The 69,840-nt window shown below is 45.5% G+C and overlaps 2 long non-coding RNA genes across 3 annotated transcripts; both read left to right on the top strand.

Moving 5' to 3' along the window:
• The first annotated feature begins 13,842 nt into the window (after positions 1–13,842).
• LOC108522382 (uncharacterized) lies at positions 13,843–22,468 on the top strand. Its single transcript, XR_001883444.1, has 6 exons — positions 13,843–14,839; positions 15,575–16,845; positions 20,893–21,027; positions 21,388–21,557; positions 21,956–22,042; positions 22,429–22,468. It is a non-coding gene; the product is annotated as an uncharacterized LOC108522382 (long non-coding RNA).
• A 39-nt stretch (positions 22,469–22,507) lies between these two features.
• On the top strand, positions 22,508–38,058 carry LOC108522383 (uncharacterized). Of its 2 annotated transcripts, none has more exons than XR_001883445.1 (3): positions 22,508–22,548; positions 23,761–23,844; positions 37,825–38,058. It is a non-coding gene; the product is annotated as an uncharacterized LOC108522383 (long non-coding RNA). The 2 variants fall into 2 exon arrangements; XR_001883446.1 differs by lacking the exon at positions 37,825–38,058 and adding an exon at positions 24,956–25,101.
• The last annotated feature ends 31,782 nt before the right edge of the window (positions 38,059–69,840 follow it).

The raw sequence follows: 69,840 nt of genomic DNA, 5'->3' as shown, positions 1-69,840 counted from the left end.
ATAACACCCTTTTTTTTTTTTTTTTTTTTTTTTTCTTGAGATGGAGCCTTGCTCTGTTGCCCAGGCTGGAGTGCAGTGGTGCAATCTCGGCTCACTGCAACCTCTGCCTCCTGGGTTCATTCAAGCAATTCTGCTTCAGCCCTCCCGAGTAGCTGGGACTACAGGTGCCTGCCACCAAGCCCCGCTAATTTTTTGTATTTTAGTAGAGACAGGGCTTCACTGTGTTACCCAGGCTGGTCTCAAACTCCTGAACTCAGGCAATCCGCCCGCATTGGCCTCCCAAAGTACCGAGATTATAGGCGTGAGCCACTGCCCCCGCCCATCTGGTGTCATCTTCTATCTTTACTCCAAAACTCCAGAAAATCAAGAGGAAATAGAAGTCAGAGTGCTGCAGGCACTGAAGCTGATTGCTCTGTCCCTGGAGGTGCTCCTGCCAGCCTCCCACAGTGTTGCCTCCAGCCAAACAATGAGACCAAGGTTACGGCTGGGAGGCACCGCCTTTGACCTTTTTAGGAACTCAAAACTGACAACACTGCTAAATGGAGAGATGTAACCTTGAGGTCAGGTCTATTGAGAAGTCCTTTGCTCTGGCATTTGATTCTGTTTAAGTGTTTCTTGTCCCTGCATGAGGTTATGTGTCAGAGCTGAGTGATATGGAAGAGCTAAGAACCAGGATCATCCTAAGGACCAGAATGAATGACCCACTAGAGTGGACAACCCTGCCAAGTCTACACTGGTATTTCTGAGGGCCTGAGGTTAGAAAAAAAACAAAGCAGCTTTTCTCAATTTTGGCTGAACATGAGAATTACCTGAAGATCTTTTAAAACTGTGAGGCCTGAGTCCCACCCCTAGAGAGTCTGACTTAATTGGTTTTGAGGGGAACCCGGCTGTCTGGATGTTTACAAGCTTCCCAGGCAGTTCCAATGTGCTGCCAGTGCTGAGAACCACCACGGTAACACCTGTGTGGCCACCTGGAGTCTACACGTGGGGCTGAACCCTGTCCGCTCAGGATTCTGGAGCAGGCTGTGCTTTTGACATCTGTTGTTTTGGTCACAGGAGAAGGCACGAAGGAGAAGGCTGCTCCTGGTGTGTTTCTGGGTGGTGTATTTCTGTCAGGCCTGGATTTAGATGCTTTGGAGGTGAAGAATGAATTGAATTTTCTATTATTATTTTCCTCCTGTATCTGGTGTGTGTGTATGAGAGACAGAGAGAGAGAACGTCTTGCTCTGTGCCCCGGCTGGAGCGTTGTGGTGCGATCACAGTTCACTGCAGCCTTGCCCTCCCAGGTTCAAGTGATCCTCCCATCTCAGCCTCCTGAGTAGCTCGGACCACAGGTGCATGCCACCACACCCAACTAATTTTTAAATTTTTTTGTGGAGATGGAGTCTATGTTGCCCTAGCTGGTCTCAAACTCCTGGGCTCAAGTGATCCTTCTTCCTTGGCCTCCCAAAGTGTTGAGATTACATGCATCATGGACTAGTGCAGGTAGGGAATGCACCTTAAGGGAGGAAATACTTGATCTTTGGAAGAATTTAGGTAAGAGGGTTTTTCCCTGAAGGTTAGTGAAATGGGGATAACAGTAGTAAAGAACAGCTATTAGAATCCATGTGATACTTGATGACCAACATGCCCATACCCCTTATAAGTCTACTCCCTGGGTTTCTGTCGGTAGAAAGGTGATTATGTAGTCCAAACTTCTACAACAAATGGCTCTCCAAGTGAGGTCTTCAGATCATCATCGCCCCATCTCTGGGAACTTGTTAGACATGCATAGGCCCCACCTAGACCTAAGGAATCAGAAATTCCGAGCCCAGCAGTTTCTATTTTTGACAAATTCTCCATGTGGTTCTGATGCTCACTCAAGTATGAGAACCACTATCTTGCTTTGCATCCATGTCTGCTAAGTAGACTCTAGTTATTAGGAACAAGAGACATGTTTGTTCTCAGTTATATTTAACTTAAATTAGGTTGAAACCTCTCCCTCTAACTACCCCCATGGGTCCTGTGGCCTTATTACTGGCCTTATGATTACTTATGTCCGTCCAAGTGACACAGTGTCAAATAGTTGACAGGTTCTTATGTGTTCAGTCAACATTTACTGAGCAGCTCTCATTTGCTAGGCACTATACTAAGCCCTGGGAATGTAGCAATGAACAAAATCAAAGTATGTTCTTCCATGCAGCTTGTGTTCTAGTGGGGGAGATGGTCCACTGATAGAACTACTAGATTTTTATGCTTAGGTGATAGGAAGAAAACATGAGAAGGTTGGGAGGCTATTTTTCATAGTGGTTAGAGAAGGCTTCTTTGAGGTGATGTTTGAGTAGAAAGCTGATTGAAATGAGAAAGCCAAATGAAGGGAGCCCATCCTGGGAAGTGGGAACAGTAGTGTCATGTCCTAAGGTAGGAACGAGCTTCACATGTTCTTAAGAACAGAAAGGAAGTTGGTATAGCCAGAGAGGAAACAGCAAGGAGATTTAGGAAGTAAGGTCCAGGAGGCAGTGGCCAGATCAAGAGAAGCCTTAGAAGTCCTGCATAGGTGTGTAGGGGAAGAAAAAATTTTTTTCTACCCTTCTAGGTTCTCCAGCTGGGGCCCTGTAAATGAGATTGGCCAGAGAGACATTAACAGAAGAAAGTTAAAGTTTCCTAACGTGTGCATCACACTTGCACATATAAGAGCACTCAGTGATAAGTAACCCAAAGGGGTAGTTAGAACTTGGGTTTAAATACCTGTCAACTCAAGAATGATGAGGTCCATACATTTGGAAAAGAGAGCTTTATTTCTTATAAAGGGTTGCAGCCTGCAGGCTGGCCATCCTCAGGCTGGGATGCACTTTGAAGGAGGAAAGGTGAAATGAGAATTTATGCTTAAGGGTTAGCTAAGTATACATATTCAACAGGTTATCGGAGGAGCTATGAATATTCAGAAGGGGGATGTATACACACATAGTAAGCAAACATGCGTGCTACATACATCCCCTGTTCACTCTGGGGTGGAGACTTAACACTGAAATGCATTAGAATCAGGCTCTCTGTCAATGGGTGAAATGGAGGTCACAGAGGCATCCTGTGCACAGTCTCTGTAAACCAGCCACAACCACTTCATGGCTGGTGGCCCCCTATCAGGAGGGAATACTGGCTAGTATTTTTTATTTTTTTTTTGAGACGGAGTCTCGCTCTGTCGCCCAGGCTGGAGTGCAGTGGCCGGATCTCAGCTCACTGCAAGCTCCGCCTCCCGGGTTCATGCCATTCTCCTGCCTCAGCCTCCCGAGTAGCTGGGACTACAGGCGCCTGCCACCTTGCCCGGCTAGTTTTTTGTATTTTAGTAGAGATGGGGTTTCACCGTGTTAGCCAGGATGGTCTCGATCTCCTGACCTTGTGATCCGCCCGTCTCGGCCTCCCAAAGTGCTGGGATTACAGGCTTGAGCCACCGCGCCCGGCCGACTACTGGCTAGTATTTGTGTCAAACTGCAAAGGGGTAGAGGAGTCCTGCTAAAATCAGTGGTGGAGCAAGTCTTTTGAAAGGGCTGGCTTTGGTCAAGATTGGTAGCTCATACCTGTAATCCCAGCCCTTTGGGAGGCTAAGGCAGGAGGATTACTTGAGGCCAGGAGTTCAAGACCAGTCTGGGCAACATAGTGAGACCTTATCTCTACTTAAAAATAAATAAGGCCGGGAGCAGTGGCTCAAGCCTGTAATCCCAGCACTTTGGGAGGCCGAGACCTCCTGATCATGAGGTCAGGAGATCGAGACCATCCTGGCTAACCCGGTGAAACCCCGTCTCTACTAAAAAATACAAAAAACTAGCCAGGCGAGGTGGCGGGTGCCTATAGTCCCAGCTACTCGGGAGGCTGAGGCAGAAGAATGGCGTGAACCCGAAAGGCGGAGCTTGCAGTGAGCTGAGATCCAGCCACTGCACTCCAGTTTGGGCAACAGAGCGAGACTCCGTCTCAGAAAAAAAATAAAAATAAAAAATAAATAAATAGAAGAGCTAGTTTCTGTTTAGCCCTTAGGAAAGAAAGCCTAATGGCAATTAGGGAGGGAAGAGTACAATGGAGGGTCTCTCTGATCTCCCATCTGGTCATGGTGGGGAACTCAGTTTTTAAGTTTCCTCTGGGGTATGCTTGGCAAAGAGGGGGTCCATCCAGTCAGTTGGGAGGCTTAGGATTTTAGTTTTATTTCTCATACCACCACCACCACCACCACCACCACCAACAACAACAACAAAAAGGGCTTTAGGCTCTTAGACAGGGAAGGCAGGTTATGGAAAGATGACCCTGAAAAGTATGGTAAACAAGGATTGTTTATGAAGGTTTGTTATACAGGTTTAAACTGATGCCTTCTCCATTGAGAAGAGTTAAGAATCCTTCCTTTCCTGGAGAGAGAAACACCTCTACAAAGGGAAATTTCCTTTGTAGATGTAAATTTTCTTTATGATATAAAAACTTGTTTTTAGAGTTTTCTCTGAATCTGCTGGTTCTCAATGACTTTCAGCTGAAAATAATTTATTCCAATGGGGCATATTTTGGGGTGGCATATTCTGGTACCCCTCAGGTGTCAGTATGGTTTTATGTCACATTATGACAGGAATATGTTCTGAGAAATGCATCATTAAGTGATTTCTTTCTTGCGTGAATATCATAGACCTACATAAACCTAGATGGTACAGACTACTAGACACCTCAGCTGTAAGGTACAGCCTCTTGTTCCTAGGCTACAAACTTGTATAGCATGTTACTATACCGAATACTGTAGGCAACTGTAACACATTGGTCAGTACTTATGTATCTAAGCACACCTAAACATAGAAGAGATACAGTAACAATATAGTGTAAAAGATTAAAATGGTACACTTGTATAGTGCACTTACCATGAATGGATCTTGCAGGACTAGAAGTTGTTCTGGATGAGTCAGTGAATGGTTAGTGAATTTGAAGCCCTAGGACATTACTGTACACTGCTGTAGGCTTTATAAACAATGTACACTTAGGTTACACTACATTTAAAATTTTGCTTTCTTCAGTAATTAACTTTAGCTTACTAGAACTTTTTTACTTTAAATTTTTTAGTTTTCTTTTTGATTTTTTGTAATAACACTTAGTTTAAAACAAGTACATAGAGCTGTACCAAAATAGTTTGTTTTTTAGAGACAGGTCTTGCTTTGTCACCCAGGCTAGAGTGTAGTGATGCAATCTAGTCTCACTGCAGCCTTGACATCCTGGGCTCAGGTGATCCTCATGCCTCAGCCTCCTGAGTAGCTAGGACAACAGGTGTGTGCCACTATGCCTATCTTTTTTTTTTTTTTTTTTGTAGAGATGGGGCCCAAGCAATCCTCTTGCCTTGGCCTCACAAAGTGTTGGGATTACAGGCGTGAGCCCCCACACCCAGCCAATGTTTTCCTTACATTCTTCTATAAGTTTTTTTCTATTTTTTTTTTTTTTTTTTTACTTTGTAAACATTTTTTATTGGAAATGTGGACACAAACATATTTGTCTAGGCCTACACAAGGCTAGTTCATCAAGACTTCACTAGGTGAAGGGAATCTTTTAGCTCCATTATAATTTTATGGGACCATCATTGTGTATGTGGTTCATCGTTGACCAAGATGTCATTATGTCATGCATGAGTATATTTCATTTTGAATGATGGGCCAGCTACTTAAAGGTATTGATATGAGCAAGGTGGTATCTATCTTTGAACAAAAATCCCTCTATATAATGGACCATTCCATAAGAGTATAAGCAGGGAGATGAGTTAGGGAGATGCCAAGTGTGAGACATGGCAGTATGGAGGTAAGGGTGAAAACCAGTTGGATTCTAGATATTTTGAAGAAGGAGTCAACAGGACATGCTGATGGATTAGTCTGGGCTGGAAAAGAATTAAGACTGGAGTTTTTTTTTTTTTTTTTTTTTTTTGTAGTCTAAAGTCTTCCCCAAAGCCCCACATCAATAGAGGGGATAGGAATAATGTGGAGGGATTCACAGGCTCTCTCCCATCCTCTGAGTGCCTACATTGGCCATCATAGGCTGGCTTGTGTACTTCTTCACAAACATGATTTTGTCCATAACTGAACCATGTCCTCAAGGGTCATATCTTAAACTTTTCTGAATCCTTCACCCCTACCCACTCCCAATAGAATAAAAACAGTTGTGAGAACATAGGAAAGCATGCTATGGACTAAACCTGGGCTAAACCCTTTTCAGGTAGTGATGACAGCCTTAGAGATGAGGAAACAGACTCAGGGAGTAAAGCTATTTCCCTGATAGTAGTGACCACTTGAAACAGCTTCCTGCCTGCCTGCCTTCCTTCTGGGCAGGCAGGAATTTGGGTGGCAAATGGTTGATCTGGGTGTTACACCAGCAACTTCTCAATTTATGTTGCTGCTGAGCAAATGCTGCCTCATTGTGATCTGTCTGCTGAAGGAGTTCAGAAAATGCCACCCCAGAGTATGTTTTGGTGTGCTGATTGCTTTGAACTGAGGGCATTTTTTTTTTTTTTTTTTGAGACGGAGTCTCGCTCTGTCACCCAGGCTGGAGTGCAGTGGCCGAATCTCAGCTCACTGCAAGCTCTGCCTCCTGGGTTCATGCCATTCTCCTGACTCAGCCTCCCGAGTAGCTGGGACTACAGGCGCCCGCCACCTCGCCCGGCTAGTTTTTTGTATTTTTTAGTAGAGACGGGGTTTGACCATGTTAGCCAGGATGGTCTCGATCTCCTGACCTCGTGATCCGCCCGTCTCGGCCTCCCAAAGTGCTGGGATTACAGGCTTGAGCCACCGCGCCCGGCCTGAACTGAGGGCATTTGAGAGACAGAGGATGAAGGCAGAGGCTAGCTTTGAGCTCACCTTATCTGTCTAAAGACAATCCTTCAAAATGAACTCAACTGTCATGACTTCCCCAGGAATCTCTTCAACCAAGAAGACCAGCTCATAACACAAGAGAGGAGACTGAGGTTTGACCTCATGCCCAGAAAACAGACTTTGTCACAGGCTGTCACCTTTTCTTCTGAGGGTCCACTCATCTTTCCCAACATGAACTGAAGAATCACGAGGTTTGTACATTTGGAAAGGAGGGTACCATGACCTGCAGGCAGGACGTGGAGCTACCAGCTGAAACTGAAAAGCAAGTGCTCTGAGGGAGAGAAGGATGAGATGGGAATTTATGCTGAAGGACTAAATACACATATTCAACAGGTTGTAGGAGGAGCTATGAATATTCATGAAGGGGAGTGAGTACATGTGTAGTAGGCTAACATGTATGTAACATGCATTCCATGTTCACTTTGGGGTAAAGACTTAATATTCAGTTAGGCTCTACAACAAAAAGTGAAGCAAAGGACAGGAAGGCTGTCAGTGCAAAGTCTCTGTAGACTGACCAGAATCACTTCATAATTGGTGGTCTCTATTGGGAAGGAATGCTGGTCAGTTGCTGTGTCAAAACAGCAAAAGGCAGGGACGGCGTCAGGTGATTGGTTGAAATTGGTGAAGCGAGTCTGTCGAAAGCTGGTTTCTGTTTAACCCTTAGGGAAGAAGGCCTAATGGGGGTTGGGTGAAGGAAGGGGTAGATGACAAGGCCTATCTAACCTCCCAGCCCATCATGGCCTGGAACTCAGGTTTGTTTTTTGGTTCCTTTGGCGAGAGGCAGCCTCTTCAGTCAGGTGGGGGGTTTAGGATTTTACTTCCCACCAAAACTCATTTACAGTTCCCTAAGTTGCTTACATCCCCCTCCAGCCTCCCATATGAAGAGAGTGAATATGTTTCTAGATCTCACCGGGATTTAGGGGATATTCACTTTTCTTTCATGTGATGTCCCCATGCATACAATAAATTTGTATTCTTATCCCCATGCATACAAATTTGTATTCTTATTTTTACTGTTAATCTGTCTGCTGCCAGTTTGTTTCATAGACTCAGTCATCAAAGCCTCAGAGGACAGAGGGAAAGTTCTCCCTCCCCATACTATTCTCAGCAGGTGCCAGAGTTACCTTTTCAATGGCTTCCATGAAGATGACTTCCCTCTGTGAGTCACTTCAGGTGGCTGGAGACCAAAATATGCCACCACAAAAATATGGCTGAAAAGTTACAATTTTAAGAGAAAGTTACATTAATAAGGGAAATCTCCACCTGTAAGAGTGTCTCCCTCTCTGTCCCAGGAGGAGAAGGATGGCTAAATCACCAGACACTTAATGGAGGAGGCATGACTTAAACCTGCAGAACAACCTTACCTTTGTCTAAGGTGCTTTTCCTGGTCTTCGGGTCTTAACGGGGTCTTTCTCCATACTCTTATTTCTTTATTTCAAAGAACCGATGGTATTTAAACCTGAAGTTTAAACTTTTTTTTTTTTTTTTTTTTTTTTTTTGAGACAGAGTCTCGCTCTGTCGCCCAGGCTGGAGTGCAGTGGCCGGATCTCAGCTCACTGCAAGCTCCGCCTCCCGGGTTTACGCCATTCTCTCGCCTCAGCCTCCTGAGTAGCTGGGACTACAGGCGCCGCCACTTCGCCCAGCTAATTTTTTGTATTTTTTTGGTAGAGACGGGGTTTCACCGTGTTAGCCGGGATGGTCTCGATCTCCTGACCTCGTGATCCACTCGTCTCGGCCTCCCAAAGTACTGGGATTACAGGCTTGAGCCACCGCGCCCGGCCAAAGTTTAAACTTTTTCTTTGAAATCTCATTTCTCTGGGTTATCTCCCATATATACACGAGATATACACATTATCAAACTTCTGTTTGTGTTTTTGCTTGTTAACCTGTCTTTGTTACAGGGAGCCCTGGTTAAGAACTATGAAGAGCAGAAAGGATTATTTTTCTTCCCCTACAAGGTCTTACCCCATTCTCCACATTCTTTTGAGGGCGCCGGTCCTGAATGTCAGCTGAAGGGAATACCATATCCTATGAATCATTTGTTATGTCTTTTTGCTTTATGTTTTAAGCCTCTTTCTTCATACCTTCCCCTCAACAACTTGAACATGCTTGTTTTCTGGCCCAGACATAGGAAATGTATGCAAAGGGCAAAACAGAAGCTTTGCTGTTGAGAGCACTCATATAAACTGATTTTCTTCCCAGTGCCTCCACCCAGTTCTTTTCTTCCTACAGGACTCAGACTCTCTTGGACAGAAATCTTTGTCCCTGTGAAATGCTGCCATGTCATCCTGAGAGACAAGATGGGTGAGTTCTCTATCGTGATGATGTGAAGTTGGTTTCCTCGGAACATCTGGTATAACTGGGCCATCTGAGCTGGCCCCCAAAGCCACGTTGTTATTTATGCCCGTGGCTTTAGGGCCACAGGAATCAATTACTGTGAGGCAAACCCTGACAAGATCATGTTTCAGGGTGTCTCCCCTGTGGTAGAAAGAACATGACCCCAAGTTCTTTCCATGCCTGTTGGAACAAGAGAGCACACGTTTCTGCCACCCAGGCTCTGGCTGTGCATGTGGTCTTGCTAGCTAAGAACTATGCTTTACATGGAGATAAAGCACTGCAGGGGGAAGTATTATGTCTTCTGGGATCCTAGAGTGGATTCCAGGGAAAAGATCACGAAGTCCTGTATTACAAAATCTCCCGTTCCATTTCAAAGAGTCTCCTCCAAACCTACTGGTCCAAAAACCCAAATGGAGAAGAGACTTGGGATCTCAGGAACTTCGGTGCCCCATGTGGTTTTGCCAGTCTCTCATGTTATTTAGCAAGCACACAGCAGGCAGCATCCTGGCCACCAAGTTGCCAGAAACAAGTGAGATAGATCTTTTGAAAATAACCTCTTCCTCAACCTCTGTAGAAACATCAGTCTTTGATACAAGGTGGTCAGAAAACCCAGAAAAAAGTACTTTTGCCTGGGCCTCAGGCAGCAGAGAGGTCCCTTCCAGCATTGTAAGTTCCATAACAAGCTCCATGGTGACCCAAACGGGCAGCTTGGTCCTCACTTGTAGAATGGGGAAGGCCGGGGAACACTTCAGAAGTTGGGCCAGCCTCTGTGGACTCACCAGGCATGATGACAGGTACCTGTAATTCTAATTCTAATTCTAATTCTAATTCTAATTCTAATTCTAATTCTAATTCTAATTCAATTAACCACTCAGATTTGGGCTTATGGGAAAGCATGACATCTTGGGAAAGGGAGCTGCTTTCTCTCAGCCCCTCTCAGGGAGTAGAAAACTTCCCGGAGCGTACAAGCAGCTTCCTATACAGATGAGCGTCTTGCCTGGTGATACGCCATGTTTCCCATGGGGAAAGCCTGGGCCAGGCTTGGTCACTGAGGCCTGATTGTCTCTGGAAGGCAGGCCAGATTCTATTTCTGTTACCACACAGCTTTCTCCTATCTCCAGTTCTGCTCTTGCTATGTTCCAAGCTGAGTGCTCTCTGACTGACTTGGTTTTGGTGAATTCCTACAGACATCCCAAATTCTACCATCAAGCGGCTTGCTTGCTCAAGAGCCAAGCTCATCTCCAGTGAGGCAAGAGTCACTATGGAAGATGCATCTCTGGGTGGCAAAGCGTTAATACCTCTTGCTCTCTCCCAAGGCCTTTGAGTGGCTACCTCTGAGGTGAAGTCATATCTTCTCCCTTGGATGACCTTATCCTCAGCCCTCCCTGAGCCAGGACAGACAGCTGGCCTGCCCCGTGGTGTGATCTCAGAGGGTGTCTCCTCAAAGCAACATGGGAATTTTACAGGAAGAGACTCAACACACACTTCTTGGAGTCCAAATGGGCTGGCCACAGAATCGCTGGAGAACCTGGCCAGTGTGATGCTGACAATGGCCCCTCAACAAGCTCCTGTAGCCATAACTGCCCTCCAATATGCTTCCTAACCTACACTGGTGTTCCCACCCTCTGCCTACCACAGAGAACCCGGAACACTAGAGGGGACCATGGGAATGTCTACAATAGCTTCATGGTTGCTGTCAGGACATCCAAAGGCAACTGTGAAACTATTTGAGACTAGAGGGGAGGTAGATCCCTCCCTCAGCTCTTTGAGTCCAGCCATTTCCCAGGGCTTGTTCAGTCAGAGAGAGAGAGGCTACTGGCAGCCTCTCTGCTGAACTCCTTGGGAGCTGCGATCCCAGCTTTCTGCAGACTAATGTGGAGTGCCTTCTGCAGAGCTCAGTGGCTTCTCTGGCTCCCTCCTGAAGCCAGGGTGAAATGGAGCTGGCATCTAGATGTCTAGTGAGTACTTCCTGGCCTGGGCCCAAGGAAGCTGTTCCTAGTGGGACAATAGCTGGTCCTCACTACTTGAGGTCGAGTGAGAAACTGTTCCCAGCTACTTCATACAGCAGAGGCAGCACAGAAGGAGCAGCCTCCTTGAAGGAGGAAGATTGGGTGATGCACTGCATCCCTTTGCTCTTGGGCTAGTTCCTGGGTTCTGGCTTTCTCACATTCTGGGACCCTCCCCTGGATGTGAAGCTCCTTCAGGGCCAAAGACATGTGCTACCGCATGTGGCTGCTGCATTGGTCTTGGAACTGTAAACTGGCTGGGCAGTGACCTCCTCTGGGGAGTCCCTTGAAGAGCATACTGACATGGCCACTCACCCTCCAAAGGGGCTGCTCTAAAGGAAGCTAAGATCTGGAAATCCACCCATTCCCTGGAACAGGTATGGAGAGACTTCACCTGGGATCTGCCAGGTTCCCTTCCTAGCTTTCCAGAGAACCCCCCTGGGAAAAGGACCCAGGCTGTAGGGGCTCTTGCTGTTCTACCCATCTGTCCCCTGGGGAGAGGGTGAACCCTCTCTGGAGACTTTGACACCCCAGAACTACACTGGTGGGTACCGCTTTTTTTCTTATCTGTAAAAAAAAAAGCTTAGTATTTTATTTGTCTGCATCCTTCTCTGTATTTCAAACCATCCTTCTCTAAATGAACTTTAGAAGTTTCATTACAGTTTCTTGAAGGTAGACTCTGATTTTATTTATCGAGTGTCTTTTACCCTCTTTCATTATAGTTTGTTTTGTTTTGTTTTGTTTTGAGACAGTCTTGCTCTGTCACCCAGGCTGGAGTGCAGTGGCACAATTTTGGCTCACTGTAACTTCCACCTCCTGGGTTCAAGCAATTCTCCTGCCTCAGCTTCCCGAGTAACTAGAATTACAGGTACCTGCCATCACACCGGCTAGTTTTTGTATTTTTAGTAGAGACAGGGTTTCACCATGTTGGCCAGGCTGATCTTGAACTCCTGACCTCAGCTGATCCAACTGCCTTGGCCTCCTAAAGTGCTGGGATTACAGGCGTGAACCACCATGCCCAGCCTCATTATAGTTGTATTGGGTACATGATTCTAAGTTGAAAACTTTTTCTCTCAACATCTGCCAGAAGTTATTCCACTGTCTGTTTCTGTTGTGGCTATGGAACCTAAGTGACATTTCTTCAAGGTGATCAATCCTGTCTCTGACTTTGTTTTAAGATCTTTTTAAAGTTTTGAAATTTCCTTATGTCTGTGTCAATTCCTTTTTTATTTTACATTTTGCTTGAGCATACTAATTTCTGGGTATTTATTGTTGGATAGCAAACTGCCCCAAAACTTAGTGACTTAAAGAACCATTTTATTACCTCTTTTGTGAACCAGAAATTTAAGCAAGTATCAGCTGGGCAATTCTTCCACCCCACACGAGATTGGCTGCAGTATCTTGGTGGTATTTAGCTGAAATCTGGGCGGGTCTGGAAGGTCCAAGATAGCTTTGCTCATATGCGTTTACAACATGAACATCAGTGGGGACAGCTGGGAGGCTGGACTCAGATGTGTCCCTCTTCCTTTTACAGTCTTGAGATTTATCTAGTCATTTTTTTTTTGACACGGAGTCTCGCTCTGTCGCCCAGGCTGGAGTGCAGTGGCCGGATCTCAGCTCACTGCAAGCTCTGCCTCCCGGATTTACGCCATTCTCCTGCCTCAGCCTCCTGAGTAGCTGGGACTACAGGCACCCGCCACCTCTCCCGGCTAGTTTTTGTTTTGTATTTTTAAGTAGAGACGGGGGTTTCACCGTGTTAGCCAGGATGGTCTCGAACTCCTGACCTCATGATCCGCCCACCTCGCCCTCCCAAAGTGCTGGAATTACAGGCTTGAGCCACCGCGCCCGGCCGACAATCTAGTCAGATTTCTTACAAGGCCTCTGGCTTTCCCCAGAACAAGAGACAAAGATGGAAACTAAGGCTGCTTCTGACTTAGCCTTGGGAGTCTTACAGCATGACTTTTAGGTCCTATTTATTAAGCAAGTTGCTGAGGCCATTCCAGATACAAGGGGAGAAGGATTAGACACTACCCCGCAGGGGGTGGTATAGGGAAGTTTTTATGGCCATCTTTAATTACTACATTGTACATCCTAGATCTGTGGATTCATGTTGTTCGTCAGTTCTAGAAAACTCGTAGCCATCAGATGTTGCTCTTTCTTCCATTTTTCTGCTTTTTCTTTCTGGGTCTCCAGTTAGATATCTAAGACTTTCTTCTTTGAGCCTTCAAATCTCTTCTTTCATGTTTTTATCTCCTTGTCTTTGTGCTAAATTATGGGTGAGTTTGTTGGTTCATGAGTTTTTCTTTTCTCTGACATTTTACCACAAAATTTCAAACGTATGGCCAAGTTGAAAGACCTTTACAATGAACAACCAATATCTACTACCTACATTCTACCATTAATATTTTACTTACTTCGTATCTATATATTCATCTTATTTTTGATGTATTTCAGGTAAATTGCTGACATCGGTATCCATTGAGCTTTATTTCAATTTTGCATTTCTAGAAGTTCATGTGTTTTCTAATCTGCCTATTCCTAGTAGTGTTTTTTATTTTGATTATATTCTTTATTTCTTTAAACTTTTCTCATGTAACTGTCTTCTTTATCTTAAAATTCTAGTAAGTCCTTGGATATAAATTGTTTTTTGTTGTTTTTTGCTAAAAATGCTTTACTCTTGATCTTAATCTATACAGCCCTGTCTGTTTGGAAGATATAAAGGAAGACAGTGAGAGAGAGGAGGCAACTTGGTGGTTTCTGAGAACACAGTCGTCAAGGTTGTAAAATGGCATCATTATTGTTAGTCCTCACACTGTCTACTAGCTATTTAAATGAGAATAGAAGTTAGAAATTCAGTTTCTCAGTTACACTAGCCACATTTCATGTTCTCAATAGCCACATGTGTCTAGTGGCTACTGTATTGAGCAGGGCAGATTAGAGTAACATCCATCATTTATATACATGGCATGACCATATTTAAATAAAACTGTAGTTACGAAAAACAGGCAGCAGCTGGATTTGTTTCACGAGCTGTAGTTTGCAGATCCCAGCTCTAGGCCTAAACTGTCATGCTTTCCTTTGAAGAGGACTTGCTTTTGCTTGTAGCTTGGTGAGTACCAAACTAGAAGCACACCAGCCCTCCAGGGCTCTCCTCAGGGCAAGAGTCCCAGATTTGTGTCCTCATTTTCCTGCCGTCCCAGGGCTTAGTGTCTACAAGTACCCTCAGGGCAATGTGGCTCTTAGCAAGTTCTTGCTGTTCTAATCCCGTCATGGTTGTCTCTGGAGGGTAAGGTGGGGAGAGGGTCCATAGAGACCTCTTGTTTGCAAATAAAACATTTTGTGTACCAGAGGTAGATGTTCTCTCTTACATTATTTTCCTTCTCACCTCTAGTTAAACTTGGCAGTTATGTCTTCTGCAGGGGAATTGAATAAAACTTTCAGTCTCTCTAGGAAGTTAAAGCTGTGCACAGCTTTCTTCATGATGTTCCGATTCAGCACTGAATCGGATGTCTGGGGATTCCTTCGTGGAGTGTTGAGATCTGTACTCACTGGAGGGCAGAGATGAGATCATACAGAGCCTAGATGTGGGCCTTGCCTGTTCTCTCCAAGCTGCCAATGCCAGGATGAGTAGCACTGAAAGCCAAGGTGAGAGGCTTCAGATAACTCAGATGGGGAAGGGTTAAGAAGGATGGCAAATGATAGATGGATGAGGGGGTCTCTATTGACCCACACACCACCCTCTGAGAGCTCTGCATCAGGATGCAGAAGGCCCCTTAAGAGCCTGTTGGGGACCTTGCCATGTGTTCCAAGTGTCATTTATTTTCCTGCTTGCTGATAAGCCATGGGTTGGATTAGCTTGCTCCTCTTATCACCTTCCCAGGTCTGGGTCAGTGAAGGAAATGAGATCTTGGCCCCTGAGATCTCTGCCCCTGTGTTCTGGAGCAGAGGCTGGAGATGCTGTAAGATCACTCTCCATCCAGCAGGTACTTGAAGGTGCTTGTTGGCAAGTGGGAGACAAGAGCCAGTCCCTGCCATCAAGAAGTGGAGGGTTAGAGACAAACCAATGACAGCCAAATGCAGCATGACTAATGCCATGCATGGCAACTTTCAGGATACAAGTATTTGCAGGGTACTGAGGGCAACCAGAGAAGGGAGGAATTATGGGGAAGTAGAAGAGAAGCCTGTAGGGCTGGTGACATGAGCTGAGCACCTTCTGAGAAGCCAGCAGCTCTGTTCCATAAGTGTAACTTAAGGCGAGTCTTATGCTAACTTGGGGTTAAATAGGTGGCATTTATTGTGCCCTTCTATGACTCAACTGAGTCTTGTACTAACCTGGTTCCTTCATCTTTCTCCTGTCTCTTCCATCCTTTACCCACTGAGATGAGACAAAACCTCAGGGTAGTGTATGTTCCAATCAGAAGGTGCCATGTGGTTTTGAGGATCCATTAGGGGAGCTGCCACGGAATCGATTCAGCCACCTGCCAAACATCTGGTACAACTGGGTCATCTGGGATGGGCGAGAAACATTGTCATTTACATCCAAGGGTTTGATGGCCATGAGGACTGTGCCGAGAGCCAGGACAAGCTCATCTTCCATGGGGTTTCCCCGACTGTGGAGAAGAAGGTCTCACATGCATGTGGACACTGGGGAAGTCAGATGTTTCCTTCAGGGCCACTGGCTGTCAGCGTGGTGCTGCTTTCCATAAGATTGACCTCAAGACCCACCAGCGCTGCATTCCAAGGCCAATACTATGCCTTTGCTGAGGCCAAGAGAGAATCCCCCACGAGCTTTGGTATAAGCAGCTTCTCTCTGTTCTGCCCCAGAGTTTCCATTAGGAACCATCTCAGATCCAAGTGTCACCCATATGGGAAACGGAAGGGCAGAGGCTGGGGGGCCCTCTCAAATGGGGAATGAGGAAGCCTCAGAGGATAGAGGGGAGGCCTACAGCATCTGATCCCTCTCTTCCTTCTACCCACTGGAAAAGAAGATCCTTTGTTAATGGATGAAACCTTAATAGCCCCAAGGCTGCAGTTAAGCAAGACATGGGATGGAGTACAAGGTCTAACAAAAACCCTGCTCACTACTGCTTTCCCCAGACCGAAGGCTAAACCCGTGCAGGATGGCTTGGTGAATCATCTGCTGCCAGCCCCTTCAGAATGGCCCTCCATTCTGCTCTCTGCTTTTTACACATAATCAGGAGAGAGTGCTGGGATCCAGAGTTGCCCTTGAAGACAGGGATGGAAAAGTGGCTCAGACGTGGGAGGGGGTGACCAAAAGAGAAAGCCTGGACTCCTCACCTGCCCTCTGGGAGATCAGATCTCTCCAAGAGGAGCCCCTGGATTTGGAAAGTGCTCAGGAAGGCAGTATTGAGCACCAAACCACCCAGAACCCTCCACCTGCTGGCAGCAGCTAGGCCAAACTCTTGGGTTTGAAGAGTGAGAGTGCTGAGCACCAGGCTGCTCTCTGGCTTTGGAACCTCCCCACTGGGCCACAGATAATCCCTCAGCAGGCACTGTTGGAGGCCATACCCTTGTCCCAGCACCAGAGCTCCAGGAAGACCAGGACATGAGGCATAAATTCACGGTGCTTCATCTCCCTGCTGGGGGACTGAAGATCACGACCATTAATGGCCTTCTCATCTCAACCTCAGGTAAGGGCAATGGCCAGTGGGAAGGCCTGGACCCAAGGAACTGGCATGCTGTTAAGCATGAATGTGGAAAGGTTACCTAAGTGCATAAGACTGTTCTTGTGTTGCTATAAAGCAACACAAGAAATAACTGTCTGGGCACAGTGGCTCACACCTGTAATCCCAGCACTTTGGGAGGCCAAGGCAGGAGGATCACTCGAGCCCAGGAGTTTGAAACCAGCCTGGGCAACATGGTAAAACCCTGTTTCCACAAATAATATAAAAATTAGACAGGTGTGGTGGCACATGCCTGTAGTCCCAGCTACTAGGGAGGCTGAGGTGGGAGAATTGCTTGAGGCCAGGAGGTTGAGGCTGCAATGAGCCAACACTGCATCACTCACTCTAGCCTATGTGACAGAGTGAGGCCCTGTCTCAAAAAATAAAAAACAAAAAAAAATCACTGAGACTCACTAATTGATAAGAGGTTTAACTGGCTGGCTTGCAGTTCTGCAGGCTTTATAGGAAGTATGGTGTTGGCATCTATCTGCTCAGCTTCTAGAGAGGCCTTGGGAAGCTTTTACTCATGGCAGAAGGTGAAGAGGGGGCAAGCACATCAGATGATAAAGGCAGGAGCCAGAGAGAATTGGGGGTTGAGGAGAGGTGCCATAAGAGCCAGAGAGAATTGGGGGTTGAGGAGAGGTGCCATACACTTAAACGACCAGATCTCAAGCGAATTCACTGTCTCAAGGATGGCACTAAGAGGATGGTGCTAAACCATTCATGAGAAACCTGCCCCCATGATCTGATCACCTCCCACCAGGCCCCACCTGCAACACTGGGGATTTACATGTCAACATGACATCTGGGTGAGGACACAGATCCAAACCATATCACCAAGTGCTGATACCTCAAACCGTTTTCAGTGCTATCTTGCATTGTGGCAGGCCTGGGAGAATTCAGACTGAAGTTTGTCCTTGTCTTCCCTTTATCAAAACTTACTTGTGACCCTCACTATGTCTAGCTTCCCAGATCACCTAACTTGTTAGTAGCTCTTTCCTTGTCCAGTCTTTTTCATCCTGCAGGTCTCTGCTCAGATGCCACCAACAGTCACTGCCACATCATCCTCTTTCATTCTTTCAGAGCACTTACTGCTGTCAGTGACTTTTTTTTTTTTTTTTTTTTTTTTTTTAAAGAAAGGGTCTCCCTCTGTCACCCAGGTTGGAGTGCAGTGGTGTGATCATGGTTCACTGCAGCCTTGACATCCTGGGCTCAAGTGCTCTTCCCACTTCAGCCTCTCAAGTAGCTGGGACAACAGGTGCATGCCACCACACTTGACTAATTTTTGTATTTTTAGTAGAGATGGGGTTTCACCACGTTGCCCAGGCTGGTCTTGAACTCCTGCACTGAAACAATCCACCCACTTTGGCCTCCTGAAGTGCTAGGATTACGGGTGTGAGCCACCGTGACCAGCCGTTGGTGACTTTTCTTGTCTCTCTCAGTGGAATGCAAGTGTCATGAGGACAGGTTCCTTGCCATCTGACTTTTCCCTGGTGTATCCTCAGGTACCAGCAAGGGGCTTGGCACATAGCATATAGCTGTTGAATGAATGTTACCTCTTCTTCTAGTATCTTCCTATGAGGCACTTCAGGAAATACAACTCAACTGAATACTTGCCTATGACTTTAGTGTTCATGGAATCCTGGTGAGGGAGGGCTTTGAGTGAGAAGGGTCTTAAAGAATGCTCTAGAGGTATTTTCTCAGTTCTAGAGGCTTTGTTTCTCTATTTGCATCAGTGGAGCTCCACTGGGGTAATGACTGGCAGATATTCCCTCCCAAATGCCATACAGGAAATTGGGTAGGTTTCTCCCTGTCTTTTGACTGCTGTACCCCCACTCTGCCAAAATACTGGGTTTTAGAATCTGTGAGGATTATGTTAAACTTTTCCCCTCAGTACTCATGTTCTGAAGTTGGTAGGTTAAGAAGGCTAGTGGAGCCCATGAAGCTGATTCTGCTCCAGATAAGTAAATGCGTATCCTGGGCCCTCCTTGAGTGTGGCAAGCCCTGCCATTGTGACCTGGGTGTTTTGTATCTGCTGGGCACTCGGTAGGGAGTCACCTTCCCATGCTGTGCAGAGCAAAAAACACAATGGTAGCAACTTAGTAACTTTCTAAATAAGTCACCGCTATTTGTTTCTGGCCATGCCTCCTATGGGAGCAATGACTGCACTTCTACGCTTCAGCTTTTGCGGGGAGTTTCTCATTCCTGGGCCTCAGGCTGGAACGAACCAGTTTCACTCAGCGGAAAGCTGTTCCCAGGGAAAACCATGAACTTGATGGCAGGGCTGCTCAAAAGCTTAGTTTATCTGGAGTGTATCTTTCTCCCTCCCTTTGATCACCCTCCCCAGCTCTGAGTTTCCAAACTTACACGTTAGGCAGCAGTGGCTTGTGAAGATGAGAATAGCCCCTGTCCTTACTATAGCTTCTAGAAACATGGTTGTCTAGGAGCTTGTGAGTGGGATGAGGTCTTCTTGCTGGTTCATCAGATAATGGTTGAGCCTTTGTAATCCTAAATATTTTCATTTCAAATAAAGTTGTTAAGCCCAATCAGAAAAAAGAGGGAATAAAAAGTGTTGGGTAAGTGTAAGCTCTTAAGAGATACTGGGAGCTCTGGAGGGATCTAGGGGAGACTCCCACTTCTTTCTGGAGTTCATATATTTATTTTAGAGACAGGGTCTCATTCTGTCACTCAGGCTGGAGTACAGTGGCATAATCACAGCTCACTGCAGTCTCAAACTCCTGGGCTCAAGTGATCCTTCCACCTCAGCTTCCCAAGTAGCTGGGACTACAGGCCCACACCACCATGGCCGGCTAATAATAATAATAATTTTAAAAATTACAGAGATGAGGGCTCCCTATGTTACCCAGGGTGGTCTCGAACTCCTGGCCTCAAATGATCCTCCTGCTTCAGCCTCCTAAAGTGCTGAGTTTACAGGCATGAGCCACTGTAACTGGCCACTTTTCTGGAGTTTAATAATGGAGTTGTGTCAGAATATGCTAAGTTATGATGTGGTTTCAAGAGCAACCCAGCCTTCTCACTCAGGCCACAGTCCATGCGTGCAGCAGGTGGGCTCTGCTCATTGCAGTCCCCTGGGCACCAGCCTGACGGTTATGTTACCTGGCCTGAGGGGAAGCACTCTGGGGGGTCTTTGCGCTGGCAGTTAGATGCTCTGGACAGAAATGACAGTCACTGGCTGGAAGTGATCTCACAACCATGCCCAAACACGAGAGCTGTGAAGGACAATTTTCTTATGTCTATAGGGGAAAGAGCTGGAAGTATTTGAACAGTTTCAGAATCAGCAACAGGAGTTGACTGTGTTGGCCATTAAGGCTTCAGTTCAAACTGATGTCAGACTTTTAATCATTTAGTGGGCTTGAAGGCCACAAAAGCAGGGTTTCCTAGCCTTGTTCTCCTGTTCCAGCCGAGAGAAATTGTCTCGGTTTATTTTAGAAAAAGCCCTTTTTAGCCACTGTAGTATCAAGAGGCAGCTTTGGAGGTTGGATGGTAATTTGAGATTAGGAGCTGGGATCTGGTATTGTAGGCATGGGTGTTTCAGAATTACTTGGGGAATACAACCTGGGGTTGCCTTAATAGGAGTAGAAGCAGCAGGTCAAGGGAGGGGTAAGTACCCCTTTATTTTGGCATAGTCATATCCTACCTGATACAACTGTTCCAAGCACCATACTTTGAAGGCAGCTTTGTCAAGCTGGAACCCAAGGAGGGTTGCCAGGGGAGTTGGGAGTCTTGGGAGTTGGAAGGGATTACTTGGTAGCTGCTCTAAGTATTTGAAGAGGTGTCAGAAGTTTTATCCTTACTGGTAAGGAATTTACCTGTTTGTAGTGAGATGAATTGGATTCCATTGTAGGTGGTATACTCACTACTCTAAGTAATCAAAGAAGCTGGAGAAGGGATTTGACCCTTCCAAGTGTAGAGAGAAAGAGTGGTTGCCATGGGTGATTCCTCAGGTCCCATCTGCCTCTGTCATCATATTTCTATGATTCTGTTTTTTCTCAGAAATAAACCTTTCCTCACGGGAGAGAGTGAATGCCAGTTGAGACCTCACTAATATAAAGACACGGCTGCTCACAAATGTTCCACTGTGAATCCCTCAGGAGTCCTGAAATTGGTGGTAGGATCTCCATTTTACAGGTGAGGTGACTGAGGTTGAGAATGAAGAAAGCCAGGCACCCGTGCAGTCTTACAAGGTATTGTAGCTAAAAGTGGAGTCTGGAGCCACTTACGGGCTCTGCAGCTTTCTAGCTATGCGACCTTGGGTAACGTCTCAGTCTAGTTTCTGCCAAATGGAAATGATAGTACCTCATAGGATTGTGAAGATTAACCAGTTTATAGGCAGCATATTGAGCACAGCAGTATCTTAGCACAGAATGTGAGCTACATATGCTTCATGTATTTACTACTACAATCAGGATCAATGTCTGAACTAAGTTTAAGATACTATAGGCAAGCAAAACTAACTTCTCTTTCCCTTTCTCCTGTCTCCCAATGTAGATGCAACAACATTTTCCTCACTTCCTGGAAATGGCTCCGTTCTAGCATTTCAACATTATCCAGGAAGTAAGATTTCTTTACTGGAGAATACCAGATACATTCCCAATCTGTTGATCACATTTAGAGACCTGAATTTCCTAAACCCATCTTAAACTGATGGCAGAAAGCAGGTGTGTACTCAGGATGCAAAGTATGCTCTTTGACTGGTCATGTCAGGAAATGGACAAAATCAACCTTTTTGATCCAGATTTCAAGCTATATACTCTCCCAACTTTACAAACACACAAATTCAATATGTTTTTAGTCATTTTTAGTGTATTATGTCTAAGGTTTTGTATTTCTCAGGCTTAATCTGAATAACAACATTACCCAGGGGCCATTGTCTCCATAATCCATTCCCAAGTCTAGTATAAACTTAAACATAAAGCACATTCTCGTCTTGCATTGAGGTCAATTTGAGGGTAAAAATCCCAACAGGGGCATGTGATACTGAAGCACTATTGGGATGCTTTGTTGATGGGGCTTTTTTTTTTTTTCTCCCTGTCTTCCACAAATGTCTTGGTGACAGTGATGATTAAGTCAGAGCATCTCAAAGAGTCTGAGTGTTGAATCTTCCAAAGTGTTCGAATCTGTGGTAAGGGAAATGAAGCAAAAGGTAAGTTGAGGGTTGGACTGTGTACTGTTGGACTCTTGTTCTTACGCAGTCCCTTGTGGGCATATCAGTTCCTGCCCCTGCACAGGCATGTGTACACACACTCACATGCACACACACTCCTGGCTTTTGGTTTTTTCCTGGGTGAGAAACTGTTCTTTACACCTTGACTTGCTGATCTGTCTTCTACCAGGGATCCAGGAACATTACTAAGGGGCAACGGGACTTGGGGTGGGGGTAACAGACTGGGATTGAGGTGATTAGATTCTAGTCTCAGATGAGTCCCTAATAGGGTTTTGGACAAAATCTCCATTCTAAATTTCTTTTCTTAGCTCTGTAAAGTCCACATGTAAGGTTTTTTGTCTGTTTGTTTGTTTGTTTGTTTTGAGATGGAGTTTCACTCTTGTTGCCCAGGCTGGAGAATGGCACAATCTTGGCTCACCACAACCTCCGCCTTCTGAGTTCAAGCGACTCTCCTGCCTCAGTCTCCCTAGTAGCTGGGATTACAGGTATGCGCCACCACTGCTGGCTAATTTTGTATTTTTAGTAGAGATGGGGTTTCTCCACGTTGGTCAGGCTGGTCTTGAACTCCTAATGTCAGGTGATCACCCGCCTCGACCTCCCAAAGTGCTGGGATTACAGGCATAAGCCGCCATGCTCGGCCCACATGTAAGTTTAACAAGGTTTTAGTTCTAAAGTTTCTAATTCACCGAGACCTAACTGATGAGGAACACTATTACTGTCATTATCACCAGCACCAGCATCGTTACCTTTTCTCTGAACTGGTGGTTGACCTGTTTTGGGGAAGTGGTTGTGAAGATTAAATGAGTTAATATGACAAGTTTCAAACAGTGCATGGGCATGGCCTATAAAACAATCTATAAAGTGTTAGTGGTGATGAGAAAACATTGCTTACAGGGTTGTGAATTGTGATATGCCTCTTTGAAAACAATGCAACAGACATATTAAGAGCCAAAACCAAATGGTTCTCAGACCAGAGATTCCACTTGTAGAAATCCCAGAAATATATAACTTTGGAAAACTCATATCAACATATTCATCACAGGATTATTAATGTAAATTTTAAAACAAGTGGCTAACAAGATCAAATAAATTAGATCATGTACTTGACTCCTTTGTAGCCACTAAAAGACTAATAGCAATGCAAAAAAAAAAAAAAAAAAAAAAGAAGATATAAGCCTTCATGCCTTTGACATAACTACAATAACGTAGTTATGTAGTAGTATACAATGATGAACACTGTAACATTGCTATAGATCCTGGAGTATGTGGGCTTTGGCATTATGAGTCTTCCTTTTTCTTTCATAACTAACAAGGAGGTCTGCAACAGATGACACAGGTAGTCGAACACAACCAAAAGTGGGAACAGAAGACAATAAGGTTCTTTACTTTTTGTCAAGACCTGACTCGACTTTAATGATCAGTAACTAAGTGTCCACTCAGTAGTTCTTTCCTGGAATTAGTTGCCTTTAACTTTTGTTCTTAAAGTCTCTTCAGAAGAATACACTCCTAACAGAGATAAGCAACAGTGGTCTACATGATGCCACGGTTCATTGGGTCTTTTTTGGCAACACTCCAAAGTATTCTCAGTCCGAAGGCAGCCTCCACAATCAGTTGGTAGGAATGTGTTGTCTCTTGGCTAGTTCTAATAACAAACAAAGATAGTCTTATACCATCATAATCTCTATTCTTGCTTGCAGATCTTCGGAAAAAACAAACAAACAAACAAAAAACAACTGCTATTCACTCCAAAATGATGAAGGCAAGCTAACTGGAATGGAAAAGTAAGTGTTCTCGAGGTTTAGTAGTTTTATTCAAGATGTGTTGGGCCAGGTGTGGTGGCTCATGCCTGTAATCTCGGCACTTTGGGAGGCCGAGGTGAGAGGACTACTTGAGCCCAGGAATTCGAGACCAGCCTAGGCAATATGAAGAAACCCCGTATCTACTAAGAATACGCGTACATAAACATTAGCTGGGCATGGTGGCATGTACCTGTAGTCCCAGCTCCTTGGGAGGCCGAGGTGGGAGAATTGCTTGAACCCGGGAGGCAGGGGCTGCAGTGAGCCAAGATCATTCCACTGCACTTTAGCCCAGGTGATGGGAGTGAGACCCTGTCTCAAAACTGTTAATTGTATTTGTGGTTATTCCATTTGGGGGAGAAAATATATAGTTCTACTATAGTTCAAGTACCTGAAATAAAGGGAAAATACCCATAAAGTGTTAAAACTAGAGTGTCAAACAAGATCTTGATCAGTTTTCCCTTCCTTTGTAGTAAATGGGAGAAGAGCCTGGTAAAACACAATGAACTGTGGCCAGGGTCACTAATGTCTTGAAGAGTATGATAAAAAATCTTCTCTCTGGCTGGGCACTGTGGCTCACTCCTGTAATCCCTGCACTTTGGGAGGCTGAGACAGGAGGATCTCCCGAGAACAGGAGTTCAAGACCAGCCTGGGCAACATAGCGAGACTGTCTCTACAAAAAATACAAAAAAGTTAGCCAAGCATGGTGGCACATGCCTGTTAGTCTCAGTTACTCAGGAGGCTGAGGCAGGAGAGGATCACTTGAGCCCAGGAGTTCAAGGCTACAGTGAGCTATGATTGTACCACTGCACTCCAGCCTGGATGACAGAGAGAGAGAGAGACGCTGTCTCTTAAAAATAAACAAAAACACTCCCTGTGCTAAACCTGCAGCTTTTTTTCTACAGAGGTGAATTAAGAAATTACTTGGTGGAAAAGAATCCTGAATTTAAATAAGCTAAATTAATGAATGCAATAGTCTACAATATAGTTTCATAACTTTACTGTCTAATCTCAGAGTCTTTAAAAACAATGTAAAATTTCTTTACCAAGTGGTGTTTAGATTGTTTTCTTCTCCTCCCTTTCAAACCATTCCTAGAAAAGACGCTGTGAATGTCAGGTATGCTTCCTGGCTACACTCAAGGTCTCAAGGAATAGATGTGCCTGATCCCCTGTCTTACCAGATAAGGGCCCTCACTGAGGATGCTTTAGGAACCCACAAGGTGGCGAAGAGGTGCCCCTTCCTTGAAGGTATGGATAGGTCTCTTGGCTGCTGGTGGTCAATAGCATGTGCCACACTTGGATTAGGCATGATTCAATCAGGATCAAGTTGAACTAGGCAGAGTCCCCCGATGCTAGGCCACGTCATTTCCCATGGAGAGCAGACCCTTACTCAGTCTACATCATGGGAATGTTATGCTTGTCCCCCAACCCGAGGAAGAATTGGCTATTAATTCATCATGTATGTAATATATTGTATTGCATTTTACTATGGGTTAGGCATTGTTTGGGACACTAGGGATTCAATAGCAAACCTAAAAGGCAAATCCCTTCCCTCGTGTACTTCACAGTCTAATCAGGAGATAGACTGGATAAATTACAGAGTACCTGAGCTGATATGCTCTATGAAGAACAATCAGATAAAGGGGATAAATAGGGTTTTGTGTATGCACATGTATGTGATAATAGTCTTTAAAAGGTGGTGAAGGAAGGCCTCCTTGAGAAGATGATGAGGGAGAGCCATGTAGCCCTCAGGGGAAGAGGCTTCTGGATGGTGTTGAGGCCCTGCGGCAGGGTTGTGTGTGGTGTGTTCAAGGAACAGGTGGAGGCCAGCAACAGAGAGGAAGAGCAGCAGAGGAGCCTTTGGGACACTCTGGGAGACAGCGTGGTAGAAGGGACTGGACAGTGAGACTGATCAGAACAGCCTATTTCTTCTGTCTTTAGATGTGAATGGGTGTGAGACAGGCCTAAAGCTCTGGTGATCCTCGCTGCCAAGAGGACTGAAGTCCATGCCCCCATGTAGCTTGGCATGCTGTGTGTGCATGCTCCCCGCCCAGGTATCGGTTGCTCAGGCACCCTGCCACTGGCTGTATTTACCAGCTGCTGGGATCTCCTGGAAGTCCTGTACCCTGAGCAGGTCAGGGTGGAGCTCTTATTCTGAAGACTTTGGCCACAAATACCAAAGAAAGCATTTTCCAAAGGAAAATGTTCTAGACAAAGTCCAGGAACTGTTCTAGAACTTGGAACATGTTGTGAGGTCATTTACTATGAGAATGTTCATTGTGCTGATTTTTATTCTGCAACTTTGCCTTTGAAATACTTCCATAGGATGCTATTCCTGACTCTGATCAAAGTAGACGTGAGTAGGAATTAACTTGAGCATCCAGTTGTTTCCCCAAGGCTCCTTTGTGACCCTTGCTTTTGTCTTGCTTTTTTTCTTCTTATCAAAGATTATATTGGGCAGGGACTTGCACCGGAAAATCGATGTGAGCTCCTTGTGAGCGGGTCCAGCATAGAGCAGTTGGTAATGAATTAACGGATGCCCTTAGCCTTTTTAAGGACTTACTGCTGGTGATGGTAATTCATTTGGTACAGTTACCTCTGAAATAATGTAACCTGCCTGTGCTGCCACAGGCAGATCAATAGACATGATTTTTATTTCCCATCTTGCTAACTTGCTGTGTGACCTTGGTGCTCAGGTCTTGCATATCCCTGTGAAACAAAGGATTAGACTAGATGTCGAAGGCTTTGTTTAGATCTTTGAATGTTAGATGCTGAAATCCCAGCAAAGATGCCATTTAGCACAATCTTTTTCCACTGGACTCTAAGGGCAGGTGGGTAATCTTGCAATGCTATTTGCAAGTTTTTTTTCTTGAGGTGGGGGTTTCTTAGTTTGTATATGTCAAGAGGAGATTGAGTTCGGCATAAAATAGAAGCTCAGTATATAGTCATTGAATTTCTTATGACTAGAAATCTACATGTAACTGACTATTTAAAATATTTCATGTTTTTTTTTCTTCCCCTGCCCTCTCAAGTGTCCAGATAAGTCAGTGACAGGAGTTAAGTTGGAACAGGGTCTGTGAGTCAGTCATCTGGAGGTTGCAGTCATCTAGCTTCTGTGGATTTTGTTCTAAAGATAGTTTCTATTTCTTTGCATCCATATAAGCTATCTGACGGTAGAATACATTCTGAAATACAACTAGCCTTGTGCTTCTCTGGGTACATGGTCTCAAATGTAACAATCTTTTTTAAAATAAACAATTTTGATATGCATAAAATGAAAAATATTTAATTATCAGCTCTCAGGCAATTTAGATTCAGCATCACAAAGGGATGTTAGGCGTTTTCCAAAGTTAACTCTGTGTGCATGCATAGGGTTGTTGAGGGAGCTATATAGCAAAAATAGGTGGCGAGCCCTTATATTACCAGGTTCATTTGTTCCAAGTCTGGCTTTGGCTTTTAATCAAATGCTAACATTTGTTTATTCTCTCAGAAAATACTTACCTATGATGTGCCTGACAGTATGCTAGGGATGGGTATAAGAGCATAAATCTCTGAAGGTACTTTCAAAAGCCCATTAGGAAAGGGAATGGGCTCTCACCCTGTTACTTAGTTCTCGGCCTGTCACTTAGTTTGCTTTAAAAAAATTGCTCTGTGTTTCAGGAGTTGGATTATCCCTTAACTACCTGGGCCTGCTGGTTGGAGTTGCTGTGCTTACTGCAATCTTGCATATGTTAGTTGTTGGTCTTGTGTGACTCGTGACTAGAGCGTACATGAAGAAGGCAAACTCTCTGGGTCAGAACACAGCATTACAGGAGCGCCCACCTACAGCACCTACTTTTGACCTGAGGAATTTCTTTTCTTTTCTTTCTTTCTTTCTTTTTTTTTTTTTCCCTGAGACACAATCTCACTCTGTTGCCCAGGCTGGAGTGCAGTGGCACGATCTCGGCTCACTGCAACCTCCGCCTCCCAGGTTCAAGCGATTCACCTGCCTCAGCCTTCTGAGTAGCTGGGACTACAGGTGTGCACCACCACCCCTGGCTAATTTTTTGTATTTTTAGTAGAGATGGGGTTTTGCCATGTTGGCCAGGCTGGCCTAGAACTCCTGATGTCAGGTGATCCGCCTGCCAGGGCCTCCCAAAGTGCTGGGATTCCAGGCATGAGTCAGTGTGCCTGGCCAACCTGAGGGACTTCTGTAAGCTCCCTCCCTTCACCCCCTGCCAACCTCAGCTGCATGCCAAGGTTCCAGATGGTGCTCAGGGCAAGAAGGTTCATCAGAGCTGAGAACCACAGGTGTGGAGGGAGCAATCAGAGGCTTGCTGCCTCCCTGATGCCTGTCTATAAAGCAGGGTGGGAGAGAGGACCACCTTGTCTCCTGTTGGAGGTGCCATCAAGTCACACAGATTCTCTGTGAACTTGGGAAGAAGCAGCTTGAGTCCCAAACTGTGCATCATCCTTGTTCTCCATGATGTAAATTATCTTGGGCTTCTGACTCTCTCCCTGGGAGAAGGCCTGTATGCTGTATATTCTGCATCAAGACCCAGCCTGTAGTCCCAACAATGGGCTGAGGTAGACCTGTGGTGACTCAGATACTCTAGTGATGAGTGTGGTCTGCAGGAGGTACCCAGGGGAGCAGGAAGCACATGGCACCAACTTGGAAAGTTAATGAATGAGTTTAGTGATGGACACACAAGAAACTGTTAACATGTTTTAGAAAACTTACTTGGGCTCAGCACTTTTCTCTCCTTTTAGGCTGGGTGCGGGGTGAGACCTCCTTCTTTTTCCTTCACCCTCAGTTGTATTTGATTGGATTACAAGTTTGTATTTATTTTGTATTACAAGATCCTGTCTTCTGTTCTTTTTTTGGCCACTGTCTATGCCAGGCTGCTATTAGAGCCTGACAGCTTCACCCTAAATAAAAGAAAACCTTTTATGTGTAATTTAAAAAAATAAACAGAAAACCTCTAGATCTTTTTAAAATCTACCGGCAATGTTTGACTCCTTTACTTTTAAAAGTGGAGCTATTCCCATTCCTCTGTTTTAGGCCTACACTTGTCATTTTGTAGAAGAGACCATTGGAGAGGATGCTAGAGGTCTTAAATATGGTTCTCACCCACGGTTTGCTTGCTTTTATTAGACTGAGCTAAAGGGTGGGGGAATTCACATGCCATGAGAGAATAGATACTTGTATGTGCTTGTATTTCACGGAGGTAAGAGTGGGAGAGATTTGTAAAGTAGATCAAGAAGAAAAACTTCAAATTAGGCAGGGTGGGTCCTGAGTTTCTGGAAGCAGGGCCACATTCTCTGCAGTGCCAGGCATGGGCACTCTTTTACTTGAAGGAAAGCTTCAGGATGAGGGGTGCTTCTAAGCTGGCCTTAGGTTCTTGAGAGATGCAGAGCTAAATGGGATTGGCAGCTCTGATCTTGCTGCAGCAGCCTCCTGGCCCAGCTCCCACATCTTAACCTCCCTAGAGAGCAGCCTAGTCGGCAGAATGGAGCTGGGGAGAGCCGGGTGGGGTGAGGTGCAGAGCCCTACTGAGAGGAGGGGAATGCAGTGTCTCCAGAGACCCAGCCCTGGGGTGGGAGAAGCAGATTCCATGTCTGACTGGTGGAAAGCAGAGGCATCAGGCACGGGGTGCTTTTGTATGAATCGTGGCTGTATGGAGCATGTACTGGTTCCCATGTTGAGCCCCAGCCAAGGTATGAGGCGAACAGTGTGCAGCTCTGTTCCCACTGCTCCCCAGAATGTGAAAGGTGGCACAACATAGCTGCGGTACAGGGTGGTAGGGCTGCCCATCAGGATGATCCAGAGAGGTGCTGGGCCATAGTCACAGGTCTGTTCTGTCACCAGGCCTTCCATCATACTATAGGTTTCGAAATCTTTAAGTTCCCTCTCTTAAAATGCAAATACTCCTGTGAGGTTTGAGGCTTTATTATCCTATATCCTAGACTTGCCTTTAATAAAACAAAAAACCCAGCTTTATTGAAGTCTAATTTGTATATCACAAAATCCATTTTGAGTTGTTCTACCATAATGATCCAACCTTAAAATGCTATCACTCCAAAGATACTTCTACTTGTAGCCATTCCCATTCCCATTCCCACCCCGTCCCTGTCCCAGGCAACCACTAATCTTTCTGTCTGTATGGATTTGCCTCTTGACATTTCATATAAATAATACAATATGTGGTCTTCTGTGTCTTCCTTCTTTTAGTGTAATGTTCTTGAGACTCCTCCATGTTGCAGCATAACAGTAATCTGTTCCTTTATATTCCATTGCAAATACCATGTTTTCATTCACTGATGGTGGACATTTATTTCTAGGTTTGGGCTACTATGAATAATGCAGCTGTGAACATTCATAGCTTCTGTTCTTATATGCACATGTATTTGGAGTATGTGCTTATTTTGGGTAGATTACTTTAAAAAACTGGTTAGGCACAGTGGCTCATGCCTGTAATCCCAGCACTTTGGGAGGCTGATGCGGGTGGATCACCAGAGGTCAGGGTTTCGAGACCAGCCTGGCCAACATTGTGAAACCTCGTTTTACAAAAAATACAAAAATTAGCTGGGTGTGGTGGTGGGTGCCTGTAATCCCAGCTACTTAGGAGGCTGAGGCAGGAGAATTGCTTGAACCTGAAAGGCAGAGGTTGCAGTGAGCGGAAATTGCACCACTGCACTCCAGCCTGGCCGACAGAGCAAGACTCCATCTCAAAAAACCAAACTACCAAACTATTTTCCAAATTAGTTGTACCATGTTATAATCCCGTCAGTAATATATGAAAATTATAGTTCTTCCACACTTTTGACATTTGTTATTGACTTTTATTATAGCCATCCTAGTAAGTATGAAATGGTATCTCATTGTGGTTTTAATTTTCATTGCCCTAATGCTAATGATTTTGTGCATTTTCATGTGCTTATTGACCAATCATATATCTTTGAAAAAATGTCCACTTGGCTGTTCCTTTTTAAAATCCAGAGACAGACAGATGGTCAACTTCCCTGGGAGGTATAGAGGTTTGTCCGGTTCACTGTTTGATCCCAAGTGCTGAGTACAAGAGTCAGAGAGTAGAGGGTCATGTATTAGCGTCCTGTGGCTGCTGTAACAAATTGCCACAAACTTGGTGGCTGAAAGCAACACACATTTATTCTCTTTCAGTTCTGCAGATTAGAATTCTGAAATCAGTTTCACTGGACCAAAATCAAGGGGTCAGCAGAGCCTGCAGGGGCTCTACATTTCCTTGCCCTTTCTAGCTTCCAGAGCCGCAGTCTTTGCATTCTTTGGCTCTTGGCCTCTTACCCATCTTCAAAGCCAGCAGCATAGCATCTCCAAACCTCCCTCTCTCTGCTTCCTTTGTAATATGGCTTCGTCTGTCTTCTGTAGTAAAATCTTCCTCTGCCTCTCTTTTAGAAGGACCCTTGTGATTACATTTAAGACCCATCTGAATAATCCAGGATAATCTCCCCATCTCAAGGGCCTTTAGTCACACCAGCAAAGTCCGTTTTGCCATGTAGGATAATATTTACAGGTTCCAGGGATTAGGACCTGGCTGTCCCTGGGGGCCATCATTCAGCCCACCCAGTCCGTAACCTGTCAAATGCACGCGGCCCCACCAGTTCATGGTTCCGTGTTGGCTGGTCTTGAGGAAGACATCAGGCTGAAGGAAGTCTTCTGGAGGCACAGGTAGGCCCTGGAAGGAGACCAGAGCCAGTCGTGCTAGAGACCTCTCACCTCTTTCTTCTGACTCATCTCCTTTCTAGAAACTATGATACGAGGCGTTTGATAGCACGTGTGAGCCGGGAGATGCTGAGGTAGCTAGCACTGTTACCAGGGTGGTGGGGGGACAGGACCAAAACTCGGGGCCTCGTGCCCAGGTCCTCCCGTCTTTGCCTTCTCCCAGCTCCCCTCCAGGCTAACCGCCTCCACGCAGGGGCCGCGGGCTGCTGCTGCCCTGAGAGCTCAGCCCCTTCCCGGGGCGGGTACCGCTTCCTGGCCTCTCTGCTCTCCCGAGGCGACAGCCACCCTGCGATCTCTCGCGCGGCCAGCAGGGGCCAGCATCCCCCGTGGAAAAGGTCACCGGACTGGGCGGGCCAAGAGTGAGGGCTCTGCAACCCCCTACCGCTGCCAAGGCCCTGCAGTGCGGGGCTGCTGCTTCGCCGTCCCAGCTCCGCAGCCGTTTGTGTCTTTCCACTTCTCCCCGGGCCCGCTGCGCTCTAGCTTTAGGAAAGGCCCAGACTGCCTTGGGCGTGGCAGCCAGGAGTGCACTGGTGCGGGCTGGGAGCCTGGCCGGGCTTCCTCCCCATCGTGGGCCCGGAGAAGGGATGGGCGCGGCGGGAAGGCCCCGGAGGGAGAGCTGGGCCTGGATTGGTAACATGGTTAGGAATAGCGGCCTCAGGGGCAGGCAGACACGTCCGTTTCTTTGTGCACTGAAAGCTCTGAGAAGGACATCCTGATAGCAGTGAACTTCTAGATTTGGAATGAGCTTCTTACCGAGCATCTCAGATTCCAAAGTGCATCTGACTCGGAAGTCCTCGTGGTTCCACCTTCGGAAGGTGGGGGTGAGGTGGGCTGCCTGGGTGCAGAGCACTGAGCCAGGCTGGTGGGAACTCTTCAGCGTCCAGCACCTGTGGGGCTGCAGCAAGCTTTTGCTGCTAGGCTCTCTGAACGAAGCCTCTGATTAAGGTCTTAGTTTAATTGGGTGCGCTCTCACTTTTATTTGTGGCCTGGCTTGAGCGGTTGCCTCCAGCAGCCTCAGCTACCCTCACTGCTTTGTCGCTGAACCCAGGAACGGCTATTCCGCTGCAAGGGAGCTAAGACCTTCATTTGTTGCACTAACGTTTTCCTCGTGGCTTATTTCTCTAGCCTCGGAGAAATCAGAGATTAGAGCCCAGATCTGGGGTCAGAAAAAGACCTGGGTGTTAGGTCTGACTTTGCTACTAGCTGGGTGGCAGAAGATGGTGGAGCACTTCACTCCTTTCTACCTGTTTCCTCCCCTTGTTAAATGGGGAGGCTAGCAGCACTTACTGCAGAGGGTGTTGTGAGGAATCACTCAGCAAATTCCTGTAAAGGGCCAAGGTTAGAACTCAAGGCTTCAAAAATCCCATCTCTTAGTCTGGGTGGATCCCAGGAAGGTGTCAAGTCCAGCTGATGGGCATGGGTGTGGCCGTGAGGAGAGCCTGCTCCTGATGGAGCACGACAGGAAATGCAGCCTGGCCCAGCTGACAGAGCTATCTACAGCGCAGGTCCTCACAGGACCGGATCCTCATGCTCCCCTTGGCTCCAGCTCCGAGATTCTCAGCAGTTCATTCCACATGTAAGCATACATCCTCAGTTACTGTGGGAGCCAGACCACGTGGGTTCGATGTCAGCCCAAGATCCACCAGCCACGAGGCTTTGGGAAAGTCACTTCACCTCTGCAGGGATTGATTCCCCCATCTGCAAAATGGGCAGAGCATGACCCATCTCAATGCATTGTGGTAACGCATGGGATGCTGTTGAATGGGACTCATTGCACTCTGCAACCTGGCTCTGGCGATTCAGACCATGAACGCTTGGATTTTGATAGTAAGGCCAGAAAATGTTTAAAGGAGAGAACCCAGGATAAGTTGAGCCTTCTGGTGAGGTTCTTGCTACTCCTGGACAGCATGCCCATCTCTGTAGCAACTCAGGGCAAGGCAGTGCTCTGGGGTTCCCAGACATCTGTGAGCATGACAGCTGGTCCAAAGCTGTCTTGGATGTGTTTGTCCTCTCTAATCAAAAGACTCCCTGGCGATGCCAAGATGGAACTCTGCAGACAGTTTGAGGAGAAACTAAATTCTGGTTTTGAAGTAAACTTGGCCTCAATCTTTAAGGCAGATTCACAATCTATTATGAATAAAGCTGCTAGGAACATTTGTGTATGACTTCATATGGACATATGTTTTCACTTCTCTTGGATAAATATCCAGGAGTATAATTTTTGGGTCATGTGGTTTCCTCGCTTGTAGAATTTCTGACTGAAAATTGTAAGATAGTTGGATAATTGTTCCCTGGAGGGAGACATTTCAGATATGACAGGGAGAATGCCATAGGTATTGGGAGTCAGGGGTGGTTTTCGTGAATATCAAGTAGCATTTCTGTGGTGGTGGTGGGGGGGTCTGCCTTCCACCTTGACTCAGCTCTTGAGGGCAGCAGCTGCAGCTGCAAAGAGGCAGGCCTTGTTGTGACCCTTAGGGGCCCCTTACTGTACGTCACTGAAATCCACATCACTTGTTTCTTCGGAATGTCCTGATTGTCCACGTGGTTCAAGGAATAGTTGAGGCCTTTGTCGTCAGGTTGGCTTGGGTCATGGAGGCTTGCTGCTCAGGCAGGGGCCATGTTTCTGACCTCCTGACCAAGTTTCTTGACCAACGGATTTGATAGAGCATCAGAATTCTCATTAACTCACTTTCCAGGCTGTCACAATAAGGGATTTTATAAGAAGCTTAACCAGGGCTAATGCTTTTAATCACTACAAACTAACTTATTTTACACACTGACTGCCTTATACACTTATTTTACAAAACAAAATGTAATACTTAATTTTCATGTAGTCTGCATAAGCTCCTAACCTGAGAGAAAGAGAATGCATACAATCAACCCAAATGCCATTGTATATTGTTTAGAAATATTGTTTTGCTATAATCATTTTTAAATGAATTTATATTTATTCTGTAAAAATAGAGATGGGGACTTGCTATGCTGCCCAGGCTAGAGTATGGCTGCTATTCATAGGTGTGATCATAGCACACTGTGGCCTCGAACTCCTGGACTCAGCTGATCCTCCCACCTCGGCCTCAAGTAGCTGGGACTACAGGTGGGCACCACCATGCCCCACTTATAATCATTTTTGAATACTAGATTTTTCTCAGGTCCTGATGAAATGGTGTTCCTTATGCAAGCAAAGTAAGGGGAACACTTCATAAAACCAGAAAATAATGAAAATAGGGGAGAATGGGGCTCATGCCTGCTACTGTGAGTAACTGAATAAGTAAGCCTCTGTCTTCTACATCAGAGAATTATATGTAGATAGTTACATATAATTAATCAGGCCAAGGTACTGTTTACTCTGGTCTCAGGAAAAGCATCTAACAGCCCTGCTGTGATCTTATTTAATCCTCACAACAAACCAATGGGTAGGACACATTTTATAGCTGACCTCCGGAGTTGAGGCTCCATGAGTAAATCAGGTTTCCCTCCTGCCTTGGCTGCAGTTGAGTAGCTGAGATGAGCCATCGCAGGGAGCCATGGAGCGCCATGCCCACCCAAGTGCGGCCGCTGGGTCTTTGGTTCAGTCACTGAGTTTCTAGTTTTCTTTCTGCCACGGTGCTCCCAAGTTTTTGTCATAAATGTCTCAGGGCCATTAGTTACTCTCACCCAACAAACCTTTTACTCCCTCTTTAAAATTCCACATTTCACCATTATGTTCCCTCTCCTGGGAGCCAGTTATCAGGGCTGGGCATCCCACCTGAATAGTTAACCATATTTGTATTTTTAAAAATATTTTATCCACTGTATGCATAAGAGATTGCTCAGAGGCTCTCAGATAAACTTAAGAACAGGTATTTTAGTCCTGAAGGTCGCATTTTTTCCCGGTCATTATTTTTATACATAGTGAAATAAACTCTGAGATAAAGTTCTTTTAATATGGGCTGCACATGTCCCCTCCTCAGCACTTTTGTCTCCAGACAAAACCTTTTGAACTGGAACCCTTGCCTCATTCAATGCTATTTTCAATTTGATGACCACCTGCTGTGTGCCAGGTGCTGCAGAGAACAAAGGTGGAACAGCCCCTACTTCCGTCTAGTGCAGGAGATGGACATTAAAATGGCTGGTTGACAAAGTTGTAGAGGAAAAAGCGGGTTACTGTGGCTGGGGAGATGAGGACGGATTTTGGAGGAAGGAACCCTTGAAAGATGGGGCTTTGGAAGGCCCATACCCAGTGAGACAGAGCTATAACTTGGAGACCGTGTGCATTCCCACAGAGGAACCGAGTCCTGGGCTCTCTGGCCAGCCTCTTGGGCTCCTGTGAAGTTTCTTCAACTTGTCCATCTTCTGGAATTTGAGCAAACACAAAGTGCTTTTAGGGTTCAGGTCCTGAACTCTGCTCCCTGGTTACCAATATGTTCAAATGAGCTTTGGCTTGGATGGGATTTAAGGTAAACAGGCCAGGCCAAGGAATGGGAGATGGAGATGAGTGGGACCTCAGAGACCTAAACAGATCATGCAGCTTGCCCTCAGCCGCAGGCTCTGCACCTCCAGTTCAGTCCCCAAATCTTGACTGCCAGGGCTGGTTTTCTGGTTCTCTGCTAGTGTCCTGCTTGGCCATTCCTGCCTGGTCAGTGGAGGATGCCCAGTCTCTTCTCCCACTGGCCCATCCCACATTGACTGGCAGGGGGTACCAGGAAAATAGCTGTCTTCCTCTCCTTGGCCCAAGGAACCTGTTTTTTTTTTTTTTTGCGGGGAAACTTAAGAGACCCCGGAGATGGCCAAGTTCCTGTTGGTTAAAATGTGGCCCAGGACTGAGGATGGCCCAGAACCCTCTGGGGGCATCTGTTAACAAGGCACGTCCCTGAGTCGCATTCCAGACACCCTGAACCTGATTTCAGGTGGGCCTGGAATTCACCGTCTCATTAGCTGTCCTGGTGGTTCAGACTGAAAACCTTGGAAGCAGCCCCACACCTTCTTTTTGCATCCAGTGAGTAAACCAGAGCCTGACAGGTGAAGGCACTGCCGGTAATGGCCGAGCTGGGCTGAGAGCCCAGGACCACTGCCAATCCAGTGTTAGTCACTCCACTCAACACTGCTGCCCTGCTCTCTTTCCTCTGACTGTGCAGACCAAAGTCTAGGTCCTGGGCATTCAGCCCTGGCAGTCAGGCCAGAGGGCTGGCATTACTGTAGAAGAGGTGAATTCAGGAATTGGAAACTGAAGTCAGTAGCTGGCGCCTGGAGGCTGTTTCTCAGTGTTTTCAGCCTGTGGCTTCCTTGTGAACAATTCTCTCCTCCATCCAGCACTCCTCCCATAGGCCTAGCTGTCACTCTCAGCCCTGGTCCCAGCCTGGGCCCCAGCTTTGTACTCAAGTGCATCTCCATAAACACTCACACCACACTCTCTGACTTCCCTTTGCTGCCATAGTGATCTTAGGCCACCCCACCCTCCACCCCCTGCATCAAAAAGTAAGTAAAGATGAATAAGGAACATGTTTGAGCACAGGAAGAGCCCTGAAACCAGCACTGCAGGACCCAAGTTCCAGCCTTGTGTGACTTTGAGCAAGTCACTGACCTTCTCTGGACTGTGCAGGACATCCTTCCATGCACTTGTCCCTTTGGCTTCTCATTCTGGCTTAGTCTACCCCACCCATAGGCCGCAGGGAAGATAAGTCAGAAAAAAACCCCTCCTCACTGGGCTAAGGTGACCTCTGCTTTTGCTTACATTTTCATTCCCAATACGGTGCTACCCCATGGAAGGTACTCAGTATTTGAATTATGGATAAATGTGAACTGAGAGGCACAGAAACACTGGCAATCAGGGGAAGCACTTGAGCTGAAAAGGTTCCTCAAGGCTACATTTCCTACCAATGAGTTGTAGTGAACTCCTTCCCTGAATACTTTCAATAAACGCTACTTTGCACTTGGGGGTCTGATTATAATCAGTAAAACCCTAGAATGTGGTCTTGGCCTCCTCACCTGTAAAATGATGAATTAGATAAGATGGTCCCTCCTACTTTCTCTACCTTTTCTCTGGAGCTTTCTCCCACCCATTCCCACCTGTTATCCAGCTGGTATCTGCCCTCCTGAGCCCTCTGCCCCTCCGCAGAGGCCCTGCCCACATTTTTCCTCTGTCCAGACTTGAGTATGTCCCCACCTCTTTCCTTGTGACCTTGTGGGCTGGGAAAAAGGAAAGAAGCTGGATATTCATTAGTTTCTACCTCCTCCTCTCAACACAGGTGGCCTTTTCAATCCTTCCGGCTACCAGTCAGTCCACAAGCACTTATGTGATACCAGACCTTGCCTGGAGCAGCCTGGGGGAATCAAATAGGAGCCGGTCCCTGCCCTCCAGAAACTGTGTGTCTTGGGGAGAAGATCACACACAGGAAAATCAAGTGGTGATAAGAGGTGCCGTGAGACAGTATATGGTTCACTTCCCCACTGCAAGAGTAAAGGGCTTAGGGTCAGAGGCACTGCTTTGGTGCCTGAGTTTTGACTCTGCCAATTATTAGCACTGGGACCTCAGGCAAGTTACAGATCTGAGCTGTAGTATCTTGTCTACAAAGTGGGGAAAACACGGACCCTTGTAAAATACAAAATCACCATTAGACCAACATTATAGTAATAACTACTGCAGGCAAGATCTGCAGGTGGATCTAAATTAAGTGGACAGGAGTTGGAGGAGAAATAGGCTATTCATAGTCTCATAGTATCTCCCTCAGGGTATTAACAGTTATGAAAAGAAAAAGAATAATTTTACTATGGAGAAACCTACCAGATACCACCTTAATCATGTGATCAAGGTTAACACAACCTGTAATAAGACAGATCAGTATCATGTACCTGCTAGTGATAGGCACAGGAGGTGGAGAAATTCTAGGCAGAAAAGGGCGGGTCCCAGCAAAAACCCCACCCTCAAGCTGAAAAGCCTGAAACCATGGCCCAAAGTGAGAACTTCTATTCCTGTTTTTCCACTCAAATGTTGCCTTTTCCTAAATCACCCATGGCCCTGCCCCATCCCATCCTGTGCCTATAAAAACCCCAGACTCAGCTGGCAGAGAGGAGAAGCAGCTGACATCGAGACTATGGCTGGACGTCGGAGAGAAGCAGCTTAACTTCAGAGGGATAGCTTGATGGCATAACTTAGGAGAAGAATCTGGCTGGAGACGGCTGGACTTCAGAAGAAGATGACCTACTCCTCATCCCCTTTTCTGCTCCCCTTCCTGCTGAGAACCACTTTCATTGGCAATAAAATCCTCCACATTTACCACCCTTCAATTCATTCATGTGACCTCATTATTCCTGGACACTGGACAAGAGCTCAGGGGCCACAGGTGTGGATACAAAAGGCTTCCTCACTGGCCCTTTGCCCTTGCTGGTGGATGGCAGCTGCCCCATGCGACGAGGCAAAGGGTCCACTGAGTTGTTAACACTTAAGTTGTCCATGGACAGCAGAGCTAAAAGAGCACTGTAACATGCCCTCTGGGGCTTCAGGGCTCACAGCCCCCATCTGGATGCTGCTGCGGGGCCCTCCTGCGGGCACCAAAGCAGCACTCCTGCACTCCAGTTCTCACCTCATTCACTTGTGCGCTACCTCCTGTGAGGAGTTGAGAGCAGTGGGCTGAGTAAACAAGGCACCCCTGTCATGAGTCCCACAAAGGAGTCAGGGAAATATACTGCTTCATCAGTATGACACACCGAGAAGGACAAAACATCACTTCTGTGGTATTCTTGCCAAAAGTGCATAACCTCCATCTAATTGTAACTGCCCAATGGGTTCACCTTGCCTGCTGCCTAGACAGAGCCGATTTATCAAGACAGGGGAATTGCAACAGAGAAAGTGTAATCATGTAGAGCCGGCTATGTGGGAGACTGGAGTTTTATTATTACTCAAATCAGTCTCCCAGAGCATTCAAGGATCGGAGTTTTTAAGGATAATTTGGTGGACAGGGGTCAGTGAGTCAGGAGTGCTAATTGGTTGGGTCAGAGATGAAATCATAGGGAGTCAAAGCTGTCTTCTTGTGCTGAGTCCGTTCCTGAGTGGCGTAGATCGAGTGAGCCAGTTTATTGATCTGGGTCGTGCCAGCTGATCCATCAAGTGCAGGATTTGCAAAATATCTCAAGCACTGCGTTTAGGTTTTACAATAGAGATGTTATCCCTATGAACAATTTGGGGAGGGTCAGAATCTTGTAGCCTCCAGCTGCATGACTCTTAAGCCATCATTTCTAATCTTTTGGCTAATTAGTCCTACAAAGGCAGTCTAGTCCCCAGGCAGGGAGGGGGTTTGTTTTGGGAAAGGGCTGTTATGGGTCTTTGTTTCGGAGTTAAACTGTAAACTAAGTTCCCCCCAAAGTTAGTGAGACCCACACTCAGGAATGAACAGGGAGAGCTTGGAGGTGAGAAGCAAGGTGGAGTTGGTTAGGTCAGATCTCTTTCACTGCCTCAGTTATAATTTTGCACTGGCACTTTCATAATCATGAGAAAAACATCAGAAACTTGTTGAGGTATGTAGTTAATAGTATTATACCAATATTAATTTCCTGGTGTTGATAATTGTGCTGTATTTGTGTAAGATGTTAACATTAGGGGAATGGTACACAGAACTCTCTGTACTATTTTTCCAACTTTTCTGTAAGTCTAAAATTTCAAAATGAAAAGTTTCTTAAGAAGTGACTCAGCGACTGGGTACAGTAGCTCAGGCCTGTAATCCTAGCACTTTGGGAGGCTAAGACAGGAGGACAGCTTGAGCTCAGGAGTTTGAGACCAGCCTGGGCAGCATAGTGAGACCTTGTCTATACTAAAAAAAAAAATAGACTCAGCATTTTGTGAGGAGTAAAAGAGAAGACACATATAAATAAGGTGCTTAGCACTTAGCACTGACACAGTAAGCGCTCAAGAAGTTTGTTTTAAAGTCCCTCAAATGCTCAAGAAGTTTGAACCTCTATTATTTTATTTGACTTGAAAATACTAAGGTGGCAGGTAAAGTAAAGGCAATCCATTCAAAACAGAAGGACTAGCAAGAGCAGATACTTGGACGTGGAAAGGTACCCAGTACGTTTAGGTGGGTAGGGGGCATAAGCTGACCAGACAGGCGAAAGCAGAAGTCTTTTAATTTTTTAAAAATCGGGAAATAATGGGACATGAGGCAGGAAAGACCTCAAATGCCAAACTGGAGAGCCAGTTTTAGTTGGAGAAAGGCAGTAGGAAGTACCTCTGTTCAAAAGGGACAACAGAACTCAAGAAGTTCCTGCCTTTCAGAAAGGCCCAAATCAGGAGGGGTCCCCACTGCCCTGCAGATCTCCCTTGTCATTGATAAAGGACAAAGGATCTGAGAAAGAGGAAACCTTCTGAAAAGTTTTCTAGGAGTTTGGAATGTACACTTCTTCACCAATGAGTGAAGGATAAACTCCAGCCAGTAGGATTCGATTCTGCAGGGTGGTAGTGCTGGGGGAGGGGGTCTGTGGCTGGTGCTCTGGGGTGGGAGACAGTGAAAGCGGAACCTTTGTGCAGGGGCCCCTGGAAGCTGAGCATCCTTGGTGGAAATCCAAGCTGAGCCTGCTTCCTGCCTGCTGGTCCCAGATGCTGAAGTGAAAAAGGGAGAAAATGGATGTTGGGAAACAGTCCAGGAACATTCAGTGTCGGCTGGGAAGTTAAACCAAATGCGATGAGAGTATGACTTGCTGTGTTCAGAGAGGTGGGAGGCCTACTTGGCCACATGAGGAGACAGAAAATGAGGCTAAGTTCAGGCTCACTGTATGGGGGAGAGGGACTGGTCCTGTCTGGAACTTCCTGGAGGTGCAGATGCCACCCTCCCTGAGCTGGCACACTTGGCCCTGGAAGCCTTAGGAATCAGCCTATTTGAGGGCTCCACCTTTCGGGGCAGAATAGACTAACTGGAGGACCTGGGACTGCAGCCTGGCAGGGCTTTGCGCTGCCCCCGCCCATTATCTCTCCTCTGAGAGGAGGAACTACAGCAGTAGAAGGTAAAAGCAAGTGGGACCTGAATTTGACTTGCTGTAGCTTGGTGGAAGGTATGAGTAGCTCAACTGCTCAGCTGCATGCGGGGCCCATGGAGAGTGTTTCGTCCAACATTCTCAATCCTGGCTGCATATTGGCATCACCTGGGGACTCTTTGTTCAAAACACCAATTCCATGGCCCCGAGCCCTTAGACCTTCCATTTTATTTTTTATTTTTTATTTTTTTTTGAGACGGAGTCTCGCTCTGTCGCCCAGGCTGGAGTGCAGTGGCGCAATCTCGGCTCACTGCAAGCTCTGCCTCCCGGATTCACGCCATTCTCCTGCCTCAGGCTCCTGAGTAGCTGGGACTACAGGCATCTACCACCACGCCAGCTGATTTTTTGTGTTTTCAGTAAAGACGGGGTTTCACTGTGTTAGCCAGGATGGTCTCCATCTCCTGACCTCGTGATCCACCGGCCTCGGCCTCCCAAAGTGCTGGGATTACCGGCATGAGCCACCGCCCCCAGCCAGACATTTCATTTCAATAGGTTCCAGGTGAGACCCAGGCATCAGTGGTTTGGTTTTTCTTTTCCTTTTTTTTTTTTTAACTTTTATTCTGAAAAACAGGGAATGGAATGATCCCACCCTCTTACCCCCTATTTACCTATTATCCCATTTAAACAATTTCAACACTTAGCCAGTCCTGTTGTAGCATTTCCCCCGCCCACTCCTCCCCACCTGCCCCTTGTTTACTTTGAAGCTATCACAGACAGCCCATGTCCATGATTGCAGGATCCCCAGGTGGTTCTCTTGTGCAGACAGGATTGAGACCCACAGATCTAGTCCAATCCCTTCATTTTGTAGATAAGCAAACTGCAGCCCAGAAAGGAGAAAGGACTTGCGAAAGTCCCACAAAAAGTCCCTTCCTACTTTAACATTCTATGAACATGTGAACTTGGAAGCACTATAGAGACTTCTCTAGTGTCTTTGTCAAAACACTTCTGGGAAGGTTCATCCATGAGCCAAGGCCTCCCAGAGATAGAGTGGGCTCTGCCTCAGGTGCCAACTGAGCGCTTGTCTCTTCTGGTTCAGTCCTGCTTTGTTCTGCTTAGTCTCATTGAAAGACTGAGCAGTAATGACCCTGTTTGAATCCTCTTAAACTGCGTGTCCCTTTGGTTGAAAGCAAGCGGCTCTGTTTTCTGGCTGCAGGGCCAGGTGGGGCTGCATGATGATTCAGGGCTGGGAGAGTCAGGGTTTCTAGCCCAAGGAGCTCCTCTAAGCTCCAGAGGCATGGAGGCCAAGTATTCTCAGAGGTTCACACACTCTGCAAAGCCAGGTGGCAGGGCTTGGGGCTGTGGGTGAGCTTCCCCGCAGGAGACTGTGGCACGACATATCTCTCCTTTTTTTTTTCTAATCAGAGAACAGATGTGAATTGTGAAACCAAGTATTTGTTGAATTAGGACATGTTTCAGAGGAAGCAAATCCTCAGGATACTCAGCATGACCTCTGCTGGGTCTGGTTAGGAAGGCTTGGGGTTGAGGAGTTGTTAGTGGTACTCTGGTACCCCCAACTCTGGTAGCCCCAGAGCTTGGTGTGGCTTTGCAATTGTGCAGGGGGCTGGAGTGATTCTCTTTCCCTCCTTTAGGAAAGCCCCTTTCCACTTCACCCCTGCTGGGTGGGCCCCATCCTGCTGCTCTTCCATGTGACTCTGCAGAGGCAGCCAGCAGCCCTACTGACCGGCTCTTAAAGAGGCTGCAGTTTGGCCCAGGGCTGAGCAAAGAGAGAAGGCCGTGTATTCTCTAACCTCAGGAGGGCTGAGGGCAGGGTATGCCACCACATCCCTGGACCAGCCTACACCCTGTCAGGTTTTCAAAGGGTGGAAAAGACCGTAAAAATTAGAAGATTGGGACTCCACATCTTCATTTGATATTTGGCCTGAAGTCCAAGGGACAGTCATGTTTGGCCCCTTAAAATATCAGTGGCTTCCAGTGGAATTACAGCTGGGGCCCTGACTTGAGCTGTTGATATTTTCATCACATCTACGTTTAATGTCTAGATTGCTTGATAGAACTATGTGCATGTGGGTGCCTGTGGGTGTTGGGGGGGGAGGGTTGTCACAGTGGACTGAGTGTTCACCACAGAGAGAACTTGGAGACACAGTGGAGAACCAGAGAGTAAAGTCTCAGACTGCAAGACCCTTACGGTTCAGCTGATAAGCAGACAGTACCATATATGTGCAAGAAACCAAGGATGCTTGTATTTCTGTGTGCCAGCAAGGCCGACTCAGGGGGCTGGAGCCCATCAAGTGTGGCTGTCAGATAATTGGGGGATGGCTCAGAGGTGGGAGGGGACTAGCTAGAGGCATGGTAGCTAGAGCTAGCAGAGTTTGACAGAGCCAAATGTTGTCCTTGGAACAAGAACCAAAGGTAACCTAGAAGCCCCCATATCCAATTTCTGAATGCAGACCATGGGGTCAATTAGGGTCTATGCCATGTCAGGCCCAGTCATGGCAGCCACCCACCTCTTTTACCCTCTGTCATTGCATCCCCAGATGGCCAAGCCAAACAATACCTTTACTGTTCCAGGAAATGTACAAATGCATTTTATGATATTTCAGGTACACACTAAATTTTTTATTTAGTGTAAATGTATATGCTATACAGGCAACCCTTAGTACAGAAGAAGGTACAAACCTAAATTGGCTAGTGGCATATTCCAACCTCAGGTTCAGGCCCAGTAGAACTGGTTGGGCTTGTGGAGATTGCTAACCTCTTCCCTCAAAGAGGACCCAGGATGGGATCAGGGTGGGATGACATGTTAGGCAAGGCTGGGAGGTCACCTGACCCTGTCACATGTGTGATCTTGGGGAAGTACAAACTCTGCTGAGACTTTTTACCTTCATTTTCAAACTGCATGGGCTCATTTAGCTTCTTGGCAAGATCTTTCCAGCTAATTCTTTTCTTTTTTCTTTAATTAAAAATCCAGAGATTGAATTGCCCTAGAAAATGCAAACATTCAATGGTGTTACCAAATTAGGATTTCTTCTCCTCACTTTCAGAGCTCTTTCCAAGGAATTTTATTTAAAGAAAACAAACATTTAAAGTTTTTGGTTCATCAGTCTGCCTGTTGCCTGTTGCCAGGTGTTGGGAGGCAAACAGCAGTTTGAAGACTATCTGGCTGTTCTTCTGAGTGTAGTTGCTGAGGTCAGGAAGACAGGAGGGAAGGAGGCACGTTCTTGGCTCCTGAGCATAGAAAGTGTGCAAGGAGGCCCAGGTGGCTTTTCTGTTGGCTGACGCTTTGCAGTCTTTGGGAAGAGGCAGCGTCTGGTGCTCTAGAAGCAGGCTGTCTCCTGGTCATCAGCTGTCTGGGCAGCCTGGGTCCTGCTGGCTGGCTGCAAGTGCATTTCAGGTTGTCTGATCTTTTTCCTTTCCACAGCCCCTGAGCGAGTCCATCCCCACTCCAGTCCCAGGGCCTCTGCCTTTGTATCCCCATGTTCCCTGGGCCTTGAATCCACATGTCCAGCATGTCCTCTCATTTTCCTGGCCCCTAAAGAAAAGTTCACCCCTGAAGCCAGCAAGCTGCTCCTTCCTTCAGGTCTGGGAGCTCTAGGAAGACACCCATTAGTTGGTTTGTTTCCCTTTGGCATAATTACATCTTGATTAGTCTGCTTCCCCCACTACACTGATTAATCCTTGGCTGGGGGCACCTTTCCTCTGTATTTTGAGCACTTCTCTCTCAATCTCTCCACCCTTAGGGTATAATTCCAAGGTCCTAAAGTTCCTCTTCCAACTCACAGGATCCTGGGGCTGGCTCTGGAACATTTAACTCAAAGACAAATCTACTGTAAGGTTCTGAACTCAAAGACAAAACTACTGTAAGGTTCTGATCTGAATCCTGAAATCTACATGTTCCCATGCAGAGTTCTCAATTCCTGCTTCCTCAGATCCCCCACCTGGTATGGCTGCCCTTGGAGGGATAAACACTCATGAGCAGATTTGGGCTCATGCCATGGCCTGTAGTATTTCAGGTGAGTGCAGTGTCGAGAGAAGAACATTTTCACAAGCACAGCTGCCTTCAGCTGGATGACAACCAGGCCTCACCTCCTTGGCCAGAGGCCCAGGCACACAGAGTCCTCGGTCACTCACTGTGGCTGGCCCACCACTGGGGGTGGGGTCCACCTTGAAGCAGCGTGCACAATCCCACCAGCTTCTCTTCACCTTCTTGCATTCTCCCAGCAACACCACAGCCCCTCACAAAGAGCTGCCAGAGGACGGTCCAGGGGAAAATTCAGTTGTCTTTATTATCTTCTGTTCTCCAAATGGCTCATGGGAAAGAGATCAGGTCAACTTCATTTTCTCTGAGGAGGAAGGCTGCAACCAACACCCTTATTTAACTTAACCACTCCAGTTCCAAGGGCTGCTCACTTGAGCCTGTCTTGAGAACAGAGCCTTTAAAGAAAGCAAAGCCTGTTTGCAAACAGTGAGATGTAGGCCCTCTCCTGGGGGCTACAGGCTGCTGCTTCTCAAAAAGAGACCACACCAAGGAAATGTGAGGAATGGAGAGGAAGCTCAGCCTCTCTCCAGATGCAGGGTCTGGACTACAGGTTCCAGGTAGTGCCCTTGGGCCCTGTGACCTGAGGAGCTGAGAGAGGCCCACAAGCAATCAGCAAGTCACCAGTCTTTATTAGGCACTTAATGTGTGTGGAGGGTTGGCAGAAAGGCTATAGGCAGGAAAGTTAAAATGTCCTGGCCCCTCCTGGGAAGCTTAGAGACCAACTGGGGAAGTAAGACCAACACATATAGCAGTTAGAGCACATAAGGGCCACCAGCTCACTCTGTGACTCTGGACAATGCTCTTAACCTCTCAGAGGCTCCGTTAACTTGTATGTAAGTTGGGAATAATATTAACAACAGCCAAGGCTGGACCAATTAGATGAATTTTTTGAGGTTCCTTCTGTTTCTAAGACTGATGATTCTGTGAGATCTACACTGTACTTCAAACTTCTTGTTCAAAGGAATTCGAAGAAGGATAGCACTTGTGGGCTAAAATGGTCAGAGATTGCTTCCCAGATTGGTAACTCCTTGCAGGTAGGGCTGGGGAGTTTAATCTTTGTATCTGAATCCCTAGTCCACTCCTGGAATTCAGCAGGTGCTCAATAAATGCACCTATCCTGAAGGAGTGCTGGGGAGGGGGAGGAGCTTGGTCTGAATCTTGAAAGAGTAGAATTTGTCCGGTGCCTAGGAGAAGGGAGGGCCTTTTGGGCAGGGGGCAAGGCTGAGGCTGGAAGCCAGGGTAGAAACATGGCATGGATAGTGGCTGCGGGCTGGTGTGCCTTGCTGTTTGTTGACAACTTCTGCACAGCAAAGCATTTAATGTCTGAACTCTTCTCCATGGGCTGCTGACTATAGTCAGTCTATGGTGTTTCAGCCCATCTGGCAGAGGGACTCTTGGCCCCATTAACGTGCCTTTATCTATATTGGAACAGAGTAAGAACTCAGATGCGGAGTCAAGGACCCTGGCTGGAATGGGGAGCAGCCCAAAGCCCTAGGAGCAGTAGTGCTGAAGCCAACCTTGGCGTGGTTTCAGCCTCGGCAGCAGGTCGCTGAGAGTGTGGGTGGGAATACAGATATTTTGTTCAGGGAAGTGGGAGGAATGTCTAATTCTTTTTGGAAAATAGGATAGATTAGCTCATTTATTACTCATCCAGTCTTTTAAAGGATAACACAGACTTAATGGTAATCTAAAAGCATTTTCCAACAAAAGCTCTGAAATGTGAGAGGGACACAAGAAATGTCACAAACAGGTCCCTTTTCAGCAAAAGAAGAGTGGGCATGAAGAACCATAGCAGAGTCTTGGGGCTTTCCCTGCAGCCTGGAATGAGAGCCCCTTCCTGGTCCAGTCTATTTGATTACTGCAGACTCCAGGCTTTCCATGCACCACTGAGGAAGTAAAATCGAGGGAGAGAAGGGTATCTATTTATTGACTCTGGCTGGCGCCTCCCCTGTCTCCCAAATGAAACTATTTGGGCTCACTCCAAACCTTAGGGAGTAGACAGAGGCTAGTCTGCTGGGGATGGAAGTTTTGCTGGCTGTTACTCCACTCTCCCAAATTCCCAAAATCCAAAGCAGCTGTATTTTCCAACCTGCCTGATCCGGACTCAGATGCTCAAGGTCAAGGGGGTCTCCTCAGTATTATTTTTGGTCTCAGGGACACTGGGCAGTGGGGTGGCAAATTGTTTTTGGGTTCTCCCAGGTTTTAAGGTGTCACTCAACCAATACGTAGAACTATGTTAGGCATAGTTGGGAGATCAAGAAAATGCACAAGACAGAATTGCTTGCCTCAAGAGGCACATGGAGGTTTAAGATATCAAGATTAACACATTCAAAACAATTAGAAGTGGACTGTGTCAAGGTAGCAATTAAAGGCAACTTTCTTAGAGCTCAGCCATGGCTGGCCTATTTTGGAGACACAACACACACAGAAAGAAACTCAGGAGTGTCTGGGCTGAGAGATTCTTCAGGAGGCCAGAACTGCCTCTAGCGATAAGAACCAAACTCAGAGATGGGAAAACTTCAGGATGCAGGACTCACAAAATTCAGGTGGCCTCTCACCTAGAGATGATTTGTCATCTCCTCCCTCTCCTCCATTAAGAGAATGTTAAATAATAACCAACATTTATTATGTGTCAGGCACTGTTCTAATTGCTTTAACAGAAGTAGGTCAATTGATCCTCTGAATACCAGTGAAGTAGGTGCTATTATTAACCCCCATTTCTGGATAAGAAAACTAAGGTACTGGGAGCACCCAACCACACTGTCAGAACCCAGAATCCAGAGTAAGGTTCCTGATTCCAGGGTCAGCTGCTCCCTGTGGGCCAAGCTTAGGATCTGGCCAGGACTTCAGAGGTGAGAACATAGTAGGGACTGCAGCAGAGATGGTAGGCTGAAGCAGAGATGGCCCCTTGGAAGTTCTGGAGGGATGCAGAGATGTCCTTTCCTGGGAAAGTAGCCACATCAAAGAACTCCCACCCAAGGGCTCTTGGCTGCAGAACCAACTGTACCCCTCCTCCCCACTCCCTGTTTCAGTGCTGGGAGTGAGGGAAGCAGCAGAGGACTGCAGAGGACTGCAGCTTCCCCAGGCTTCTTGCTGACTAAATATCTCATCTGCATACTTTCCTACTGTTTATACACCATGGTGAGCAGGTGGGCAGACCACAGCCATGCAGATTTTCAGACAGTCCCAGGAATACCAGGACTGGGGCTGGTAGGCAGAGACTGTATCAGCAAAGGACATGTTGGTGGAACTAATGACCTGGTAACTTCCACAAGGGATCACAGAGGAACGCTGGACAGTGTGGCAGAGCCTCTGCTTGCTTTGGAAACTTTCAGAAGAGAGAGGAGGAAGTAGGTCTTCCTGGAGGATCCCAAGCTTGAGCTGATCATTGCAGAAAGAGTGGAAGTAAGGGGCTGGGTGGGAACCTCCTGGACAGAGATGAGAAGGAGTCTGCACAGCCACAGGACCATCCATGCAGGGACCCAGGGAGGCCACACTGAGGATGGGGAGGGGCCAGAGGGGTGGGGTAGACAGGCCTTCACTGTGAGTTTCAGGAAGGCCTGCTTGTCAGGCTTTGAGAGTCCTCAAAGAGCCTGAGAAGGGAGCTGCTATGTTCTCCACAAACCCTTATTTTACTTGTTTTGAATAAAACTGAAGCAAAAAAGGAGAGAGAATCCTGATTTTCCTTTTATAAGAGACAACACTTCCAAAATAGTTCATTTTTGCAGTCCAGTTGCTTTGATAGGAAAATTGTGTGCAGAGGGATATTTAAATGAGATCTATATCTGTGGTGAGAATAGCTCCACTTCCCTGAAATGTTTGCAGCCACAGCATTCCACGTCCACAGGCTTGCAAATCTCTCCCAAAGCTCAGCCCACAACCTGCTCTTCAACCCACGCTGAAGCTGCATCTCTCTCCAGAACAAATAATACTATGTCTTTCTCCAGGCCATGAAAGCACGGTAACATTCCTACATAAAATAGCAGCAGCTAAGGAGCCTTTGTTGAATTAAACAGGAGGCAGCAAATTCAGGACTAGATAATGAACACCTACTGTACAGCAGCTACTGGGGAATACAAACATGAATAAGACCTTAGCCCTTGAAGAGGCTCAGAGAGCTGGTGAACCCATGGGAGACACAGCCCAGGGTGCCCTGGGGGCTGGTAGCATGACAGACTTTTCTAGTTTTGGCTCTGAAAATTCCACATCCCAGGAAAACTGCCCTAAACCTATATCCCCAGCCCCAGTTAAACTGGAGCTATTGTTCACCTTCTGGGGGGCTCTGACCGTTGGAATCTGTTTCCTCATCTCATTCCTTGCCTCTATCCTACCCCTGCAAACAGGCTTTTGAAATAAGCTAGCATTTAACTTCAGATAATAATAATGATTGATAATGAAACTAACAACAGCAACAGCAATCTATCCTTGATGATGGTTCACCACCCTGGCTGCCCATTAGAATCACTTGGGAAGCTTTTTAAAAAGATCAGCACCCAGGTCCTATCCTAGAACAATTAAACCTGATGTTCTCCAGGTGCTTTCCATGTGCAAGCAGCAGGAGAAGCACTGCCGAGGGTTTAGGATGCTGCAGGAGAAGCAGCAGGAAGGGGGCTGCCCAACCCTGGTGTATTTCCTGGGGTATTTTCAGCTTCTGAGCCAGACCAGGACCACTCAAGGATGGTGAGGACAGACCCGGCAGGTCCTAACACAGATGCTAATTTGGGAAGCAGCCTCTGAGCCACACCACAGGCACCCCATTGTGTCTGTCCTGTCTTGGGGCACGGCGGCAGAGCCATGCCCACACAGCCAGGCTCAGTGCCTCTTTGAGAGGGACCGCTGAGTGTGGTTGTCCTCTCCAGTGGGCCCGGGAACCTACGAGAGTCCCTGCCCACCCATTTCCAGCCCCCTGGCCTTGCTTCAACAAGTCACGCCTGGGCTGTTTTCTAGGCTGCTGCTCCCTGGTGGTTCTGGGTTTCCCATTTGTCACCTCCGTGAGAGAAATTAACAGTTTTGCCAGACCCCATATAAACAGGAAGGCAAGCTGTTAACAAGAGCCTCCTGCCCTGCTGCCAAGCCCAGAGCTCACGTTTCCTTCTCAGAGCCTGTCAATTGTAAAGAGGAGAAAAGAAAAGAATGGGCTCTCTCTGGGCACTGTATGGGTTCTCCTGCGGCCACTTGAATGCCAGTGTCAGGCTCGCTGACAGCTGGGTCTGCAGCTGGCTGGTTTTGTCTGTTTTTTGAGGGACAGCCAGGGATAGCCACTGGTTAAACCAGGAACAAAGCACGACTGCACTTGTGGCTGTGCACACCAATGCTGCTGAACAGCAGAGAACAATTAATTGCCATGTTGTGGAATGTGTGGATGGGGGCAGGGAGGCGGTTGGCAAACGTAAGAATGTGCAGGAAAATGTCAAGCAAGTGCTCGTGTTCATTAGAAGCCGAGGGAGAGGGAGCCAGCTCTCTATGTGTTCCCAGGACCTACCACGGTGTCAGAGCTCTGGTCACTGCCTGCGTGCCCAGCAAGTAGCCTTCCCCACTGGGGGCGGTCAGCTCACTGATGTGCTGCAAGGGGGTCACGCTTTGTCAAATAAGATAGGGAGCCCCTCAGCTCTGGGGTGGCAGTTGTATCCATTTGCTTGCGTATAGGGCACAAAAATGCTCATTTTCTATGTATGTTGTTGCAGAAAAAGACTGGCTCCCTGCAGGTTTGCTGTGGGCTTCACTCTAGGCACTATGCAGGGTAGGCTCTACTGTGATGCTCTGGAAGCTTGCAGCCTGACTCTTATCCACAAACCAGACAGGGAGGGCATTGGTGGTAGGCAGCAGTCCCTCAGGCTTCCACTACCACCAGGAAAGAAGATGGCTGCTCTTTAGTGATGCAGATCCACAACAGCTTCTGTAGAAAGACAGGAGCGGGAGGCTATGTGGATACGGGCACTCTTCAGCTTATGACGGGGCTACACCCTGATAAACCCATTGTAAGTAAAAAATACTGAAGTAAAAAATGCATCTGATACCCTGATAAACCCATGGTAAAGTTGAAAAATCCTAAGTAGCACCATCATACATCAGGGACTGTCTGTATGTATTTAAGCCAGGGAAGTGAAATGCATTCATATATTAAAAGAGATGGAAAAGAAGAAGAGCCAGAATGGTATCCAAAGGGGTCTGGAGTAGCTGTGAGATGGTTTGGGGTCTGGACAAGGGGAATTTAGAAATTGTTGGATGCGTTTTGACCTATCTCTATGATTGGTAAAGACTAAAATTCCTTTTTATAAAAGCTTTATTGCTTGCTGAGCTGTGTATTGGATTTCCTGCTGAGACCGAGCACCCACAGGGTCCTGGCATTTATTGGGGTTACAGAAAAATGTTATCTTTCCTATCCTGTGTCCTCCCTGGAGAGCTGAGCCCCAGATAAGGGATGGTGTGCAGGTGGTTTATTTGGAAGTTATTTGGGAGGTGATCCCAGGGGGCAGAAGTGAGGGACTGGGGAGAGAGAGGGAAGGAGGGATAGTCAACATAAGGTGTGTTATTGAGGCCATTGCTTTGCAACTGCTGCTTAATCCCTCCCAGGACCTTCTCTCATGGCCGGGAGCAGTGGCTCACACCTGTAATCCCAGCACTTTGGGAGGCTGAGGCAGGCAGATCACCTGAGGTCGGGAGTTTGAGACCAGCCTGGCCAACATAGTGAAACCCCATCTCTACTAAAAATACAAAAATTAGCCTGGCCTGGTGGCAGGCACCTGTAATCCCAGCTACTTGAGAGTCTGAGGCAGGAGAATCGCTTGAACCCAGGAGGCAGAGGTTGCAGTGAGCCAGGATCCCACCACCACTGTACTCCAGCCTGGGCGACAGAGTGAGACTCTAGCTCAAAAAAAAAAAAAAAAAAAAAAAAAAAAAAAAAAAAAAAAAAAATCTCTCAGGGTTGTCTATCTGATGGTCAACCAGAAGAGGCATTCATCTGCAGCTCCCACTGGCCCCTGTTTGAGGGTTACACTGGAGCCATTAACTCCCTCACAGTCAGAGCCGTGCATATGTGAGTGCTAAGTGGGCTCCCACTAGTGTCCACAGCATTGTAGAAATCCCAAAATAGAGAAAGCAAAAGACATGGGCTGGCTTTTAAGGCAAGAGGCTGTCAGGATGAGGCCAGCATAGACTGCAGTTAGAATCAGGGGTGAGGCTGAGAATGGGAGGCAGAACAGCAGAGGTCTCTGATCTACTATCACAGAGAATGTGGGCCAGGCCCCTCCCTGATTTGACCCTTGGAATGACTGAGATACAAACACAGGAAGGGTACATGGTCTTAGGCCAAGCTGTGGCAGAGAAAAGTTCAGAGCATTTCTATATTCCTTTATTTGCTCTCTCCTACCCTGAGGGGCCCCCTGACCTGTAGACTTTAAGGCACTCAAGCAGTGGCAGCTCCTGGAACTCCCACTGCTTTACCGCCATTCTGCAGGGCTGCCATTCTGCAGGGCTCCCCTGCCCTACTGCCTGGATCCTACAGCTCCCCAGTAGTCCCACCAATTGCCATTAAACCTCCCACTCCTTACTGGGAGGATCTCTACTTACTGTTTCAAGGCAAAAAAGATGATTAAACTATCTCACATGGTTGTAATTTGGGCCTAAAATAAATGACTCTAGTGGTGGCATTTCAGGTGGGTAGGTCCAAGGAAGAGAGATTTGTAGACAGAGTTGGGAAGAGGGTCAAAGAGCCAATGAGTCTCCATATCCTGAGAGATGCCTTGACAGAGCCACAACATGAACTCATATTTTCCTGAATCCATCTCAGTTCATGTGACAAGGTGGAAATGATTCCTTTCTTAGCCAGTGTTGCTTGTAATGAGTTCCCCGCAGCTCAGGGAAGGGAGCGACATGTACTGCTTTGTTGCTTCCTGTAGAGAGAAGGCAGGAATGAGGAAGTTCAGAGAACACTGTCCTGAGCAGCTGCCACAGGAGACCCAGCCCAGGCTCTGCGTGCAGAAAGGCACACGGCAAGAAATTCCCATCCTGCACACGTGGGTGTGATGGACACCCTCACTCCTTAAGTTTTGAGGCAACTAGACTGAAAAGGGCTCTTGCTTGATTTAAACAATTGAACTCTTCCTCTTGGCTCAAGCATCTTGTTGCTTCTTGCACTGGCTTTGCCACTGACCTTGGGTAAGTCTGAGCCAATGCTGGAGGAATAACAGAAGATGCTGGTCCCATTTATTTCATGTACTATGCTTCTGGTAGGTCGTGGTTAGTGCTGTGGTATTTTAATTTTTCTAGCTGTCTTTATTTTAAAAAATTAAAAGATAAGTTTTAAAAAACTATTATTTTGAAGGTTACCATAACTATTAGCTCTAGCTCTATCCTAATTTATGCTTCCGTTGAAACAATTTCCAAAGGGTCTTCTTTCCCAAAAGGGAGACTGGGGGAGTTGAGAAAACTTAAGATTCTGGGCTTTTAAAAAATTGACATATAATGATTATACATATATATGGGGTACATAGTGATGTTTCGATACATATAATGTATAGTGATCAGGGTAATTAGCATATCCATCATCTCAAACATGTATATTTCTTCATGTTGGGAACATTCACTGTTCTCCTTCTAACTGTTTGAAGCTATATATTATTGTTAACTATAGTCATTCTGCACTGATAGAGAACACTAGAACTTAGTCCTCTTATCTAGCTATAATTTTGTATCCTTAAACAAATCTCTTCTTATCACTGTCTTTTCCCTACTCTTCTCAGTCTCTGGTATCCTTCTACTTTTTACTTCTATGAGATCAACTTTTTCTTAGCTTCCAATATGAGGGAGGACATGCAGTGAGAATGTTTAACTTTCTGTGCCTGGCTTATTCACTTAACACAATGTCCTCCAGTTCCATCCATGTTGCTGTGAATGACAGAATTTCATTCTTTTTTTTATAGCTAGCTAGTATTCCTGGTGTATTTATACCACATTTTCTTTATCCATCCATCTGTTGTTGGACACCTAGGTTGATTCCATTTCTTCATATCTTGGCTATTGTGAATAGTGTTGAAATAAACATGGGGGTGCCGATGTCTCTGATATACTGATTTCCTTTCCTTTGTATAAATTCCCGGTAGTGGGGCCGGGCACGGTGGCTCATGCCTATAATCCCAGCACTTTGGGAGGCCGAGGCAGGCAGATCGCTTGAGCCTAGGAGTTCAAGACCAGCCTGGGCAACATGGCAAAACCCATCTCTACAAAATATAAAAAAAAAAATTAGCCATGTGTGGTGGCACGTGCCTATAATCCCAGCTACTTGGGAAGCTGAGGTAGGAGTATCACTTGAGCACAGGTTGTTGAGGCTGCAGTGAGCTGAGGTCATGCCACTGTACCCCACCCTGAGTGAGTGACAGAGTGAGACCCTGTCTCAAAAAAAAAAAAAAAAAAAAGGATAAATTTCCAGTAATGGGATGGGATTGCTGGATCATATGATAGTTCTATTTGTAGTTTTTTGAGGAACCTCCATACTATTCTGCATAGTGGTTGTATTAGTTTACCTACTGACAATATACACGGGTTCCCTTTTCTCTGCATCTTTGCCAGCATTTGTTATTTTTTGTCTTTTTGATAATAGCTACTCTAACTGGAGTGAGATGATATCTCATTGTGGTTTTGATTTTCATTTCCCTGATGATCAGTGATGTTGAACAGTTTTTTCATGTCTTTGTTGGCTATTTGTATGTCTTCTTTTGAGAAATGTCTATTCAGATCATTTGCCCATTTTATAATCAAATTGCTTTTTTTTTTTTGCTGTTGAGATATTTGAGTTTCTTGTGTATTCTGGATATTAATCCTCCTCAATTGTGAATAGTTTGGAAATATTTTCTCCCGTTCTGTAGGTTGTCCTTTCATTCTGTCATTTTCTTTGCTGTACAGAAGCCTTTTCAACTTGATGTGATCCCATTTGTTAATTTTTGCTTTGGTTATCTGTGCTTTTTGAGGTTTTACTTAAGAGATCTGTGACCAGATCAATGTTCTAAGTTGTTTCCCCTATGTTTTCTTCTAGTAGTTTTATAGTTTCAGGTTTTACATTTAGGTCTCAGATTCACTTTGAGTTGATTAAGGGTGAGATGGAGGGGTCTAGTTTCATTCTTCTACATAGGGATATCTGGTTTTACCAGCACCTGTTGTTGAAAAGACTGTCCTTTCCCCAATAAATGTCCTTGGCCCCTTTGTAAAAAAATCTACTGGCTGTAGATACATGGACTCGTTTCTAGGTTCTCTATTGTGTCCCATGGGTCTATGTGTCTGTTTTTATGCCAATACCATTCTATTTTGGTTACTACAGCTTTGAATATTTGTAGGACTGATAGTATTATGCTTCCAGCTTTGTTCTTTTTGTTGAGGATTACTTTTCCCTGAGGAGGCTATTCAGGGTTTTTTGTGGCTCCATATAAATTGTAAGATTTTTTTTTTTCCATTTCTGTGGAGTATGTCATTGGTATTTTGATAGGCATTGCATTGGATCTGTAGGTCGCTTGGTGTAGTATGGTCATTTTAACATTAATTCCAATATTCTTCTAAACCATGATCATGAGATATCTTTTTATTTTTTATTTGTTGCATTCTCTTCAATTTCTTTAATCAGTTTTGTAGTTTTCCCTGTAGAAGTCTTTTGCCTCCTTGGTTATCTTTATTCTCAGGTTTTGTTTTTTGTTGTTGTTTTTTGTTTTATAACTATTGTAAATGGATTGCCTTCCTGATTTCTTCTTCAGCTTATTCATTGCATATAGAAACACTACTGATTTTTGTATATTGATTTTGTACCCTGTAACTTTACTGAATTATTTCATCAGTTCTGAGAAGTTTTTGGTAGAGTCTATAGATTTTTCCATATGTAAGATCACGTTTTCTGCAAACAGGGACGATTTGACTTCCTGCTCTCTAATTTGGATGCCCTTTATTTATTTATGTTTTCTCTTGACTAATTGCTTGGCTAAGACTTCCAGTACTATGTTGAATAAGGGTGGTGAGAGTAGGCATCCTTGTCTTGTTCTAGTTCTTAGAGAAAAGGCTTGCAGCTATTCCCGGTTCAATATAATGTTAACTGTGGGTTTGTCACACATGGCCTTTATTGTGTTGAGGCACTTTCCTTCTACACATCATTTACTGAGAGTTTTTGTCATGAAGGAATGGGTCTGGTTTTATTAGTCAGAGTCTAACAAGAGAAGTAGAACCCCTTACAGGGGTGTGTGTGTGTGTGTGTGTGTGTGTGTGTGTGTGTGTAAGGGGGGAGCAATTTAACCTTCTACAATTATGGGAGCTGGGTAAGGAGTCTGCGAGGCTATCATCTTTGTGTCTAATGATGGAGTTTGAAGTCCTTGGAAAAGATAGTTGGTAAGTACAGGTGAGAAAAAGGACAAGCTGGAACCTACAAGCATAAAGTGGAAACTATGAAGAAGGATATAAATCAGTGTCAGTTCCACTGCCTCTGACTGGATGGTTTGTGTGTCCTTCAAGAGAAGCTGGCACCCTCTGTCATGGAACTAAACACACATTTGGCCTGAAAGTTGGAGAAGCTGAAGAAGGATCCACGGGAAGGCAGAACTGCTGTAGACTTGACCACTACTGCTTACCAACAAAGTGAACCAGCGGATAAAGGATAACCTTTGTGAGTGACAAAATGACAGCTGCTTAACTTCCAAATCTCACACAAGAATTTCTCTATTGGCACAACCTAATCAGAAACGTATAGGAAAGGGAATTCTATGAAATGTAGTTCAGCCTAGCCAAGCTGACATATTACAAAGCCACCACATGTCCTAAACAAAATAATAGTAAATTATTGTTTGGCAAAATATTAGCTGTCATCATTTGAGCAGTGTTCCAGATGCCTTTATATAAGTTATTTAATCTCATCCTCATCCTGTGAGAAAAGTATTCTATCCCTGTTTGACAGGTGAGGAAATGGAGACTGAGAAGTTGTAGTGAGCATGTTGTTATGGACCATCTGGAACCCAAAACCCCTCTCCTGGTGGGGAACTCATCCTGTGCAGTTTGAATTATTCAGTCTACCCTTAGTCGGAGGGATGAACATGTATCCAGCCTTGGTCAGTCAGAACATCTTATCTTGTTGGTCACAATGAATGGTCCATCAATAGGCCTTGATCCACGCTGGGTCAAACAGAAACTTCCCTAGAGCTTTTCTACCAGGGAAGATTTGATCCTTGTTTCCTGGAAGTTGTGAGGTAAGTCTGGGCTTCTGGTGGTCACCATTCTCAACATGTAGAGCATGCTTATCTGAAGGGTAGAAAGAAAAAGATCATTTGGGCCCCTTGATGCAGCCATGCCTGAAGTTTTCTGTGCTCTTGAATCATCCAGGTTGCATAAGCCTATAAACTTTATATTTGTGTTGGAGTTTTGTCAGTTGCTAAAAAGAGACTAATAAACAAATTGGTATCAGAAGAGGAGTATTGTAAGGGATCCTAAAATATAGATTCCTTATGCATGGAGAGCAGACCTCTTGGGTTTTCCAAGTACATAAACCAATCAGCTTTCAATTCTGCTGAAGAAAATGTAACTTGAAATCAAGAGAGCTATGTCTAATATGAAGGTTAAGTGACTTGCCCAAGGTTACCCAGCTAGTTAAGACAAAGTACTGGAACTCAAATCCAGGGCTGTCTGATTCCAAAGTGTAGGCTCGTAACCACTGCATCATGCCATAACCATGCTAATTTAGTCAGCACATCTGGCCTTACAGCAGGCTCTGTCTCTGGAGCTTCTCAATAAAGATGGAAAAAGCTGCTTGAAAGAAAGTCTGAGGGGAGCTTTTCTAATTCCCTTTGGAAACAAAGGAGATTGTGGGGTGAAGCAAAAGTGGCTAGATTTTGAGGTCAAGAGTGAAGGCTTTGTTTTGGCATTATAGGCTCCTTTGGAGAAGACAACCTAAACAAAAACCTCTGGGATTCATGCAGTGGTCCTTCCTTATTTGTGCCTATCATTTGCATCCTCCATATATAGGACTTAAACAGACAAAGCAAATAGATGATTGAGGCAAAGTTCATTCTAGTCAGTCCCCCAAATCCGAAACCCTAGATGTTAAGTTGCTACCTTCTTTTTATGTATTTCCCAGGATACAGATTTTTTTTTTTTTTTTTTGAGACAAGTTTGCTCTTGTCGCCCAGGCTGGAGTGCAATGGCAGGATCTTGGCTCACTGCAACCTCCGCCTCCCGGATTCAAGTAATTTTCCTGTCTCAGTCTCCTGGGTAGCTGGGATTACAGGCACGTGTCACTGCGCCCGGCTAATTTTGTATTTTAGTAGAGACGGGGTTTCACCAGTTTGGCCAGGCTGGTCTTGAACTCCTGACCTCAGATGATCCACCTGCCTTGGCCTCCCAAAGCACTGGGATTACAGGCGTGAGCCACCATGGCTGGCCTAGGATACTGATTTGAAAGTGTTCCTTCCCATTCCAGCATCCAGTCACCTCACAAGGAAAGGAGAGTTTTTCTATGACTAAGTTAACATTTCCTGCCTTAGCTCTCGAAACAAGTGGAAAACATCTGGTCTTCACGCAACAGTTATCACCATTTTAAAGCCTAAAGCCACTCTTCACCATTCTCCCTTCAAAGCTTAAGAAACTTAATTTCACTTTTATTGCATTTTTCAAAGTTTCATTTTCTAATGATTTGGTTGGTGCCTTTCCAGACCATCTGCAGGGTCGTCTTTCTCTAGAGCAGCACCATCCATTAGAACTTTCTGCAATGATGGGAACCTATATCTGTGCTTTCCTGTTCTGGGGGTTAGAGGATGTTCCCATTGAACAGTTGGGATGCATATGAGCCTCCTGTTATTTTTAGCATGGGCCCCTTCTCAGGGTGTCCTGGGAGCAGCTCCGATTCTGGCTGTGCCACACTCTGGTTGACTGCCGTGTTCCTGCTGGACCTACTGTCTTGCTGTCTTTCTCTTATCAGCCACTAGCAGCCGTAGGTGACTGCTGAACATTTGAAATGTGATGTGTGTGACCAAGGAACTGAATTTAAACTTTTATTTACATTTAATTAAATTAAAAATAGTCACATGGAGCTAGCAGCTAACTCCCCCAATTACATGCAGTGCACACATGTTCTGTTCTTGTTTCTTGCCTCCCAAGGACTATCCTTGCTCTTCTAAGACCTGCTTACTTTTGTTCAGTTTGTGGCCCACGAATACCCTTTACGTTATGTAACCTCTTCATGGTTTCCAGCTTCTGTTTGAGGGTTTTGATATGTTCTCATGGCTTCAAGTCTGTATTTGTCACTACTGAAATCCTGTTTTTACTCCTGTTTTCCATATTGTTTGGAATAGTTTGACTTTGACCAAAATGGACTGTCATACTATAGAGTGAGCTGGTGGAGAATTACATAAAAATTCCTCAGACAAGCAGAATGAAACATAAATGAAGAGCAGTCATGGCTTTCCCAACTAATTCATAATTTTTTTTTTTTTTTTTGAGACAGAGTTTCACCTGTCACGCAGGCTGGAGTGCAATGGCATGATCTCAGCTTACTACAACTTCTGCCTCCCAGGCTCAAGCAATCCTCCCACCCTAGCCTCCTGAGTAGCTGGGACTACAGCTACTACAGCTACGTGTGTGCCACCATGCCCAGCTAATTTTTTTGGTATTTTATGTAGACATGGGGTTTCACCATGTTGCCTAGGCTGATCTTGAACTCCTGGCTCAAGTGATCCTCCTGCCTTGGCCTCCCAAAGTGCTAGGATTATAGGTGTAAGCCACCATGCCTAGCTTGATTAATAATTTCCATTGCATCAGGGGATGCCACTGCTGTAAAAGTGGGGAAATGATAACATTGATTAGACTTCTACATTCCCTTATTTCTTCCCCCACTTCTTTCTCCTGAAAACCTACTTCCCTGATTGTCCTGCTATTATATATATTATCTTACTGTAGTCTTTGGAAATACTATCTCAAACTGGCCTTTCTGATTCTCAGAGGAGATGATAAAACTTCAACAAAAATATTCATGAAATGGAAGTAACTCAAAAGTCTAATAATGAGTATATTTGCCACCACGACTTTGCCCTTTTATAGTCTCATTGGCCTGTGATTTTGACCTTGTTTTATACAACAGAAGAGTGGGACACAGCTTTTAATATAAAATATGGGTTCTAAGACCCAAGAGATGAGGAAATATACCTTTTAATTTGATTAACACAGTGTATCCTTTTAGCAGTTTTACTGCTCAAAGTTAATAAAGTGTGAAAACCTACTGAAAGTTGATTTTGGAGACACCAACAAAAGACAGTTGGTTATTTGTTGTCATTCTCTGGCACCACTGAATTATGTTGGTCTCATGTTCAGTGTCTGCCCCAATCAGTGAACTGTGCTCCTGAGCAGCCCCGAGAATCCTAGTCCTTCCACCCTCTTGTACAGAGCCAGTGCCTGTGTCATTTCAAGAAGATTTGCACGGAATTGACCTTACAAAGTGAGTGTTTAATTTTAAAAGCTGTACTTTTGGCCGGGTGCGGTGGCTCAAGCCTGTAATCCCAGCACTTTGGGAGGCCGAGACGGGCGGATCACGAGGTCAGAAGATCGAGACCATCCTGGCTAACACTGTGAAACCCCGTCTCTACTAAAAAATACAAAAAACTAGCCGGGCAAGGTGGCGGGTGCCTGTAGTCCCAGCTACTCGGGAGGCTGAGGCAGGAGAATGGCGTGAACCCGGGAGGCGGAGCTTGCAGTGAGCTGAGATCGGGCCACTGCACTACAGCCCCAGCGACAGAGTGAGACTCCGTCTCAAAAAAAAAAAAAAAAAAAAAAGCTGTACTTTTTTTTCCCATTTCCATTTTAGTAAGCAGACCAGATGCTTTGCCAAATTTACCCTCAGCTAATTGCATAGTTCAATGTCCTGAAATGTGCCCTTGTTTGCTTAAAACCTGCTGATTTGCAAAAGAAATCGTTCCAGGAATGTGGGTCAGAGTGGACGCTCCTGTGGAAGCTGAATTGACCAGGAAAGAGTGGTTCAGGCCTGGCTGGGGTGCTGGGTGCCTGTAAATCTGCAGGAATAGGGGATGCTCCAAGGCAGGATTTTCACTCTAATGATGAGGCTGCTGGAGGTGAGGGAGAACTGGGGCCTGAAGATGTGGATAAAAATCAGTTTGGCTCTGATCCACCTTTGGAATTCCCCTCAAGCTTTATATTTTGAGCAGGCTTTGGGTCAAGACTGAAATAGAAAGTTAATGCACAGCCAGAGGAAAATAATTTTAAAATCTGGCATTTGCTCTGCCTCTGTCCCTGGAGGCCCTCTGATGAGATGTATGTGAAGGAGGAATGATCTTACAGCAAGAATAGAATAAGAATGAAGTTGCTCAGTTACTCCTCCCCATTTGTGAATCTGGAACCTGACTCACAGAGGTGTTCCTGGGCATTTGGCCCTCGGGGATTCGGTAGATTCTTGGCTAGCTCCAACTCCTGCTAACAAGGAAATTAGTTTGGGGAAGCCTGGAGGAGACTGAAAAGAGTAGAGGGAACGAAAAGAGACAAAGTGGATGCTGTTGTTCTAGTGGAAGGGACAGAATGCAAGGATCATCTGTCTACTTTGGTAACAGTGGTGGTGTTCCCATTGAACATATGGGACAGATATGAGCTTCCTGTCATTTTTAGCATGGGCCCTTACTCAGGTATCCCAGGGACAGCTCCAGTCCCAGCTACATCACTCTCGGGTTGGCTGTTGTGCTCCTGCTGGACCTGCTGTCTTTCTGTTGTTGGATGCGCTTTGCTGACCTACAAGGCAGACGCTGGGGAGTGAAGGGGGTGATGTGGGGTAGGGGAGCTGCTCACTGTATTTCACTCAGCTCTCAGAATCCATCTAGAACTTGTTTCAGTCCTTGGAAGTTCAATCATCTTAATAATTGTGTTAGTTTCCAATGGCTATGTGACACCACAAACTTAGTGGCTTAAAACCGTGCAAATTTATTATCTTATAGTCCTGGAGGTCAGAAGAACAAAATGAATCTCACTCATCTAAAATCAAGGTGTCAGCAGGGCTGTGCACCTTTCTGGAGGCTCAAGGAGAATCCATTTTCTTACCTTTTGCCACCACATTCTTGCTTCATGGCCTGTTCCTTCTTCAAAGTCAGTCATGGCTGGTCAGGCCTTTCTCACATCACATCACTCTGACGCTCATTCTTCTGCCTCCCTCTTCCTCATTTCAGTTCTCTTGTGATTGCATTGGATAATCCAAGATACTCTCCTTATTTTAAAGTCAGCTGAGTGGCAAGCTCAGTTCCATCTGCAAACTGGATTCCCTTTTGCATGTAACCTAACATATTCATAGTTTCTAGGGATTAGGATGTAGACATCTCTGGGGGATCATTATTCAGCCCACCATGATAATAAGCCCTCACTTTTTAAAAAGCCCTTTTAAAGACCTCATTTGACCCTAAAAAATGCCTGTGAAACAGGAGAATGGGTGGGATTATCCCCTTTAATGCATAAAGAAGCTAAAGTATGAGTCAAAAAATTAAAATAAAAAAATAAAACTTGCACGGGCCCCACTCCAAGTTTACTTTCTTTGTTTGTTCGAGATGAAGTCTCACTGTCTCACCCAGGCTGGAGTGCAGTGGTGCGATCTCGGCTCACTGTAACCTCCAACTTCTGGGTTCAAGCAGTCCTCCTGCCTCAGCCTCTGAGTAGCTGAGATTACAGGTGCATGCCACCACCCCCAGCTAATTTTTGTATTTTTAGTAGAGACGGAGGTTTTACCATGTTGGCCAGGCTGGTCTCGAACTCCTGACCTGAGGTGATCCGCCCGCCTTGGCTTCCCAAAGTGCTGGGATTACAGGCGTGAGCCACCATTCCTAGCCCAAGTTTACTTTGAAATAGAGGTTGGAACGGAGTTAAGCTATGGGCCACAATGTTCAGTTTATTTTGAGGCTATCGCTCTAGATGACAATGCCTATCAAAGAGGAGGGGTGTGGGGAAAGTATGACCTTGCATGGCTAGCTGTCAGACCTGGATTCAGATTTTATGTTCACAAAAACTTGATCCACCTTTGGAATTTCCCTCAAGTTTTGTCATTGCCTCTTGTTGAGTCTGTGAGTCCTTGTTTTTGCCTTCCTGGGTGGCTTTGAAAGTGATCAATATGATAATTTTAACACAGATAGCTACTGTAAATAGGTATGACCCAAATGCAAAGTTACTTATATTTATTAAAATGAATGTCATAGAAAGATGCTGAATGGAGCATAAAAACCATGGCCCTGATATTGACAGTGTTGAATTTTCCACGAAGGAGGAGTAGACGATTTGTAACAAGCAAGCAATATATGGACAAACTTTTTTTTTTTAAATAAAGGATGAGTTTTGGAAAAAAAAAAAAAAAAAAAAAAAAAAAAAAAAACTTAGAGAACCTATGATACTTAGGACAATCCTAAAAGCAACTAGTAAAGAGGAATTCTGATAGCCATTATGGCTGCCATCCAAACATACAGGACCCAACTATGTGGTTCTCCCAATAAGCTTACTTCCCTCTGCAACTCTACTAGGAAGCTTAGGAATTGGATCTTGAATCTACGGAAATAAAAGAATAAAGAAAGAAAAATCTCTAACCTACAAAGAGGCTGGATTTAAAAGGTTTACACTGAGCTGCTGTTTGCTAGGACTTCCTCTCTGTTTTATTCTACTTTTTGGAGTAGAATTAAAAACTTCTCCAACCTTAGCACAACTTCTCTGCTTAGGGGTCAGATTAAAAAACAAAATAAAACAAGACACATACGGGAACACACTATTGGGGTACTTGATTGACTTTTAGTCAATAATAGAGGGACGTAGGCTTTTAAGCCAGGAATTAAACTTGAAAACAATGGTGCCTTCCACGGACACCCTTACCAGGTGACTCAAGGATGGCAGCACACATCACATATATCCCCTGAGGTTTGAAAATGGTAAATGTATCCTGGAGTGGCCCAGCATCTCAGAAAGCAATTATAATAACACATTCCTAGGGTGGGTTTTCCCCGAGGATGAGTGATGACTTTGACTCTTCATCTTCTAACTCCAAAGCATTGCTGTCTCAAATAGTCAAAATGACAAGGGAAGGAATGTTTTGTTGGAGAGTCCCAACGCTGTTTCCAGCACATTTTTCCATTTGCCTGACTGCTCTTGGCCCTGAATGGAGTCGAAGGTGGAGTTCTTTCTACTGAAATCATAAAAGTCTCTTTATTGGCATGTGTGCATTCAGATCTGCTCTTGGTATTGCTCATGTTATTAGCTGCAGCTGCGTTTTCTGTGAGTGAATTGTTTTTGTCTTTAGTGAGGATCACATGTTGACTCATGACTGCCTGTATCCTGTGATTGGAGTAAGCATTTTAGTGAGGGGCTTAATTATTCTTGTATTTTTGTTGTGTCTTTTTCACTCTTCAAACCATATGCTTATTTGGGTTTGCTTGCAAAAGGAAGAAATATTTGTTTCATTCCATTTTATGCAATAAAGGCAAGAGCTTACTGGGGGCTTGGGAGCTGTTTTCATGACCTAGCAGACTGAAGTTTTCAAAAGAAATTTGGCAAGCCTTAGGTGTTACTAAAATGTTGTGAGATAAGGGGTGCACTTGTGCCCCACTTTAAACTCTATTAAAAATTTTTAAAAAATCAAAAATAAAACAAAAACCTTGTATCAAAGTATTAATAGGTAAGCCTGTACATTTGAGCTCCACAGTCTTTACATATATTAAATCAAGAATCAGTCAGCTTGGCGTGGTGGTTCAGGCCTGTAATCCCAGCACTTTGGGAAGCCGAGGTGGGTGGATCACTTGAGGTTAGAAGTTCAAGACTAGCCTAGCCAACACAGGGAAACCCCGTCTCTAGTAAAAATACAAAAAATTAGCTGGGCGTGGTAGTACTTGCCTGTAATCTCAGCTACTCAGGAGGCTGAGGCACAAGAATCACTTGAACCTGGGAGGCAGAGGTTGCAGTGAGCTGAAATTGCGCTACTGCACTCCAGCATGGGTGACAGAGCGAGATTCTGTCTCAAAAGAAAGAAAAATAATCAGTGAGTTCCTTATTATTTCTGTAAGACCAAAAATTGATTTCAGAAAATCAAAGTCTGATATATGTGTGTATTATTATTATTATTTTTGCAGGGTCTTGTTTTGTTACCCAGGCTGGAGTGCAGTGGCACAATCCTGGCTGACTGCAGCCTCAACCATTGAGGTTCAAGAGATCCTCCCACCTAAACCTCCCCAATAGCTGGAACTACCGGCATGAGCCACCATGACTGGTTAATATTTTCATTTTTTGTAGATACAGGGTCTCACTATGTTGCCAGGCTGGTCTTTAACTCCTGAAGTCGGGAGATCCTTTCACTTTGGCCTCCCGAAGTGCTGGGATTACAGGCATGAGCAACAAGTCTGATATCTTTTAAAACCTTATTATAAATACTGAAGTATAAATATGGTAACTTCTCATATTTCGAAGCTTAAAATTTTAAAACACTTTGGATTATAGATTCAGAGGGCTGTGAAGGAGTCAAGAAGTTATGAGTTTGTGGCAATGGTTTTCTTATTTTTTAATTTTAATGAACAGGCCCCTTACTAGAGAAACAGAAAAGTATGTGGGTACCTCAACTGATATAGAGCGAGCAGAGATTCAAATGGTGTGGTGGTTCATGTCTGTAATCCCGGCACTTTGGGAGGCCAAGACAGGCGGATAACCTAAGGCCAGGAGTTTGAGACCAGCCTGACCCACATGGTGAGACCCTGTCTCTACTAAAAATGCAAAAAAATTAGCTGGGCGTGGTGGCATGCACCTGTAATCCCAGCTACTCAGGAGGCTGAGGCAGGAGAATTGCTTGTACACAAGAGGCAGAGGTTGCAGTGAGCTGAGATGGTGGGAGAATTGCTTGAACACAAGAGGCAGAGGTTGCAGTGAGCTGAGATGGTGCCACTGCACTCCAGCCTGGGCAACAGAGTGAGACTCCGTCTCAAAAAAAAAAAAAAAAGCCTCTTCCATGCAGGGACAGTATTCTCATCATAGAATCCCCTGTGCCTGCCACGCAATAGAACCTCAATTAGCTGGGCGTGCTGGAGTGTGCCTGTAGTCTCAGCCACTTGGGAGGCTGAGGCGGGAGGATCACTTGAGCCCAGGAGTTCTGGGGCTGTAGTGCACTATGCCAGTCGGGTGTCCACACTTAGTTGAGCATCCCATGTTGACCTTCTGGGAGCGGGAGACCACCAGGTTGCCATAAGGAGAGGTGAACCAGCCCAGGTTGGAAATGAAGCAGGTCAAAAACTCGCATGCTGATCAGCAGTGGGATCACACTGCACTCCAGCCCAGGCAACACAGCGAGACCCTGTCTATTTAAACAACAACAACAACAACCCTCAATTAATTTGTAGAACTGAGCTGTGCAGGAAAGCTTTGGAATTAGACATGCTTCAATTTGAATCCCAGTTCTGCCAATTACCAGCTAGGTGATCTTAGTTAACTTTTTAGAATACTCTGTTTTTCTCATTTTCAAAATGGGAAATGGTATTACAATTATAATGTTAATATAATATACAAGTGTTATAATACCTTAGAGGAGTAAATAAGATAAAGCACTTAGCATTTCACAAGGACCTACTTCAGCAAATGGCAGTCTTTTAAATTAGTCAACCAAAGGGTTTTCCCATTTAAAAAAATTAATCAAGGCCGGGCACAGTGGCTCTATGCCTGTAATCCCAGCACTTTGGGAGGCCGAGATGGGCGGATCACGAGGTCAGGAATCGAGACCATCCCGGCTAACACGGTGAAACCCCGTCTCTACTAAAAATATAAAAAAATTAGCCGGGCGTGGTGGCGGGCACCTGTAGTCCCAGCTACTCAAGAGGCTGAGGCAGGAGAATGGCGTGAACCCGGGAGGTGGAGCTTGCAGTGAGCTGAGATCGCGCCACTGCACTCCAGCCTGGGCGACAGAGCGAGATTCTGTCTCAAAAAAAAAAAAATAATAATAATCAAATATACATCTCTGTAACTGTCAGCTTTGATCAACATGAAATGACTGAGGATAATGCTCAGAGTTAGTGAAATTCCAATCAAAGGCAAAAAAAAAAAAAAACCACACACACACACAAAACAGACTTTTTAGTTTGCTTGCTGGGCCTTTCCATAGGTAAACATATTATTAGATTTAGATTTTTAAAAAACAATGAGAGTAGTTTCTGGACCCTTTTTTTGCCACTTTCCTTGGCCCCGAGAAGTCTGAGGGTCCAAGGCTGAGCAATGTTCCTGCTTTGGCTTCTAGATGGGACAGGTCTAAATCAACCTAAATGTATCTTTGGAGCATGTGTTTAGAGAGAGGGAGCACTGCAGAGGAAAAAGCATGATCTTTGGAGCCAGACAAGGTTAGGTCTAAATCCTGTCTTCTGTTTACTTGCTGTGTAACCCTGAGCAAGTTCCTTAACTTCTCCTGAGTTCTAGTTTTAGCTTTTGTAAAATGGGAATAAGATCTGCCTTACAGAGTTGTCATGAGAATTGTATGAGATAGTGACAAAGTCCCAGCACACCACCTGGCACATTGCGGGCATTCAATTAAATGGTGGCTGTTATTTGCATGAATTTTGGGGATCCAGCAAAATTTGAACGTTTATCTTAATATAAAAGTGGTTATTGTTTTTAAGATTAGGATTCTTTTTCACGCCACAAAGATTCAAGTATGAGTAAATGTGGCATTTCTATTTTGTAGAAAGTTTATGAAAAAAGATACTGTGTATTAAGAACAGGAGGCAGGAGCTCTGAGTTCTAACAGCTTGCTTATTCCTTCATCTGTGCATTCAGTCAACATTACTAAGTGCATAAACACGGTCATATGCACTAGAGATATCATGAATAAGAGTGGTCCCTGTCCCCAAGGACTGTAGGACTGTAGGAGGAACAAATATTCAGAATTCCATAGAAGATATGATAGTTCAGTCAGGCATTAAAAAATAAGTAGAGTTTCACGGCATAGATAAGATTACTACTTCAGGCAGACAGAGCAGTTTGGAGGGAAAGTCTGCAGGTAAAACCCAGAATGGTGCACTGTAAGAACTGCAGCTTGAAGGAGTGAGGAAGAGCAAGGTGAGGTCAGGCAGGTGGAAAGAGGCCTTGTATGCCAGGCTAGAGAGTTTGGGCGTTATCCTGCAGGAAATGAGAGTCCTTTGTTTTGTTTTTGATACAGGATCTTACTCTTGCCCAGGCTGGAGTGCAATGGTGTGATCACAGCTCACTGTAGTCTCAACTTCCTGGGCTCAAGCAATCCTTCCACCTCAGCCTCCTGAGTGGCTGGGACTATGGGCACACACCATGCCTAGCTATTTTTTAAATTTTTTGTAGAGACAGGGCGTCACTATGTTGCCCAGGCTGCTCTCAAATTCCTGGGCTCAAGCAATCCTCCTGCCTTGGCCTCGCAAAGTGCTAAGATTACAGGCATGAGCCACGATGCCCAGCCTGGAAATGAGAGTCTTAACAAATTTTAAGGAGAGTAGTGTCATGATTAGATTTGGTTTTAGATTTCTTGATAAATGCAATCAAAGGGCTGGTATGGAAAAGTTGACGAGACATTACTACTACAACATTAAAGAGTACAGTGAGATTGCTACCCTCCATGATCTGGTCATTACATTTCTATTAATATATGCTTATCGTCTCCTGAGACCACCCAGATGTTTCTCCTTGAAAAATAGCACAGAATTATGTACTAGTGAGCTTTTTGAAAAGTACATATTGGAGGAGGGTGTGTGTGTGTGTGTGTGTGTGTGTAAAATGTATTTGGATCTAGCATTTCAGCTTGTTAGGAGATTCTTTTGAAATGTGATTGTATCATCTATCAAATTAGTTCTCCCTCTCAGCTTTCTATCATTTTCAAATGTGGCAACAATGACTTATAATGCTGCTTAAATATAGATAGACCATTCATCGCCTACAGCATGAAGTTCAAACTCTTTATAACAATCTATTATTTAAAAGACTGATAACTTCCGATGCCAGTCTTTTCAGCTCATCTCAACCACTTCTCTTCTACACACCTTATATTTTAATGACACAAAACTACTTTTGGTTGTGTTCAGGACTTATACTTTCAAATGTCTATATCTTTACCCATGCCGTTCCATCTGTTGGAAAGCCTATCCTACCCCCTAGGCAGGATTCATCACCTATTTTCGTCTTTTACATAGCTGTATTACAATAATTATAAGGGACTGTGGTTACCTTAAATTTGTCTCCTCTGCTAGATGGCTGGAAGGGCAAGGACTTAATCTTATTT

The sequence above is a fragment of the Rhinopithecus bieti genome, unplaced genomic scaffold (genome assembly GCF_001698545.2).
Source record: "Rhinopithecus bieti isolate Rb0 unplaced genomic scaffold, ASM169854v2 scaffold_65310, whole genome shotgun sequence".
Taxonomy (NCBI): domain Eukaryota; kingdom Metazoa; phylum Chordata; class Mammalia; order Primates; family Cercopithecidae; genus Rhinopithecus; species Rhinopithecus bieti.
This window is presented reverse-complemented; position numbering and strand designations above follow the sequence as displayed.